The following is a 72,089-nucleotide window of genomic DNA, read 5'->3' on the forward strand; positions in this document are numbered from 1 at the left end:
TATGATCATCTCGATAGATGCGGAAAAAGCATTCGACAAAGTACAGCATCCCTTTATGTTCAAAACGCTAGAAAAACTAGGGATAACAGGAACATACCTCAATATTGTAAAAGCAATCTATGCTAAGCCTCAGGCTAGCATCATTCTGAATGGAGAAAAACTGAAGGCATTCCCTCTAAAATCTGGAACAAGACAGGGATGCCCTCTCTCTCCACTTCTCTTCAACATAGTTCTCGAAACACTGGCCAGAGCAATTAGACAGATGAAAGAAATTAAAGGCATAAAAATAGGAAAAGAAGAAATTAAATTATCACTATTTGCAGATGATATGATTCTATATCTAGCAGACCCAAAAGGCTCTACAAAGAAACTATTAGAGCTAATAAATGAATTCGGCAAAGTGGCAGGATTTAAAATCAACACGCATAAATCAAAGGCATTCCTGTATATCAGCGACAAATCCTCTGAAATGGAAATGAGGACAACCACTCCATTCAAAATATCTTCAAAAAAAATAAAATACTTGGGAATCAACCTAACAAAAGAGGTGAAAGACTTATACAATGAAAACTACAGAACCCTAAAGAGAGAAATAGAAGAAGATCTTAGAAGATGGAAAAATATACCCTGTTCATGGATAGGCAGAACTAACATCATCAAAATGGCGATATTACCAAAAGTTCTCTATAGGTTTAATGCAATGCCAATCAAAATCCCAATGGCATTTCTTGTAGAAATAGAGAAAGCAATCATGAAATTCATATGGAAAAATAAAAGACCCAGAATAGCAAAAACAATGCTAAGCAAGAAGTGTGAATCAGGCGGTATAGCGATACCAGACTTCAAACTATACTACAGAGCAATAGTAACAAAAACAGCATGGTACTGGTACCAAAACAGGTGGGTGGAACAATGGTACAGAATAGAGGACACAGAAACCAATCCACAAAACTACAACTATCTTATATTTGATAAAGGGGCTAAAAGCATGCAATGGAGGAAGGATAGCATCTTCAACAAATGGTGCTGGGAAACCTGGAAATCCATATGCAACAAAATGAAACTGAATCCCTTTCTCTCACCATGCACAAAAGTGAATTCAAAATGGATCAAGGAGCTTGATATCAAATCAGAGACGCGCCGTCTGATAGAAGAAAAAGTTGGCTACGATCTACAGTCGGTGGGGTCGGGCTCCAAATTCCTCAATAGGACACCCATAGCACAAAAGTTAATAACTAGAATCAACAAATGGGACTTACTCAAACTAAAAAGTTTTTTCTCAGCAAAAGAAACAATAAGAGAGGTAAATAGGGAGCCTACACCCTGGGAACAAATCTTTACTCCTCACACTTCAGATAGAGCCCTAATATCCAGAGTATACAAAGAACTCAAAAAATTAGACAATAAGAGAACAAACAACCCAATCAACAAATGGGCCAAGGACCTGAACAGACACTTCTCAGAGGAGGACATACAGTCAATCAACAAGTACATGAAAAAATGCTCACCATCTCTAGCTGTCAGAGAAATGCAAATCAAAACCACCCTAAGATACCATCTCACTCCAGTAAGATTGGCAGCCATTAGGAAGTCAAACAACAACAAGTGCTGGCGAGGATGTGGGGAAAAGGGTACACTTGTACATTGCTGGTGGGACTGCAGATTGGTGCAGCCAATTTGGAAAGCAGTATGGAGATTTCTTGGAAAGCTGGGAATGGAGCCACCATTTGACCCAGCTATTCCCCTTCTTGGTCTATTCCCTAAAGACCTAAAAAGAGCATGCTACAGGGACACTGCTACATCGATGTTCATAGCAGCACAGTTCACAATAGCAAGACTGTGGAACCAACCTAGATGCCCTTCAATAGATGAATGGATAAAAAAAATGTGGCATTTATACACAATGGAGTATTACTCTGCATTAAAAAATGACAAAATCATAGAATTTACAGGGAAATGGATGGCATTAGAGCAGATTATGCTAAGTGAAGCTAGCCAATCCCTAAAAAACAAATGCCAAATGTCTTCTTTGATATAAGGAGAGTAACTAAGATCAGAGTAGGGACGAAGAGCAGGAGAAGAAGATTAACATTTAACAGGGATGAGAGGTGGGAGGGAAAGGGAGAGAGAAGGGAAATTGCATGGTAATGGAAGGAGACCCTCAGGGTTATACAGTGGAGGGGGTAGAGAGAGAGGAGGGGAGGGGAGGGGAGAGGTGGGGAGGGGGGAGGGGGGAGGATGGGAAAGGCAGCGGAGCACAACAGACACTAGTATGGCAATTTGTAAATCAATGGATGTGTAACTGATGTGATTCTGCAATCTGTGTATGGGGTGAAGGTGGGAGTTCATAACCCACTTGAATCAAAGTGTGGAATATGATATGTCAAGAAATTTGTAATGTTTTGAACAACCCACAATAAAAAATTAAAAAAAAAAAAGAGGAGAAGCAGCCCTCTGATATCTGCTTACCCTTTCTTCCCAGGTTTACTTCTGCTTACTAATTGAGTCTGACCTTGATAGACAAAGATTACCTGGAAAACGTGTGGTCAGCAAGTTTTTCTGTAAAGGACCAGAGATTGACTACATTAGGCTCCTGCAGGCCACACAGACTCTGTGACAACTGTTCAGCTTTGCCATTGTCCTGCAAAAAACAGTCACAGACAAATGAGCATGGCCGTGTTCCAACAAAACTTTACTTATAGACCTTTTAATTTGAATTTCATATAATTTTTGCCTATCAAAAATATTGCTCTTGCCAGGTGTGGTGGTGCACACCTATAATCCCAGCGGCTCCAGAGGCTGAGGCAGGAGGATTGTGAGTTCAAAGCCAGCCTCAGCAACTTAGCAAGGCCCTAAGCAACTCAGCAAGACCCTGTCTCTAAATAAAATATAAAAAAGAGCTGGTGACGTGGCTCTGGGTTCAATCCCCAGTACCAAAAAGAAAAGAAAAGAAAAATTGCTCTTCTTTTTATTTTCTTCCACCATTTAAAATTATAAAAATTGGGGCTGGGGATGTGGCTCAAGTGGTAGTGCACTCGCCTGGCATGCGTGTTCGATCCTCAGCACCACATACAAAGATGTTGTGTCCACCGAAAACTAAAAAATAAATATTAAAAAATTCTCTCTCTCTCTCTCTTTAAAAAAATAAAATAAAATTATAAAAATTATTCTTAGCTTGCTGACCCTATAAAATGAGCTACATTTGGACTTTTTTTTTTTTTGTCATAGTTTGCCAATCCCTGGACTAGGAATTTTGTATATAAACGGCATTCTACACATTAAACCTTCTTCAATTAAATGACAAAAATTGAAGTCATTTTGTTTCTGCCTGTTCACTTTTTCCTAGGTCTTTTGTTTTTTTTCTCCATACCCTTACCCTATTCTGATTTGCCATTACATCACTTCTGTAAAGCCTCATGTATTCGTGAGCCTCACATATATCAATTACATGAAATTCTAGTGTATTGCACTATCAACCTCACAGAAGAACAAGGATCAAATATTTGCCAAAGACCCAGCTCTAGATACCCAGTTACTACAGCAGGCACTAAGGAATGAAAGACAGAGCCTGTGGCTGCCCATATTGATACAGTCAGTAATCCATTCCCTTCTCTCTTCCCAGTAGGATCCACATTTCATAACAGAGGCTGAAAATACCAGGTTGTCACTTTCCTACCCTTCCTAGCAAACAAGACGTGAGTATGTATGTCTATGACTCACTCCCGGACAATAAGACCTGAGGAAAAGTCTCTCCTGAGAGAGGTTTGGAAAAAGAGAAAAGGAAAGAGAGAGGGAAAGAGGAAGAGCAGAAGTCCCATGCTGTCTTTGGACATATCATGTAAAGAGATGATGTCTGGAGCTGTAGCAGCCATCTTGCAAGCAGAAGGAAAGTCAACAGCAGATTCTGATGCATCACACTGTTAATTCACTGAAGAAGTCCTAAAACTCTCTCCCCTAGACTTCATGTTATAAGAGACAATGCCCCCAGAATGGGAATCATTATCATTTATTATACAGACAGGCTTTATTCTTGTGAAGTTTTTATTGTTGAAGGGGTGATGTGACCCAGGAAATGAAAAAACATAATAAGAAAACATAAAATATCAAATTTCATAGACCACTGAATCATACTAATTATACTTTCAGGGCCCCTTGATTAAGAAAAATCACATATCAATTACTCCCTCTCTGGCAGCAATATTCTACCTAAAATGTGTTCATTTCTTGCTCTCTATTTGCTCTATATTTCATATTCTTTCTCTAATAGCTGCTGTCTTGTGCCCATCTTCCCCTCCACAGGCAAGCTTCTTGAGCATTAGCTTCCCAGGCTGTCTCCACTGCCTCGTCTGCATCCTCACTCCTTAAATGGCAATTTCTATCTTCTTTCACTCACAGTACTCCATCAAGCTGCTGGTAACAGTCACCAATGACCTTGAAGCAGGCCAGAGACCCCCACTCAGAAGACCCTTGCCATAACTAAGCTTTTCTAGAGACCTTCAAAAATTCTGTTCAGCATAATTGTTCTTAGACCATCAGCAAGAATTTCTACAACAGAGTTTTCAGGTAGAGAGTGTGTTTACAGAGACAGAGTAATAGTGATTCAAGGCCTCCAGTCTGGGTCTAGGGCCTTCACAGAGGCATTTGCATCTCAAAGGACTATAGTCAGGTTCTGCTGAGCCAGCTGGTGGGAAGAAACCCAGGGGGGACTCTCCCATTCCCAGTCACTGATTTTCACCATGTCTTTGGCCTGAATTGGGTGCCCAGAACCGTGAAAAAGCTGCTTTTGTGTGAACTTCTGCAGATTGTGAGCTTCGGAGCCCCTCCCCTTACACACTGGGTATGAAGTTCTAAAACTTTCTGAACTTGGGGTTCAGAGGGATGATTTGATGGAGGTGGAAAAAAAAACCCCTTTTGAACCTGGCTGCAGCCAATAAACCTGCTTCCTGCTATCCCTTGGTATCCACCCTCATCTGTCTACTTCAACCTCTGGGTTGGTAAATCCAGAAAGAGTTTTTATGTTTTATTTACAAGTTTACTTACATATTGATTTATTGGTTCTGGGGATTGCACCCAGGGCCTTGCACGTGCTAACATGCTCTACCAGTGAGCTACACTCCCAGCCCCTCAAAAGAGAGTTTTTTCCTTATGTTGCTTGGTGCCCCAGTTTTTCATGTTATCACCATGCTTCCCTGACACCACTTTCCAGACTTTTCTCTTACCTCTTTCAATCTTTCTTGCTTGCTTCTTCTACGGTTGTCTTAATGTTGGTGTTCCTCAGCATTCCACTCTAAACCCTCTTCTCATTTTGCAAACTTTTCTTAAGTGGTCTCATCTGTACTTAAAGGTATAGTTAGCACTTACAAATTAATGCCCCTCCTGAGTTACAGACCCCTCATGAAAAGCTCCATCTGAGCATCTCGAAGGTACCTTAAACTCAACATGGTAAAGCCAAATCACTGGCTTCCCTTTTATCTCAGGGAATGATCCTCCAGACTGCCCTGGGGGCTTTTTGTCATTTCCCACTATGGTCATGCACATCACATGCATCCTCTTTGAATGCAAGGCACCTTCTATATCCTCATCTTTCCCAAGTGAAAAACCAGCTCTTCTAAGTCTCTAGTTACAAGTTGCTTTCTCCTTTGTTCTTACTTATTTCTATGAAACATCTCCACTGTAGCCTGTATTGTGTTGTTTCTGTCATCTGTTGGCATGAGTAGACCATGAAGAATAAGAGAATAAGAATTGTGCTTCTTTAATCATTGTTTGCCCATGGCCCAATGCAGTGCAGGCCATCAACAAGTGTAAATATTCGTTGAGAAATTAATGAATGGACACAGGGGCTTCTTGTTGGATCATTGATCACAGTAATGAGAAGAAACTCTAAAATTTCATGCTTGGTAGGCCAGAACTATTTCTAATACAATGCACTCGTCGATGATAAGACAGCAAAACTTAACAACATTTTCAAATTTAGTGTTGGACAGAACAGTAGACAACTGAGTCCTGCTGCTTTATGAACGAGTGAGGGGTCATTTGTAATTAGCAGTATTGATTTTCCTGTTGACAGTTATCTACAAGAATCCTTCATGTGTTAGTTCTTTTAGTTACGTTAAACATATCCCCAGGTGTTCAAGTAGTACTATTCATTCAATATTATTTATTAAAGTATTTACAAATTGTTTTCCCCCTAATTAAAACTTATCCTAAATCAAATCAGTCCAAATTCCAAACCCCTTACTTCTAAATCATTTGGAATATCAGTATATTTTGCAGGTGTGTTTTTTTGTCCTATTATTTCTCTGTTCACTATGTCACATTTTCTCAGCAAATACATTATGACATCTAACACTAAATTTGGGATTTTCCTGGCACAACAATCATATGATCATTACATACTGCAGGACTCACCATGTGGATGGCTGAATGTATTGTTTAATGAAGGAAAGAACTAATTTAAGGTATGCTACCTGTCAAAACTCACTCTGAACAAATAAACAAAATTGGAAAAAAAATCCCTATGGACTTATTCAATAGACATAATTATTAACTGTAATAAATATTCTTACAATTCTACTATGGTTATTTTTCCAAGGAGTTTTATATATGATTTAGTACAGTATATGAAGGAAACTTAATGAAAGACTTTTTTAATACTGAGATCCTTAGTGAGATTGAAAAATGAGTGACTTTATACACTTTTTTTCCTTGCTTCACTAATCTTCAATGCCTAATTGCTAAAGCAAAAAATGTTTTTAATTTTTGGGGAAAAAATCTGTTTTTAATTGCATACAAATCAAATAACCCCTTTTTCATTTATGTTAAATTGTTTCTAGAAAAACTACTTTCCTGTCACTTAATCAAGCACCTGTTGTTAACAGTAAACTAAACAGGGGTCCAAAGTCGGCATTTCCCAGGGCTGTGGTGTAAATGTCATTGCACAGTAGAATGTTTGCCGTAGTCCCTTTACCCATCTTTGAATGTTAATAACTTTCCCAAATTTATGGTCTCTTCAAGCAGTAAGGTATAAATTTGACATAAATAATGATGACTTTATAAATATATCAATGAACAAATATAAATTAAAAATTTCTACTCAGTTGTACCCAACAATGTATAAAGAGTAATTTCTCCCACTTCTGAAGCACAATATCGTCATCACCCCAAAAGAACAGGATGGAAACATCCTGTTATGGTTTGGATATGAGGTGTCCCCCCAGAGCTCCTGCACTACTTCAGGAATGTGAAATGATTGGCTTGCAAGATCTGTAACTTCCTCTGTCCATCCAAGTTTGATTGTACATCCTAATTTGCATGAAGTTGGTGGTAACTGTAGGCAGGCACATCTTGCCTGATCCACCATCACCACCCCCCCTTGCCATTTCCCTCCCCGCCCCCATCCTTTCTCTGTCTCTATCATCTGCCTCACACTGCCATGAGCTGAGCAGTATTCCCCATTGCTGGGCCCTTACCCCTTGATGTGCTGCCTCACCTTAGACCCAGAGTAATGGAGTCAGTTGTCTGAAACCATGAGCCCCAAATAAATTTTCACTCCTCTAGTCATTCTTGTCAGGTATTTTGGTCACAGTGACACAAAAGCTGACTAAAACACCCCCACTCTCAAAATTGTGTTGGTTGTCAAGATCATTGTCAATAACATAAAGGCAGCAAAAGGATTTGAAATATTGATTGTTCACATAGTGAAGCTTTTTTGGGAAGGCAGAGTGGGCTCCAAAACTGGTCTGGAAATGTTTTGAGAGAGCAGGGAGAGGAGAATAGCTTTGGGTTACTCTGGTGGTTGGGTCTGTGTTGAGAGCTCCCTTGGGTGGGCTTGGGTGTACTCAGTTGGCACTTTTAGCAAGCACCCAAGGAAGAAGCACCCAGGCATTATCAGATTGCTCAGATGTGGAGCTGAGAGGCGAGGGAGTGGCAGGGCTTCAAAGTTGTCAGCAATCAAACATCAAAAAATTGAAACGTGGGCTGGGATGTAGCTCAGTGGCAAAGTGCTTGCCTCGCATATACGAAGCCCTGGGTTCAATCCCCAGTTCCACCAAAGAAAGAAGAAAAAAAGCTTCTTTTCTGTACCACTAAGCTACTTAGTGGTACAGTGCCTCCCATGTGTGAGGCCCTGGGTTTAATTCCAGCATTGCAAAAATAAATTTAAAAAGTAAAAAAAAAAAAAAATGCCAGGTGTGGTGGCACACACCTATAATCCCAAAGGCTTGAGAGGCTGAGACAGGAGGATCGTAAGTTTGAGACCACCCTTAACAACTTAAAGAAGCCCTAAGCAGCTTAGTAAACCCTGTCCCAAAATAAAATATAAAAAAGGGCTGGAGATGTGGCTCAGAGATGTGGTTCCATGTACTGGGTTCAATCCCCAGAACAATAATAAATAAATTTAAAAAAAAAAAATTTAAAGGAGGGGGGTGGCAGTCATATTGTATATTATAATATATTGTGTATTAGAAAATGAAAGCAGCAAGTATATCAGTTATCCATTGCTACAATAGTGTTGCAAAACAAAGAGACCCCCAAACCTCAATGGTTTATAAAAACAATATTTATTGCTCACATGTCTGGAGTCAGCTAGATAGCTCTACTGATCTTGTCTGAACCCATTCACTTAATCAGGAATCGCTGATTTTGCCTGGCTTTGCCCAGGCTACTGGTGGTCCACTCCATGTCTCTCTTTTTCCAGGAGGCTAATACAGGAATGCCAGCACGGCAAAAGCAGAGGTATAAGAGTAAGCAAGACCAACCACATCACACAAGTACTTTTTAAGCCTCTACTTGTGAAATTTTTGTCAAAATCTTATTGGATAAGCAAGCCATTTTTCCAGCCTACCACACCTACACATGGATTACGAACATCACAGCTACTTATCCAAGCTTACAGCACTAAGAGAAGGAAGATCAATATGATGATCTGTTCACTACCAAGTGCAAAGCACTGTCCTTGAAATTGGTGCTATGAAAATAAGTGACACAATCCTCCGTCTAATTTGGGGGGAGGATAAACAAATAAATTAATACATTTTAAAGATAAAATTCAGTGTAAATACAATCATAGATATTTTAATGTTGTGGCACAGAAATGGTATCTACCTTCAACTAACTTATGGTTTAGTCATACATATCAGGAAAACAGAAACCAACGTAGGTATTTTAAACAGAAGAAATTTAGTACAGGGAAGTGGTTATATAAGCAATAGAAGAACAGACATGCCAAACAGGCAACCATGAGGTAGTATCTGGACCTAGGGCAGAAGGTAGAACATAGTGGACCTGACCTTCAAGAGTCACAAAGATGCACTCATTCAGATCAAAGAGAGGGAAGAATTCTAGTTTCTTTCTTCTTCTTTTTTCTTCCTCCTCCTCCTCCTTCTCCTCCTCCTCCTCCTCCTCCTCCTCCTTCTCCTTCTTCCTCCTCTTCCTTCACCTTCTTCCTCCTCTTCTCCTCCTTCTCCTTCTCCTCCTTCTCCTTCCCCTTCCTCTCCTCCTCCTTCTCCTTCTTCTGCTATAATCCAGTCTCCCATCTCATCCATACTTTGGCTACCATGCTGAGGAAGGCAGAATATTGGATGTGAGAAGAAAGAGGCAATGTGTGGCACACCATGCAAGAACTCACACAGGCATCTGCGAAGCTTGCTCAGTCACTCATTTAGGAAGTTGTCCTGTCTCAAGTGTCAAAGTAAGTTATAGCCCAAGATAACATGCTAATTGTTCCTTTTGATATTTGATTTCCTTTGTTCCCTGTAGGCACTTACTATGTGTCCCCCACCCCATCTTTAATCCGTATATTTTAGTTGTACATACTGATGGGATCTGTTGTTACATATTGGTACATTTACAACTAATATGTGTTTTCCTAAGCTCCCCAAGGAAATTCTGATAGACCAAATCAGTTGAGAGCCACTGAATAGTGGCTTTCAACCTTCTGAATATCCACTCTTCAAAGAAAATTTTATTCTGAAGTTCACTGTATAAAACATACAAAAGTAAAGCTATTCTGCTTGAAGCACGGGTCACAAGCCTGGATACCCCTCCAACCCACCCAGGCTAGTCCTGGGACACAGTTTGGGGGTTTGAAGTCTTGTAAGTCTAGTCCACTCTATCAGTTAACAGACACATAATATAGAAACATGTACATTCACCCTTTGCATCTTTTCAGGCTCTCCATTGGCAGACATATGCCAGACCCATATTGGCAGACCCATTTCATCTAGTGGCTTTAGTAAATGTACATTAAAAGAAACCTGGCTAACCTGTGTTTGACCCCAAATGGAAGAGGGCTCTGAATATAGCTCACAAATCTCCAGGTTATTAGCTGCAAGCAGAATCATAACTGATGAGGGATTATTCTAGCACAGTTTGGGAATACAATGGTGGGTTAATCTCCCAGTTTGTAACAGGTAGCTTCTTTGAAATGATATTCTTTTTAAAAAAATGTTTTAGTTGTCAGTGAACCTTTTATTTATTTATTTATATTATTTATTTATTTATATTATTTATTTATTTATACGTGGTGCTGAGAATTGAACCTAGTGCTTCACACATGCTAGGTGATTGCTCTACCACTGAGCCACAACCCCAGCCTTGAAATGACATTCTTTATAAAAGATGGGGGTAGAAAAACTTGTCTGGATCCTTTCCATTAGTTGCGATGTTAAAGAGAGAAAAATTTCCTACTGGTTTTCAAATATTTTTTTCCCTCTATTTAGTCCATATCATTCTAGAAGAAACATTAATTACTTAGGTGCTTTCCTTTTCTTATAGTTCTAGGACCACACCTTTAAAATGTCACACAAAATTTTTAAGGAGAATGGAATAGAGGTGGGTAGACAGGGTGTAGGAAACTGGACTGAAAATAAACTCTCCATTAAGCACTGCCCCACCATCCTATATTTAACTTTATCTGGACGGGTTTCTTGAGATGTGTTTTATTTCAATTAAAAACACAACAATTCTCAAATGCCACTGTTCATGTCTCAAAACCTAGGAAAAAAAAAAAATTCACCATTTGAAGTATTCAAGAAGAGCCTGTAGAGCTGGGGCGGGGTGACCCAGCTCTCTAACACCAGTGATTTGGTAGGCTGAGGCAGAAATATGGCAAGTTCAAGGCCAGCTTCAGCAAATCAGCAATACTCTGTCTCAAAACAAAATGTTAAAAGGGCTAGGAATGTAGCTCAGAGACACAATGCTCCTAGGCTCAATCCCCAGCTCCCCCGCCCCCCGCCCCACGCAAACACACACCCCTCTTTAATTCGAGAAACCAGTAGCTCTCTGGACTGCTTGAGGAGGCAGAACTTTCCTGGAGAGCCTTCGGGATTATACAGAAGAGAACCCTGAAGGGCATAGGAAGCCTGTCCAAGTGATGCTCATTTTAGAAAACAAAAGGAGTACAAGAGGAGAGGGGACCGATGGTGCCCCAAACCAGCGGACCGGTGTCTTCCTCCCCTTGGCCTCTCTCCTTGGGGTCTAGGTCTCAGGCTAGAGATGCCTGTCCAGCTCGAGCCTGCTCCTGCTGTGCTCTCACCTCTCCCTCCCTCCGCAGCCCCCACTGCCCACCCTCCTTCTTCCCACTCCTAAGCACGGGCGGTGTCTGCGCCCACCCCAGGACTCTGTGGGTTCTCATTCCTTCTCCTCCCACACCCACGCCTTTCCCTCTGCGGCCCACGATCCCGGCTCCGGCCGCCCCCACTCTTCCCGGCAAAAGAGGATCCCGGCCAAGGGGGCCGCCCTGGCCTCGGTCCTCCCCCGCCCCCAGGACCGCGGGACATAAAGCTCCAGGCGGCGGCCACCGAGCCCAGCCGCCAGCGCCCCCAGCTGCGCGTAGCCGGTACTCGAGCGCCCTCCCGACGGCAGCCCGGACGCCGCGCCCGGCTCACTGCCCGCACCGCGCACCCGCCACCTGTGCTGCCCGCGGGGCCCCGACCCAGGGGCCGGGCATCACTTGGGGACCCTGAGGCAGAGCCAAAGCAGCTGTCGCCTACGGGCCCCTCGGAGAGCGGAGAGAGCCAACATGCTGGCCCCGCGCGGAGCCGCTTTCCTCCTGCTGCACCTGGTCCTGCAGCCGTGGCTAGGAGCCTGCGCCCAGGCCACCCCCCAGGGTAAGTGGGTCCCAGCCGGCAGCGTAGAACCGGCTCGGGTCTCGTCGCGGGGCCCACCGTCCTGGGCTCGCTGGGCGAGTGGAGGGACCAGCTCTTGCTGTTCGACCCTGCTTTGGAGGACTTGCTCAAACACCTCTGCCCCTGTGGGACCAGAATCAAAGCACATTGTGATTGGAAGCGGTGAAATTTTTCCTGAAATTTGATTATCCTGAGATCAGACTAATTCTCTAAACAATAGTTTGAGAGATGCAAAACTTCCTTTGGGTGTAGGCAAAGACGTGAGGTTTACTTCTGAGCTTGCCGCACAGTTCTAGAACTCTAACTGGTGTCTGGTGTAGGGTGAAATCTAAGTTGTAGGTAGGCCAGTTTCTGCCCGTTATATCCCTTTCCCTCTACTCAACCCTGGCACCCTAAGTCTTTTCACTTGGGCGGGGCGGAAACTATGGGAATCCATGTTCGCCCCAAACGGTAGACCCACAGCCCTGAGAAAGGCCTGGTATTTACTCCCTTGCCTTGTTTTCTGCTCGCCTTTGTTCAGTCTGCTTGGATCCCAGAAAGCAAAAGTTCTTTCAGAATTTGGTTTGATCACTTAATTCCTGAGAGAGGGGTTACAAAGCTGATCTTTTTCTATGAACAGGTAAAAATTCCATAAGAAGTTTAAAAAGATAAACCTGGGGAATTCTCCAACCCCTTTAGGAGGTGGGATGCTGATAGCCCCTGGGCAGAAAGCACTTAATGTTAAACATAATTTCGTGTAAAAATCAGAAGAAAAAAAATATTTAAGCAAGGAAAGAGCTTGGGGCTCTGACTGGTTATCCAGTGGTGGGTGACCTTCCTGTTTGAATTGGGTGCCTGGGTTGATTTATTACCAAGGAGATAAAACTGGAAGAGATAACACTCGAAGTAAAAATTGTTATTCCTTATGAAGCCAGAGCAAAGTATGTGAGGATCTTCTCAACTCTCCTCACTCCTCATTGCAGTGATCACCATTTAAACTTTGCATTTCACCAAATAATTCATTTTGGTTCCAGATCAGACAACCCCAAACTGTGGCTTCACGGGGTACTGCACTAATTTTAGTTTGGGTCGAAATATTTGGAAAGCTGTAGTCTGTAATATGGATTGTATTCTGAGCTCCTAGGAAGATAAAAGCAGAAGTTTTGAAACACAACTCAAAAGTTTTCTTATTGCAGAAGTTATTTGGCAGGTTTGAACATATGGGTATAATATTTTGTGTTCTATAAATTCTTGATGTTTGAACACACAACTTCATGGTATACCTTAGATATAGATTCTGTTTCTTAGACATCAGAGTTTTATGGAGACTTAAATTCAGGCTATACAATGCAAATTATTTGGTTAATTTAGTTGAAGTAGATGATCTGATTAAGTCAAGTTTCTGATAGATTTTTTTATTGAGTTGCCTAGTCTGCAGTTATCAGCTCAGCTAGATAATTTGCTTATCTCCTTTTTCCTCTGAGCTGCATTGCTAGTCTTAAATTAGAATGTATTTGATTTACATGCCATAATAGTTGGGCTCATTGGTAGCTGTAATTTTACCTCTAATACTAGAGGGTTATGATTGGATTCTGGTACTTTTATCAAAACGTGATAACACTAATAGAAAATGGTAGTATCTCATTTCCTTTTCAAAACACTCTCTAAAGTCATTACTAACTAATTCTAACTCTACCTCTTGAGAGAGCAGCAAATGGATCAGATGAACCACACAGATTGAAATACAGCAAGTTTAACTTGAGTTAAATTATGAACCGCATCAAAGTTGAAGCAAGAATCAAGAGAACCAGAGTTCTTTTTGATTGCAAGTCTCATACCTTGAACACACATCTCTTTTCTGAAGATGCCTTGTTCAGAATGAGACTTTTAAACACATTACCTTATTTCCCTTCTGCCCCATGGATGGGAATGTAGTTTCCTATTCTCTGGAAATTAAAAAACCTGATTCGCCTTTTGAAATATAGTAGGCAGCTGTCTTCGTGGTTTGGGGATGTGAGGCACTAGAAGGAACACAGAGAGAGCCTGCTTTCCAACACAACTAGTAGTAAATTCATTATTGTGTAAGGTTCTCTGGTAAATGTGAAAGAAACCATCTAGTTCCAGTTGGAAGACAAATTGTCTTTTTAAAAGAATAGACATTCTTAAGTAGCTTGGTTGTTGTTGTTTTTTTCCATCTTTGTTCTAGAACTTTTATTCATTTTTTTTCTCATAACAAAAGCAATGGGTATTCATTGTAGAAATTGAATAAGCAAAAAAGGAAAAAACTTATCAAACCAAAGATAGCTATTATTAATTTTAACATGTTGTTATATTGTTTTTCACTTCAAATATTTTTTCTGTGTGAATATGTAACACAAATTGGATCATGTTACACATATAGTTTATAACTTTTATATTTCATCTATCATAAACATCTTTCCACATCTGTAAGTACATAGCTGTGTTTAAAAAAGTAGATGGTTTTGTGCTTTTAGGAAGAAAATTAATATACCAAGGTTTGTAATTCGCTTAAGTTGTTTCTAGTATTTGAATATTGTGAATAGTTATTTATAGAACACTTGAGATGTCATGGATGGGCTTGGGTTGGTACTAACCATTCCTTTAACCTCTGTCAAGTCTTTCTTCTTTGCTAAGAACAATTTATGTTATCATGACAAAGTCCAATGCCAACAGAGCTTCAGGATCCCCATCTCTTCCACTTAGATTTTCTCCCTAAAATTCCTTCCAAAATAGAAATTCTAGAATTATCACTAATGGCAAATATCCTAATACCTAAAACACTTACTGTTTTATCATTTATTCCCTTAATAAGCAGAATGGCTATGTCAAAGTGTTTAGGACTTTTGATATTGTTATTTAAACTGTCTTCAAAATGTTTCAAGTCTTACTAAGTAGATAAGAGGGTCCATTTCCCTGAACCCTCACCAACAGTTGGGCATTATTGCATTTATTATTCTTCCAATTTAGTAGTGAAAGTAATATCTTACTGTTTGAATTAGCAATTCCTTCATCATTAGATAAGCATATGAACATTTATTTATATTTTTACTGGTCATTTGAGTCTTTCTATAAATTGCCTTTTTGTGTTCCTTGTCTAATTTTCTATTAGGATGCTTATCATGGTGTTGCTTTGTGAGAGTTTCTTATATATTATCAATATCACCCTTTTAATAACCAGGTTGTTGTATCCCGAGAGACAACTCTAGGTGCTGAAGTTCCCATGGGTTTGGAATTGTTCAAATCATATTTGCATAAACTAACAGAAATTATAAATAACTTCTAGTGAATAGTATCCAAATGTGACCTTTGCCTTTTAAATAGCTCTGGATATGCTCTCTCATAGATTTCATGACTCCTATAAAACTTTACTGAAAAAGTGCTGCTTGCTTGATCAAAAGCAACTTGTACAAATACGAAAGTAGATTTCAGTTTTTTGTAGACCAACTGCACCATGAGGATGCAGTCAAGAAATAGAAACCACATCATTTTGTTTTGTTTCCACATTGGGATTTTTCTTAACAGAAAAATATTGAAGAATTGTAAAGGCACAAAGGGAGCACTTAGGTCTCACCAAGCTAGCAAATCATTCTGCTGATACTGTATCTACCACATATCCATGCTTTCTGCTGAATTCTCTGTCATTTATCACTGACCAAAAAAATGCAATTGGTTCTGGTCTGGGAGGTACATAAGGGACGCCACGATGAAAATTCACTGCTTCAGGACATGAGAAAAATAACGAGCTGGACGCTCTCACCTGTCCCCCTTGTACTTTAAGCCTTTCGTGCTTTTCCTAGTGGGCATTTTCAAAGCCACTTGTTCAGCCAAATCCAATTTTGTGTTTGCAAATTTAGTCTCCTCTTAAGGGCTATAACCAGTGATGAATATTGTGTGATATTTCTTCTACTTCGAATGTCCAAACACTATAAAAGGGACAAGGAAGAACTGTGAGTTTGGCAATGTGAAAAAAAATGACAAGAGATTCGTTTACATTATTTTGTACCTCATTGTCCAATAACTCACTCACATACACACACACACACACAAACACACACACACACACAAATGTTTGCCCCCGAATTAATCTTTTGCTGACTGCCTTCTCTTCCCCTTCTCTCCAGTCTTTGACCTTCTTCCGTCCTCCAGTCAGAGACTGAACCCAAGTGCTCTGCAACCAGTCCTGACAGATCCCACCCTGAACGAGCTCTATGTGATCTCCACCTTCAAGCTACAGACTAAAAGCTCAGCTACCATTTTCGGCCTCTATTCCTCAACTGACAACAGCAAATATTTTGAATTTACTGTGATGGGGCGTTTAAACAAAGGTAAGCAAATTTGCAGAAATTATTTTCTTAAAAATCCCCTTTTCAGGCTAGGCATAGTGATGTATGCCTGTAATCCCAACAACTCAAGAGGATGAAAATGGGGAATTACAAGTTCAAGGCCAGACTGAGCAATTAAGCGAGACACAAAATTAAAAAAAAAATTACAAGGGATGGGGAAGCCGAATGCGGGGGTGCATGCCGGTAATACCAATGGCTCTGGAGGCTGAGACAGGAGGATTAAGAGTTCAAAGCCAGCCTCAGCAAAAGCGAGGCGCTAAGCAACTCAGTGAGATCCTGTCTCTAAATAAAACACAAAATAGGGCTGGGGATGTGGTGCAGTGTTTGAGTGCCCCTAAATTCAATCCCTGATACCCTCACCGCCAAAAAGGAATGGAGATATATCTCAGTGGCAGAGTGCCCCTGGGTTCAATCCCCAGTATGCAAAAAATAATTTAAAAAGAAATAAATCCCCTTCTCCTATTCCTTTCTCCTATTCCAGGATCTGGGGTCTACTTTCCCTAAAATGGTTCCCTTGAACAATTTTTTTCTCACCCATTGTTCATTTTTGTTTCAGTGCCATATTTTTGTACATTTACCTATATTAGAGGAGGTGATACTGGGAAAAAGAATGAAGACCAATGCTAGGGGTATAATTCAGTGGTAGAGTGCTTGCCTGTTGTGCACAAGGCCCTGGATTCTATCCCCAGCATCGCCAAAAAGGAAAATTGCTTGTGGCCAAGATGCTTTTTGACATTGTCTCATTCTCTTGTTATTCTGAATCTGGGTTCTGGAAGAGAGAAGACCCAGGATAATTCGGCCATTGTCTTAGCTCAGGCTCTCTAACAGCATATCATGACTGAGACAACAGATATTTATTTCTCACAGTTCTGGAGGCTGGGAAGTCTAAGGTCAGGGTGCCGGCAGATGTGGTTCTGTTAATGGCCACTTCCTGGTTTGCTGATGGCCATATTTTCACTGTATCCTCTTTAGGGTGGGGAGGAAGAGGGAGAGGGAGGGATGGAGAGAGAGATGGAGAGAGAAAGAGAGAGAGAGAGGATGAGAGAATAAGATAGAGGAAGGTGCTTATGTCTTTCATAAAAGGACATGAACCCCATTCAAGGGTTCTACCCTCAGGACCTAATCTAGACCTAGTTACCTCCCAAGGGCCCCACCTCCAAACACCACCACAATGACTAGGACTTTAGTACATGGATTTGATGGTGAGGACACAAACATTTATTCTGTAGCGACCATCCATACTACTCTTATGTTCCCTTGGATGCCTGTGGCTGAGCAGAACTCATTCCCAGCTCTATAATCACCTGGCTAGCCTTGATGGAGAAAATACCTCTCAACCAGTAGAACAGAATGAAAAGCTATCTTTTCTGCCTGCTTTACGCCAGTTTACACAGGTATGTCACCTGTTTGATCCCTCTGCTGTTGTCTGTTTTGCTGTCGGAGTGAGTTGCTACAAGTACTAAGAAATGACTCCCAAAGAAAATGTTTGCTGTTTTTTATCCTCTTCCCCTCCACCGGCTCCCTAAGGACAACACCTGTTCCTGTTTATAGAGGAATGTGACAGATAAGGCTGCCTCCTGCATTTAATAAAACAGGAGGACTAGGCCTTCTTCTTGGGTTTTAGATTTCTTTAAGCTGCTTCTTAAAGTAGACACTCTCTTGGATTCTCCTCATGATTGAACCCTTAATGTATAGACTTAGCAGCTGAAAAAAAAAATCCCTAATTCTTAGTTTTCATAGGACTACAGAGTTAAAGCAAAAAGAAATGGGACTTGAACCCCTCTTTTTAGGTCAAGTTCCAATGCTTGCCATCCTTCCTTCCGCCTGTTCCCAAGTCAGCATTCTGTCTATACCTCATGGCCTCTCAGTTCTGTGATGAGGCCTTGGGTAATGATGGTGTCTGGGGATATGGTCAGCAGATAGGTCAGCCATTCCTACTTCCTTTGCCTGTCCTTAGAGCTGAAAGGTGATTTGTCTGCTATCTGCCTCACATCTATAGAAGGAACTGCTCACTTCCCAACCATCCAGCTACTCCATTGTGAGCTGTAAAATCACTGCTTTTCAGCTGTAAGTCAGCAGCTTCTTACTAAACTACTTCAGATGCATTGGAAGGATTCTTTTTTTTTTTTTCCTCAACTCATTCAGCTGAATGGCTAGAAGGTTCTCAGTACAGGGATAAACGTTGCTCCTAACATTTCACCCTTTCTGCAGCTTGCCTTATATTTCTAAATTGGCCAGTCTATGTGAAGCTATGGTGGAGAGACTATGATGTCAGGAAACACAAGGAAGCAAATTTCTTCAAACTGATGCTTTCCGTCTCCTCTATAAAGGCAAGAGTAACACTGGATACATGGGCAGGTGGATCAATGAGTGAGGGACTCTTAGTGTGTTTCCTCTGGAGAATCACCGGTAATGTGTTGCAGCTGTGAATACCAGCTCCAAATACCAGATTGAAGCTTTACCGGAGAAGATGAAAATGTTGATGAATGCCTCCTGTTATGGTTTTAGACCTCAAAAGTCCATGTGCTTAAAGGCTCGGTTACAGCCTGTGGTGTTGTTGGGAGTTGGTAAAGCATTTAGTAGGTGGGGCCTAGTTAGAGGAAGTTAGGTCACTTATGGTAGGCCCATGGGAGGATATTGAGACCCTGGCCTCTTTCTGCTTCTCACTGCTTTCTGGCCATCATGAGGTGAGCAGCTTTTTCTCTACCACATACCCGCTGCCCTGATATTTTGCCTCCCCACAGGCCCAAAAGCAATGGAGTCAACAGACCATGGACTGAAACATCTGAAACTATGAGCCAAAATAAACCTTTCCTCCTCTTAAGTTTTTGCTTTCAGGTATTTGTCACAGTAATGGAAAGCTAATACCCCTCCCCAAATTATTAGAGAAGATAGAAGATTCTTAGAAAATGTGGAGGGGAAAGAAAGAGCCCAGAAGAATCCAGAATTCTCAGGAAACAAAGGAATTGATACTAGTATTAAATCTTGGAGGGATGAAGAATGTGCATAGAGAAGTTATGTCACTGGAACAGTAGGATAAGTACTAGGTAGTTCTGGGAATGAGCAGCAGTCCATTGTGACTAGAACAATAAAGAGAAGTCACTGGGTTCATCAGGCCCAAGGAAGAGAGGTGGTATGTGGTTATGACTCCCCATGGAGGTGTCCAGTGGTGGCCATACTGACACAAGGAGGATGGGGGAAGACAGCTCTGTGGATAGTGAGCTCCAGGTGTCATTTAACCTGGCTGAGGCTCAGCTGATCAGGCTTTTGGTTGATTTGCATGGAAAACAGTGAAGCAGTCAGAAGAAATCCAAAGGTATCTCTGCTGGCTTTAAATACCTGAGTAGGAAATAAAAGCTTTCCCTTTAACAGACTTTAACAAGTTCATGACTTGGGAGAGAAAGGAGGATGATTTCACAGATGGTATCAAAGAGCAAGATTGGACTGTCTGGTCCCAGATGAGCTCCTGAAACAACCTAAAGTAGAACGAATGAAGAAGACTGCAAAGAATGTTTGCCACTGTACTCTCCCTCTACACTCACCCTCTCCAAGCCATCCCACCTACAGCCACCTCATTATTGCTTGCAAAACATAATTTCAGTTAAGTTACACATGACCCCAGAGACCTTTAGTGAAAAAGGTGCATTCAGGGCTTCCACTGCCTGACCCTCACCAGCCTTTCCTTTTGTCCCTCATGCAGTTCCTGGTTCCACTAATGCCATCTTTCCTTCTCCAACCTTATGTTCTTGTCCCCTGCCCTCCCCAGTACATGACTTGCCCCATCTCCAGATACCAAAGTCCTACACATTCAAGACCCACCTCAACACCTCTGGATAGTTTTCTTTGTATGACCTGGCATCTCTTAAGGACAGAACTAGTCTTAGTTTACCTTGTATTTGAATTACGTCTGGTTCTTCTCTCCAAAAGGTTGTGAGCTCCCTCAAGACAGGGAGGCTCAACATCCCTTTTCTTTCTGTCTGTCTGTCCATCTGTCTTTTGTGGTGCTGGGGATTGACCCAGGGCAAGCACTCTACCTGCTAAGCTATATCTCCAGCCCCCTTAACTTCTTTCTGCATCTGCTGCAGCAGTTTGTATGTATAGGGGTCCAGGTACACTGCCTTGAACATAGAAGTGGTTCCTGAGCAGATTGGATAGAATAAATGGAGGCTGAGAAGAGCAGACTTGTTTGTTAAAGAAGGTGTATACCACTGTGGAAATTCTGAAATTACACAGTGTCTGGTACATGGTAAGTGCTCAAAATAAGCTTTGTTAATGAATGAATGCTCAAGAACTTTTGGATGGGAATATAAGAGTATTTCTGGTACAAATGATCTGTAGTTATTAGAAATGCAGATAATAAAATCTTGACAGAAATAAACATACTACAAAAACCACCTGGCTGGATATGGTTGATGCTTGTCTAGTATCTGGCATGGAGACAGCTTTGCAGTTATTTTCATGGTTTTGAGTCCCAGCTAGAAATCTTACTAGCTTGTCACTCTGAGTACCTCTCTGATTCTCTCTTATCCCTGGGTTATCATCTCTAAAGTGGAGATGATAATCGCTACATCCCAGGTTGATTACAAGAACTGAATTTTGTAAGGTATAATAATCTTTAGGCTATGAGGCTTAATAAAAATTCCAGGTTCTTAAATAGGATAGGATGAATGGATAAAAGATAGATAGACCAATCAATGTCTGCTACTTAGGCAACTGTCTTCCAAAGAAAAAAGACTTTCCTTGATGATAGCTTAACCTTTCAGAAAAAGAAAATGGGAAGAATTGCTTCCTTAGTCTTCATTCAGTTGTCACAGAAGGACAATTTGATGCTGTGGAGGTGAAGGGAACCCCAAGCATTTGCTGTCATGAATAGAATCAGACTGCTCAGCCTAAGGATAGGAGATGTCTTATTGTTCAGAGTAGTGGTTTTGATGACCGCAGGCTAAAGAAACACAGTTTGAGAGAGATGGAAGAGTTTAGAAATAAGAATTCTGCACCCAGTAATGAGTAGGGGAAATGAGGATCCTCAAACATTAATAACAACATTTATTGAGCCTTTAAAAGTGTCAGGATTATGATAAAAGCTCAACACTCCTTTTCCCTTTTAACTTTCAAAACATTCCTATGAGACAACCTTGAATGAGCTCAATTTCAAAGTGGTCATATGCAGAAGATGGAAAGAATTTAAAACTTGACACAAAATTATAATGATTAGGACAGAGAAACTGAAACTTAACTGAGTCAAAGTTAGTGATTCACACATAAGATAATAAAAGGGATGTTTTTAGCTATGTTCAGAATAGGGAGAAGTAAGGAAGGAATAAACCTACTGCCAGGACCATGTGGTGCACAATTAGTAAATTATGGCAATAAGTCATAGCTCTTTCGTTTCTGTCTTACCCATCAATGAAACATTCTTTGAGTTGTCAAGAATGGCTTAAAAGAAAACAAAAACCCAAGCTAGAAGAGGTGATAAGAAAAAATCCACTCCATTTCTTTAGGGAGTATAATTGTCCAGTGAATTATATATTGAGGTATTTAGTAAAAAAAGTGATAGTGGAGCCACTATGGGTGACATTTAGAAATCACAGAGAATAGACTGTAGAGAGGCAAATGTTTCCCTTTTTATCAGAGAGGAAAAGTGAATTCTGAAAACCACAGGCTAGTGAACTTTAGGACAAACCCCCAGAGGTTTGTATTATTATCAATGTATTTTAGGATTGCCTGGAAAAGAAATCTAGGATTTTTAAAAGGCAAAATGGGGTTGCTAAGAATATGTCACACCAAACTTTTTTTTTTCAATAAAGTTTCTAAGCTAATAGATAAAAAGGGTGCTCTGGGTATAGTGTTTTTTAACTTCAGAAAATCTTATGAAGTCACTCTCTATACCTTTCTGAATAATATTTTTAAATGAGCTAGATAATAGTACTTCTATGGGTTAATGAGTTGTCTCATAGTCACATATCTATTGGCTTTTGACAAGATCTCTATTGAACTTTTAAACAATAACTTAAAATGGTATTTTTTTAAAAAGATGGTATTGTTGCATTTGCAAGTGGGATGAAGTTAGAAAATTGAGTTGAATATATTGAATACCATCATCAATATTAAGATAGTACAGTGGGCCCAATCCAGCAGATGAAATTTAACAAAAATATAAATCCATTGGGGTTGAAAACTTGCAGAACTACACGTTGTGGGAGATCTAACCTAAGAGTTCAACAGCATTAAAAACCAATCAGTGTTGAACACAGTGCCTGACACATATCGGATGCTCAAAAAGGTTTGTTGAATGAAAAGAGACTGCAATGAAACTGTTTTAAATGTCTTCTTATTTTAGGTTTCATTAATGCACACATGTGCCCAGGTTAAGGGAACTAATAGTCCCACTGTACTCTGATTATCCAAACCACAATCATAATATTGCATCTAATCCTGCACACATTTCACAGGGACATGTACAGGTCAGAGACTACCTTGAGAAGAGTCACGAAAACAGCACCCATCTGGACCCCATGTTTTTAAAAATCATATCCAAGTTGAAAAAGTTAAAGGAACTGGAGAATAAAGGAGCTAGACAGAAAACAGGACAGGTATGAAAGTTGCCTTAAAGTATTTGAAGAAAGTCATTTGAAATGAGGATCAGACTAAATCTGTCTATAACTCAGAAGAGTAAAATTAGGATCCATTGGTGGAAATCAGAGAAAACAGATATTGGCTCTATATTAGGAAAATCTTGGACAGCCATCCAAAAATGAAATGGATTTCTCTGCAAAGTAATGAGCTCCTTGTTACTGGAAATGTGCTGGTGGAGGCTGCATTTTATTGAAGGGATTTGTGAAGTGAAATATTAAGCTGGATGACTTATAATACTAATATTCTGTGATTCTACTAAGGCTATAAAGGTTCCATAGGAGCTTAAGAAATTGCTTTGCAGCTTCTGTCTATAACATGACCTTTAGATTCTGTGCACCTCACAGCTCTGTCACCTACCAGCTAGTTGCATACTATGAGGAGTCTCATAATTTTTCAAAACAAAAAATATCTCCACAGATGTTTAATATAATTGCTGGGTTTTCTTTCACTGGGTAGTTTGTTTGTTCTGTGTATATATATGTACTCTGTAAACTTTATATTTGTTCAAACTGTTACAGGAAAATTTTGAAATAGGCTGCATTTATCACAGCTAGAAGTTACTTGACGTACTTTCAGGAAAAACTATTTGATTTACCTTTTGTATGTATTTCCAAAGTACTAAAGTCACCAAGACCTAGAGTTTAGGACATAAAGATAATAAGCAAAGGCAAACAAGATTATCCATCACAAAAGACATTAGTAGCAAGAAGACATTTTTTTAAATGTATAATTATGTTAAAAGAAGAAGAAAGACTGACAATGATGTCAATTTTTTAAAGTGCCAAATAGTCAAGTCATTTGCCAAGCAAAGCAGGAAGCCCCAGACTACCTTCTGAGCATGGTGCCTGCAGTCCAGGTCACTCTGAACTTCTTTGCTCAAGCAGACAAAATACTTTCATTTCATTTTTTAAAGCTAGCACCCTGCGTCAGTGCTTTGACATTCAACATTTTGTAATATTTTTGACTACCAGGTTCGCTTTTCAAAAAGCACCTTTTAAAATTCTTTCCTGAGATAGCAACACCTCAAATCTTTATTGCTTGGATTTGCTTCCTCATTGCCTGCCAGTCACTGAGATTGTATTCAGTCAGGCTGGGCTGTATGGTTCCTGTGTCAGCCTGGTGCCCTGGCATGGAAATACAGCTTTTGGACAGTGCCATAAAATAGGTCACAAAGATGTTAAATTTAGAGGTAAATGATTTTTATAAATAAACCAATAGAAAACATCTCTGCATCTAAAAAAAGTTGTTGCAAAAATCAAAGTGAATAAGTGAATTTATGTGTTTTTTTTGTATTCCACAAATAGTTGTATGGTTGCTCTCAGATGCTACACATGGAGGAAAAGTAGTATGAAACAGACTTGGCAATGTGGAGGGTGATTGAGCTGGTGGAGAGATTACAGACAGTTCTGGGATGAGGAGTAGAGATGTTACCTAGAAACCACTAGGGAATCATTGAAGAATTTTGTTTGCATGTTTGTGAACTTGCTTGAGAAGGCAATAGCTTAATCAGGAGGGTCCTAGGAGAAGTTCAATCTGTCTGTACCAAAAATATGTGCAGAAGAGACCCACAGTGGGTGGGGCAGGAATCTAACAAAGAAACCCAGAGATGGAGCAGAGTAGCGCCAGAGACACCATTGCAACCAGAGCTCCTACTGGCCCACAGCCTTCCTCTCCAGTCCAGTATGGTTGCGCTCTTGGTAGTGGACCTGCAGGATAGGCAGGCTGGAATCACCAAGCAGATTTGTTCAGCTGGTTGTGAGTGAAAATCGAGCTTGCAAACTGAATGTGTTGTAGCTAAAGAAACAGAATTGTATCCAGGGGGTTTTCCTGACCACAGCGCTCCCCAGGGTGGTGACATGGCAGAGGTGTGGTGGAGTCAGGAGGTGTGGTGGTTCCGGTGTTGGGGGACTGGCTTCTCATCCTTTGCTGGGGGGTGTAATGATGGTGTTCTTCCTCTGTGGTATTTTCTTCTGTTTTGTTCTCTCTGTTCTATGGGTGTTGGGCTAAGATGGGGTGAGGTGAACCCTGGGAAGAGGGGCTGTGGAGAAGAAGGGAACATGTACCTTCTCTCCCTGTCCCCTTGGGCTGCCTCCCAGAAGGTCAGGGACACTCCCATCCAGCAGGCCACTGGTTCCACAGCCAGAGCTCTTGCTATTTCCAGATTCAGTATGACTGATGTGAACACGTTAAGTGAGCAGGCGTCTGTCTGCCCTCTGGGGTAGTCTTACTGTTCTGAGGATAAAATAAGTAGAGGCACTGAAGTAAGGAATTTGCAATAAAATAGAAAAATGAAAAATGGAAGCCATAAGAGAAATGAGAATTATTGGATCAAGTGTGAAGAATGGTAAATGTCAAAGCACTTGATAATTTGTCTGCTAACTGAAGATGGAAGTTTCCATGAGTCTTCTTTCCTTTATTCCCCACCTCTTGCTGTTGTCACAAGATCTAGGAGCCCAAGGAATTTGTCATTTGAGTGTTGCGTTGCAACCAAAAGCAAGGCAGAAGCACAGAATTCCCTTAAATGAGAATGCAAACACAAGAGTAGGTTTTGCTACCTGGAACAAATGTTGAATTGTTGAAATTAAACCCTTTTTATTTTCTACATGAAAGGCTTTAAACACATTTAATTATTCATTGAAAGTTCATATTCACAATACTTAATGTGCACCTGCTATATATGAACTACTGCACTAGTGCTATTTATAAAATTCAACTCTGCTATTCGGTTATGAAAATAAACCATGGCCCACGTGCCCTGTGAAGGCCCTGTTAACAGTAGGCAGCAAATGAAAGAAAAATGTGCTTCCTTTTGAGATTTCACAGAAATCTCAGTTTGGGGAGGAAAATCAAGAATATTTTTTAAGTCCCTATGTATATCATCTTAAACTATGAATATAGGGAACAGAAGTATTTGCCATAACTAGAAAGAGGAGACATTGAATAAATATGTGCTGACCTATTTCAAGTTTGGTGGTCCAAGTGGTATTTTTATTGGTCTAGAAAAACTCCAGGCATTTGCAAAATTTTTAAATAGTAAAGTAATTGAAGTTTTAAAAAAAATCTGAATTAGTGGTTATGTTTGGACTCAACTTCTCCCTCTTTTTGGTTATTATGGATGTCTCCAATTTCCAGTCAGGCAGATACTATTATAAATTCTTAGCAATTAATATCAAACAAAAGAGTAAAAATTCTGCTATAGCCCAGATTAGAAATACCTTAATGATTTCTTCTCGTGCCAATTTCCCCCATCCATTGTTTTTTTTCTTTTCAGACCCTGTTTCTTTAAGTCTTACTGACACTTCAGGAAACTTGCTATTATAGCATAATCATAGACAATCCTTGTAGCTAGTCTGTCCTGCCAGGTCTTTCCATTTCTTTGCTCTCAGGAAGCATGTGACAGGGACTAGGTAGATGTAAGAGAAGATTTCCTGTCTCCTCCTGCCTCCATCTCTCTCTGTCACAGAACCTGATGTCAGCTGACAATCTTCAGACTCTGGTCAAATGGAAAAAAATCAAATGAAGGGGTGGGAAAATGAACCTAGAAAGTCAAATGTGCAGAAAGTCTTAGTGATTCTTTTCTTTGGCATTATTGCAACATAATCAGGTCTTCTTGGCTGGCTAGTCCACGTGGCACCACCAAGTTGGCATTTATACTCTACCAAAAAGGCATTTGAGGAAAGATGGTCTGAGTTACTTGTCACAAATCATACAGATTGACAGCAACATCATCCAGGCATATGTATGTAATACATTTCTTTTTCTTTTTTTAAAAAATATATAAATATATAGTACATATAGATTTTTCTGAAGGAAATTATAGTGACTTACAATCTTTTTTCATCTAGCTAAATCCTGGAGATATCTTTTTGTGCTTTTAATATGTAACTGTCACATAATATTCCATTTCATTATTATTACGCCATAATAATAAGTAGCCAATCCTCCCTTTTTAGATGTATGTTGCTTCAAATATTTCTGAAATGAATGTTCATCAATACAACTGGTGCTTCTTTATTTCTCTTTCTGTTTTTTTTTAATCTCAGCTTCACTTTCCTCATCTGTAGTTATTCCAATTTCATGAGGAGAAATTAAATATTTAAAGCAATGAGGAGATAGTAAATATTTTTAAGTTTTAATCCCTAGAAGTGACCTTGCTGGGCCAAGGTTCTGTATAGTTAAGGTTCTGATACACACCATCAAATTGCCCTCCAGATCAGTTCTACCAATTTCAGGCTCTTCCATTTGGAGGCAACCGAAAGCTTTAGCTCAGATCTTTAGAACCACAATGATGTGTTTACCACATTAGCTAGCCAACATCTACAACATCTTGGATTTTTGTGTCTAGCAATGAATTTGGATTTAAGAGTAGTACCTGTGGATGGACCTGGAGATGTTTTGCTAGTCTCACTAAGACCTTGGAAGCAAATAACTTTAATCTTCTTTCTCACAAGCCTCAGCCAATAGGTTTCCTTTGCAAAGGATCAGCTTCCAGGACCAGACTTTAGGTCAGGGCCCAATATGTTCAGGACAATAATGGAATACAAAACAAGGATGAGTAATATTCCATTGTGTATATATACCACAGTTTCTTTATCATTCATCTATTGAAGGGCATCTAGGTTGGTTATGTAATTTAGCTACTATGAATTTGCTGCTCTAAACATTGATGTGGCTGTGTCCCTGTAGCATGCTGTTTTTAAGTCCTTTGGGTACAGACTGAGGAGTGGGATAGCTGGATCAAATGGCAGTTCCATTCCCAGTTTTCCAAGGAATCTTCATACTGCTTTCCAGAGTTGTTGCAACAATTTACAGTCCCACCAGCAATGTATGAGTGTGCCTTTTTCCCCACATCCTCGCCAACACTTATTGTTGCTTATATTCTTCATTAGTATGGCTAAGGGTCTGTCAACTTTATTTATTTTTTCAAAGAACCAACTTTTTGTTTTGTCGATTTTTAAAAATTGTTTCTTTTCTTTCAATTTCATTGATTTCAGCTCTGATTTTAATTATTTCCTTTCTTCTACTGCTTTTGGTGTTGATTTGTTGTTCTTTTTCTAGAGCTTTGAGATGTAATGTAAGGTCATTTATTTGTTGACTTTTTGTTGCTTGTATTCTTAATAACTGCCATTCTGACTGGAGTGAGATGAAATCTTAGAGTAGTTTTGATTTGCATCTCTTTAATTGCTAGAGATGTTGAACATTGAATTTTTCTTAGCATTAAAAGAGAATAGAATCATGGCATTTGCAGGTAAATGGATGGAACTGGAGAATATCATGCTAAGTGAAATAAGCCAATCCCAGAAAAACCAAAGGCCAAATGTTATCTGATAAGTGGATGCTGATCCATAATGGGGGTGGAGGGAGCATGGAAGGAATGGAGGAACTTTGGATAGGGTAAACGGGGAGGGAGAGGAGGGGAGAAGGCATGGGGGTAGGAAATATGGTGAAATGATATGAACATCATTATCCTAGGTACATGTATGAAGAGACACGAATGGTGTGATGGTGTGACTCTCCTTTGTGATGGTGTGACTCTACTTTGTGTACAACCAGCGAAATGAAAAATTGTGCTCCATTTGAATACTATGAATTGAAATGCATTCTGCTGTCACGTATAACAAATTAAAACAAATTAATTAATTAATTAATTTTAAAAAAACAAGAATGAAAACCAGAATTTAAAATTCAATTTTTATTTAGTGAACTTAAGAAGACAGGTAGCTACCTGTATAGGGAGAAGGAGAAAAAAAAGAACAGAAAGTAAGGTAGTGTTAGAGTCTGTAAACAAGTCAAAAATAACACCTGGCATTTTGCCAGGGGAATGTTAGAGTTCATAAACAAGTCTGGATGGTGCCTGGCAAAATGCCAGAGGGAGTGGTTTGAGAAGTAACAAAAGCGAGCCATTAAGTGTGGAGATTCCTGATTGGTTGACTGATGTATCTAGTTTATGCTAATTAGATAAGCTGTGTGGAATGTATAAATACTGCTCCTGTCCTGCAATAAACGGCTCCTACTCCTGCTGTATCAAGTACACAAGTTCTTCGTCACCCCCCCTGATTATTTTGCTGCAGCCAGCAGGACTGCGGCAAGGTAGTAGATTTCCCTCCTTTTCCTTCTTTTGCAGTCACTGATACCTTTTGTTTTCCTAAAGCATTGTTAAGTTTAGGGATGGGCTGCTGAGGAGCCTTCCATTTGATATATGCTTATAAAGGCCTATCCATGCTTAATAGGTTCAAATTCTAGTCCTGCCACTCATGATGTCCTTGAGTTCTTTCATTTATCTCAGCTTCACTTTCCTCATCTGTAGTTATTCCAGTTTCATGAGGAGAAATTAAATATTTAAAGCAATGAGGAGATAGTAAATATTTAAAGCAACCAAGGATAACACCCAGTCTCACCAATGGTAGTGCTCAGTAAATGTTTGGTAAATTAATGCATTCATGCCCCAAGGAGCTTACTTGGATTTTAGTTTGCTATCTGGTAGGGTTCTACTCTCTTACTGTATTTGCCACTATACAGAGTTGTGTTGTTTTCAGATTTGCTAGTATTGTTTTTCTCCCCAGCAGCACAAAATACTCTGAGGAGGAGAGTGGGCTTCTAGTGCTCCTGCCTTGCAGTGTCTGTGACAGCACCTGGCACCCAAAAGATGGAGAATCAGTATTCATCAACTTGTTTGACCTCTTTCCAGTGACCTAGCCTTGTGACCAGGAGGCTGCTCAGCACAGAACTAGCCCCTTTCCCTTTATCACACCATTCACTGACCTGTGCTTGGTTCTAGCCATCCTCCGTTACCTGAAGAATGATGGGAAGATCCATTTGGTGGTTTTCAATAACCTGCAACTAGCTGATGGGAGGCGGCACAGGCTGCTCCTGAGGCTGACCAATTTGCAGCGAGGAGCTGGCTCTGTGGAGCTCTACCTGGACTGCACCCAAGTGGATTCAGTTCACAATCTCCCCAGAGCCTTTTCTGGCCTCTCCCAGAATCCTGAATCCGTTGAATTGAGGACTTTCCAGAGGAAAGCACAGGTAGGAACCACAAACCATCCTCCAGAAGGGAAAGATGGAATGTTGAGGCCTAGGGAATGCAAAGGCCTGTGTTATGGAAAACGTTTTGTTGATTCATCCCTGTTCCGGGTCAGTGGGTCTAATGCTGGCTGTGCACTGGAGTCACCTGAGGAACTGCTAGGGTGCCACCTTTGACAAATTAATCAGAATCTGTGTTGATCGTGCCTGGGCATCAGTATTGTGAAAAATACTGATTTGAATATGAAACTAAAGTCGAGAGCTTCTGCCTCCTATGAAAAATGCACTCTTTGGAGTTAACTTTTCAGATTATAAAGTTAGGAGGGAATAGCTAAAATTAAAATAATCACCTTTGGGGAACAGGATTATCTGTCTTCACAATTTCTATAGTATTTATTAGTTTTTATGTTTTTATTATGCATTATAGCTATACATAATAGTGGTGTTCATTTTGACACACGTGTGTGGAATATAATTTGCTTCATTTCAGCCCCCAGTACCTCCTCCTTCCCTCTCCTATTTATTTGTTTTTAACAAAAAGGAAAAAGATTGGTTGGAAGCCTCCCATGGTGGGGCATCCCTAAAATCCCAGCTACTTGAGGGCTGAGGTAGGAGGACCACAAATTTGAGGACAACCTGAGCAATTCAGTAAAACCCTGTCTTAAAATAAAAGTAAAAAATGTTGGGGTATTATAGCTCAGTGGTAGAGTGCCCCTGGGTTCCATCCCCAGTACCCAGGTGTGGGATTTTAATTTTTTAAAGAAAATCCCAGCCCTAAGTTAGAGATAAGATAGCTGCCTTGGACAATTTAGTGAAACCCCTTCTCAAAAAAAAATTAATTTTTCATAGGTCATGATAGAAAATGCACTAGCAAAAAGGAAATTTAACTGCCAGCCAACTTAGATCTACATGCTCTTTAAAAAAAAAAAAAATCCTAGCATTTCTGTCTTCTATGCCATGCCAATGGTTCTTTTATTATTAATATTTTATTGCATTTGCTGCAGAAGTTACTGGATACATTTCTTTTAGAATTTTTGTGCTAAGAGATGCTTCGTTTCCTACTAGTATTCTTTGTCCTTTCCAATCATTTATATCTGGCCGTAATTTTTAGATTTTATCTGGTACAGAAGTAAATGCCAAAATGAATAACTGTGTTTATTTGTTGTGGCCAATAATATTATTGTCTCCTATCTCTTAATCCTCATTTTCTATTTGTATTTTATTATTTCATTATATGTGCTTTAATTACAAGCTGCTCCACACCCTTTGTACAAAGAACAGAGTGTAAGCAATGACTTCCATGACAAGTAGCATTGCAGTAAAGTTTTAGATAGTAATATTAAAAACTATGAATCTGATCCTAGAATTTTATGCTTGAATGAAAAGAAAGTATTTTTTAAGCAGAAATTCCAAGAAAGCTAAAATCTAAAGGTTTTTTTTTTTGGGGGGGGGGTTATTTTGGTTTTGCAGTGACTTTTGAAGAACTTTTTAATGTGGACATATACAAAGAAAAAATAATGAATTGCAGGATATGTTTAACTACTTCTGAATAGACCAAGTAATCAAAATAAGAGTCAGAAATTGTGTCACTGACCATTTCAGAAATTAGTGTCCACCATCAAATAAGTCAGTTTCTAAAAGTCATCCATGACAAGGTCTTGAGAATCTATACTCATTAGAACTTTCTCAAAAGCTCTGTTCCTTGAACTATCAGCAGGGACCACAGAGGCTTGGTTTTTGTAGTCACCTTCTCTCTCATTCAAAATTAATTAGTCAACAAATAGCCTGTTCTGGTCATCAGAGATTCTGTGGTGAACAGAACCAGTCATGGTCCTGTCTCCATGGAGCTAGAGTCTGATGTCCAACACACTTTCTTTTACACAGCATGTGTTGCATAGATCTTAGTCAAATCAAAAATTTCTTTGAAAATGCTTAGCATGCTCATTTCTAAAATTAGAATTATCACTTCACATTAGCAATTAACACAAACAATTTCTGTCATATAGAGATATTATAAAAGTGAGTATAAGTAAAAATTACAAGATAAAGGGAAAAGGAAATTGAGTTTGTGGCTAATGATGAATGATTGATATCAACTAGTAATATATAACTCCGGTGCCAACTTCCTAATTATCATAGAATAGACTGCTTATTCATTCTCCTGGCCCAGGGAAATCAGAGGCTTTGCAAAATCCTCTAGCCAAGACATCCTAAAAACAATACTGTTTAAAATTGGGATCAATAGCTTATTATAGTTCAAAGTTGATAAATAAATTCCAGACAGTTCTTAAGAAGCTCCTGCCACAAAATAACTCACTTACCATGAAGGAAAACAGCCCTTCTTCCCCTCAGCCACCTGATGGAATCTCAGACCAAGTTAGATGCCAGTGTTTTCGTAGGCAACTGACTACTTCCATATTTGCTTCAGTCAAAAGGATAAGACTGACAAGGTTTAGAAAAATGCGAATCTACAAAATTATGTAAGATGTTGGCATCCAGGTATACAGGGCTGCTCTTTTATGAAAATTGTGTGAGTCTGCAAGCACATTGGCTTTTGAACAGTGGCAGCAATCTGTGGTATGAATGTGGTTGTTTTTTTTTTTTTCCAGGACTTCTTGGAAGAGCTGAAGCTGGTGGTTAGAGGCTCACTGTTCCAGGTGGCCAGCCTGCAAGACTGCTTCCTGCAGCAGAGTGAGCCCCTGGCCGCGACAAGCACAGGTATGGGCTCCCAGGCAGTTTTCACAGACCATCTCCCAGGCTAGGTCCCATGACTGAAAGGCAGGCTGTCATCAGAGCAGCCCAACAGAAAATATCTGCAGAAATTAGGCTCTTGGGAAAAACCAAGGGCAAGAAATCTTTTCATTGCACTTTTATTTTTGTAACTCACACGAATTCAGACTAACCAGAAGCATCATTGTCATTATTTTGTTAGGTAAATTAGATAAATTGCTCCAAATTAAATGCAGATACTCCAAGTTATTGAATCTTGTCATGATGATTCTCTGGGTGGGGAATCATTTGGGTTTTGAGTCACTTAGAAATAACCGTCACTGGATGAGTATGCCTTACCTTTTGCTATTCCTACAGGGGACTTTAATCGGCAGTTCTTGGGTCAAATGGCACAACTAAACCAACTTCTGGCAGAAGTGAAGGATCTTCTGAGACAGCAGGTAATGAACAGGACATACCATGAAAAAAAGCCAGAGTCTTATCAGAGCAGCTCTCTGCACAAGCCAGTGAAGCTATGGGCTTGCACAGGAAAGGAGAGCGACATGTCCTGAGCCACACCTCAGGTGTCCCCCACACAGCCTGCCAGCCCAGGGCTCGGCCAGAAGGGCTCTAGAAATGGGGGAAACTCTTGCAATGAACACTACATGGCTCCAGGACAAGTGGGAGCCATCAAGGACTCCTTGAGCATGACTATAAGAAGTGCTTAGACAGCTCCACATAGATTCTTTCTTCCTGGATTTTTTTCAATCTGTTTTCCACTTCTCATTTCTAAAGGTCAAGGAAACATCATTTTTAAGAAACACCATCTCTGAATGCCAGGCTTGTGGTAAGTGCCTCCCTGGTGAGTGGCCCATTCTGAGTCAGGTGATCCAGATCATCACATGACCACAGTTTCCAGCACAGAGTTGCGCAGAGTTTCTAGTCTGCATGTCGTTGGAGGGAAGGGAAGAAAAGCTTATCAGAAAACCCCAAGTTGCATTTTATATTCTGTATGTTCCCCAGTGATGCATAAGCCTACTAATTATTATTTTTCTCTAGGTCCTCTCAGCTTTCAGTCTCCAACCCCGAACACGCTGGTACCCCCAGCACCCCCAGCTCCCCCAACACGCCCTACACGCCGGTGTGACTCCAACCCATGTTTCCGAGGCGTTCGATGCACTGATACCAGAGATGGCTTCCAGTGTGGGCCCTGCCCTGACGGCTACACAGGGAACGGGATCACCTGCTCTGATGTGGATGAGGTACAAGTTCATTTAGATGGGGCAGGAACTCTTTAAGCTTTGTCCACACCCTTCAGCTTCTGGCCAAAGAAGCCATGCTAGCAATTAAAGGATGACTTGGGCTCCATCACAAACTACTTCCTTATGAATCCTTGAGACCCTGAAACCCAGTAAGCATCAGGATAAAGGAGGCACAGGACCCAGTTGTAGCCGTGGCTGCCATTTCTCCTGTTTCCAACTTGTCTACCAGTCCCTTTGTTGCAATGCTGTGATTTTTGCTTACTGCTCCAACATCTGCATTGATCATTTCTCCTAAGTGGTCTGATAGAAATGTGCCTTCCTCATGCTTTTGCAAATGTGGGAGGGGAAGATATGTGTAAGGGTATATTTCAAGAGTTATAATGGTTTTCTTCAGGCCTCTTAAAATAGAGGAGCACTAGGAATCTCATGCCAAGATCTATCCAGGAGGCCTGTAACCTGTGATTATCCAGAAGTGCTCAGGGAGGGAGCCAGTGAGAACACATACAGCTAATACAGGCTGTTTGATCAGCAGGCAGAATCTGAGAAGCAGACGGCTTCAGGACCATGGTTAGCCCGTCACTAGTCTCATTGCAAAGCTGTGTCCATAGAAAGTAGCAAGGCTGCCATCAAAATGTGCCTTCCCCACCCACCAGCCAGAAGAAAGCTGAAAGGAGAGATCGAGGGAGACAGGGAAATGCAGGGAACCACAGAGACACAGCTGCACCCTGGGCTCCCCCAGGCTCATGGTAGTGCTTAGCTCATTACCCTGCCGCCGCCCCCAGTTGTGGGCAGCTAAGATGGTCTCTAGTAATCCCTTAATTGGAGAAACATCTGCATGAGTTTCATAGAACTGCATCTGGCTTTTATCTGTGAGCTGGAATTTTCCTCCTTTTTGAAAGGGCAGGAAGTGGTCATGTTTTTTACATTAGTTCAAGTGTTTGTTTTTTTTTAATAAAAGGTATCAAAACCAATCTCCTAGACCACAGAAGCCTTAGAATAACACTGGACTTCTTAACAAGGCACGAAGGCAGGCAGACTCTGAAGGATCACATCTTACTGAAGAAGCATCTGCCCTGGCATTACCTTCTCAAGCTCTTTCCATTTGAATTGCTTAGCTAATGCCTTTGGAGTCATCTAACAGCCAGTTTACAAGTGGTGCAGGGACACAGTCCTTTCACAGGGATTTGTACACTCCATGCTAGAACACCAGGAAGCATATACACTGGGAGTGGACTGGTTCACATTAAGGACCTCTTGACTTGGAGGTGCATTATTCTGTGACACAACAAAGCCCACAGAAGGCAACCCAGGTTTGGAGGATCAGAGATCCAATGGGTAACTCTGAAGTTAGAAGCCTTAATTTCCTTTTATCATTTTTCTACCAAAAAAAAAAACCTAAATGAATTAATAGGCATGTACAGATAGGTAAGGGATTGGAGAGTGTTTTCTCTGTGTAGTTAAAGACTATGATTTTTTTTTCTCCAGTGCAGATACCATCCCTGCTACCCAGGTGTCCGCTGTGTGAACTTGGCTCCTGGCTTCAGATGTGATGCCTGCCCTGTGGGCTTCATGGGGCCCCTGGTACAGGGTGTTGGGATCAGTTTTGCCAAGACAAACAAGCAGGTGGGTTGAAGTTATGGTTTTTATTCATTTTTCGTCTTATGAGAACAATTTCCCAATTCTTCTGTATGACCCTTTATCTCCTTGAGTAGCCAATGCCTACCAGGTGTCATAGTGCACGATGAGAAAGTTAGAGAGTCTTCAACTCGTTTCTGAGGTTATATTCTAGAAGGGAAGAAGCTGTTAAAGTTGGAATCAGAGAATGGGGATTTGTGGCATGATTGTAGACTTATTCTGTTTGTAGCCTTTGGACATTTTGTCCTGCAGAATAACTTGAGAAACAGGGAACAAATAAAAGCTTTGGAAAATTAGGTCCTCTTTATTGAGCCATTGTTGCCAATCAGAAGCTGTTTTGGAGATGAGAGGATTTCAAGAGTAAAAATAATACCCTGAGGAAACCTACCCTTTTTCTTATATAAGCTATAAATCGCCATAAAACACTTGAGTACTTCGTGACAGTCTCCATTTATTTCCAAATGTTCTACTGTATCCTGGTCATTATTTAACTGACTGACTGTGAAATTCTTTTTGATGTTTTCAGCCCTTAAAGATGGTTGATCTATAAATATATTTTACTACCTTAGGGAAATGATTAGCTTTGAAGAAGGGCAGGGGTTCATTATTTCCTAGATGCCTATCAAAGGATTCTAGAGGACATCAGTTTTTAGACAAGAAAAAGGAGGCAAGCTAGACACAGCAGAATGACAAGGGGACACTTAGAGGAAGGATTCCAAGGCTTTCTTCTTCTCCTTTAATGACAAAATCTCCAAGACTAAACCAAAGAAAGCAGACAAAGTGAAATAGAAAGCTTGATATAAGCTGGTAAGGACACTTCCCTGTGGACTCCCGGCAATATGGTACACCATACTGAAGTAGAAGGGAGCCAGCTTGCAAATTTTATCACAAGTTTAATGAGTTACCAAGGTCAAAAGAAAGAAAGGGAAACGGTGCCAGTTCTAGAGACAGGGAAAGCCAGAGTTGTGAGGGAAACTGATCCACAGCAGCTCATGGGTGATGGAGTGGGGTGTGAGTTCCAGGAATGGGGAGGTGAGGCTTTAATAGCCACTAAGGTGCTGAGGCAGGAGGATTGCAAGTTTGAGGCCAGCCTGGACAATTCAGGGAGACTCTATCTCAAAATAAAAAGGACTGGAGTGGGGGTCAGATGTAGCTTAGTGGTAGAGCACCCCTGACTTTAATTGCTAGAGCCAAAAAACAAAAACAAATTTCCAGGTTTGTGCCACATACAGTTATGAGCCCCATACCCATGCACATATAATGCAGAAATGCACATATAATGCAGAAACACACACCAATAAAAACCAGACCTAGAGCAATGAAATTGAGAGGACCCTGGCTAGTCATGCCACTGTATAAAAACATCCCAGAATTCAGGGCCAGTGGAATGCCCTAGGAAAAATCAGGGCTACTAAGTAGCCTGCTCATAAACAAAAATGGCAATTCATATGAAGACAGTACCATAAGGAAAGGTGGTAAAAACAAAACAAATAATAAAGGAAAAGAGAAAAAAGAAGGAATAGATAACTATAATTAAAGAATGTGTCATTGTGGAAAAGAGTTTGAAAGATAGGCAAATAAAATTTTTATCAATAAAAATATAATCATTGAACTTAAAAGCTCAAAAACTGAGTAAAACAAATTAGACACAGCTAAAAGAATTCATAGACTGAGGTTATTCTAAGGAAACCTTCCAGAATGGAATACAGAGAAATAAAGATATAAAAAAATATATAAAAAGGAGGTAAAGATCAAAAGAAGATATTAATGAGAAAGCCCAACATTTGTCTAATGGTAGTTCCAAAGAGAAACTAAAAATGGAAAGAAGGTGAGAATATTCCAGAATTAAGGAAAGATATGAATCTTTAGATAGAAATACAGTGAGTCCCAAGTAGGATTAAAAAAGAAAAAAAAAACTTTCCGGGCTAAAAAGGTGCAGAACAGATGAGTTGTACAAGTTGTCTTTTCTGAACAACTTTAAATACCATGGAGGCAATTCTCACTTGCAATTAGGTTAAGTACAGACTGGAACAAACGCCTCGAGACAGCCAAAATAACCCTCAGTTACTGTTCTACCTGAAATTCCGTGGGTCTTCACTTCACACAGAGATATCAAAACAGAGAAAAACTTATTTGCATTTCTATTTAAGCAGCAGGTCTCTCTAAACCTTCTTTAAACTTCTCTGCCTAGGTGTGCACTGATGTTGATGAGTGTCTGAATGGGGCGTGTGTTCCGAATTCCATCTGTATCAACACATTGGTGAGTATGTCTCTTGTTTTTTTTTTTTTTTTTTATTAGTTGCTCATGACAGTACAATGATCTTGACATATCATACATTTGAATCAAATGGGGTATGATTTCTCATTTTTCCAAGTGTACAGGTTGCAGAATCACGTTAGTTATATGGCCATGTATATACATACAGCAATACTACTGTCTATTTTATTCTGTTGCCCTTCCTATCCCCCCTTTCCCTCCCCTCCCATCACCTCTCTCCACCCAATCTAATGTGACACATTTCTCTCTTTTTTCCCGCCTCACATCATCATACATGTATTTTGTAAAATGATGAGGGTCTCCTTCCATCTTCTGTGCAATTCCCCTTATCCCCCCACATTCCCTCTGACCTCTTTTCCCTATTTAGTGGTGATCTTCTTCTCATACTCTTCCTCCCTACCCCATTTTGAGTCACCCCTTATATTAGAGAAGACATTCGGCATTTGGTTTTTAGGGATTGGCTAACTTCACTTAGCATAATCTGCTCTAATGCCATCCATTTCCCTGCAAATGCCATAATCTTATTATTTTTTAGTGCTGCATAATATTCCATTGTGTATAAATGTCACATTTTTTTATCCATTCATCTATTGAAGGGCATCTAGGTTGGCTCCACAGTCTAGCTATTGTGAATGGTGCTGCTATAAACATTGATGTGGCTGTGTCCCTGTAGTATGCTCTTTTTAGGTCTTTTGGGTATAGTCCGAGAAGGGAAATAGTTGGGTCAAATGGTGGTTCCATTCCCAGCTTTCCAAGGAATCTCCATACTGCTTTCCAAATTGGCTGCACCAATTTGCAGTCCCAAGATCAGTGTATGAGTGTACCTTTCCCCCCCCCCCCCCCCCGCATCCTCGCCAGCACTTGTTATTGTTTGACTTCGTAATGGCTGCCATTCTTACTGGAGTGAGATGGTATCTTAGAGTAGTTTTAATTTGCATTTCTCTGATTGCTAGAGATGGTAAGCATTTTTTCGTGTATTTGTTGATTGACTGTATATCCTCTTCTGAGAAGTGTCTGTTCAGGTCCTTGGCCCATTTGTTGATTGGGTTATTTATTTTTTTTGTTGTTTAACTTTTTGAGTTCTTTGTATACTCTAGAGATTAGAGCTCTATCTGAAGTGTAAGGGGGTAAAAATTTGTTCCCAGGATATAGGTTCCCTATTCACCTCACATATTATTTCTCTTGCGAGAAAAAACTTTTAGTTTGAATACGTCCCATTTGTTGATTCTTGATTTTTAACTCTTGTGCTATAGGTGTTTAGGAATTTGGGGCCCGACCCCACGTGATGGAGATTAGGACCAACTTTTTCTTTTATTAGATGCAGAGTCTCTGGTTTGATTTTTTGCTACCAAACCAGAACCATTATGGAAGCAATGGTGTGTTCATAGATCCTAACTCCAAACACGTAGAACACGGGGGAATAATACATTTGATTGACAGAACTAGGGCAAAAGCTTGCTACAAATGTGTTTACTGTAAGAATTATTTTACAAGTCATATTCTGTATAAGAAATTTTTAAATGCCAGGTTTGTTCTTTTTCTTGCATTAAAGTTGCAATATTGTGCTTTGGGGAACTTTATTGGATAATTTACTGCCACCCTTGTACTTTGAAAATATGAAGCACCTCTTGGTTTATATTAACAGTTCAGTGTTATTCTGGTGATTACTCAATCCCCAAACAGCACTATTTTCATAAAACTTTGCACAAGTCATTTTATTAAGTGAAAATGCTTAGTACAAAGGAGTCTGTAATTTAATATTCAGATATGAGTTTTATTTCTGAAAGTTCCTGTCAACAGTATTAAGATGAAAGAGGTAGCAGGGTGGACCAGCAACAAGAAAAAGTACTGATTCCATTTACGACTCTTCCAGGTTACCAGCATCCCTGGAAAAGCTGTTTAATCTTAGTTTCCTCATTTCCTTATAAGCAAAAGTTCTTCACAAACATCAAGTCATTTATTTTAACTATCACAACAGCCCTATGCCTAGGCACTATTATTATCCCCATTTTACGGTTGAAGAGATTGAGACACAGGAGAGTTGCATAATTAGGCTGAGGTCACACTTCTCACTATCCTCCCGGGCTGGCTACAGAGCTCGAATTCTTCTCCCATGGTACTGTACTGCTTTGGAATGTACTAGGATTTATTGCTTCTTAGCTTTTGTAATATGACATTTATTCTGTCCCACATAATGTGCATAACAGAAGAACAATATTAAGACCAATTGTAATAGGATCAATGAAATTATCCCCCGCTCTCCACTTTAAACAGCTGCTCAATAGCTACACTATCAGGGGACATAGCTTTAAGCATTCTTTCTTTTTTAAAAAATTTATTTTATTTGTTCTTTTTAGATATACATGACAATAGAGTGTATTTTGACATATTATACATACATGGAGTGTAACTTCCCATTCTTGTGGTTGAACATGATGTGGAGTTATACTGGTCGTGTATTCATATACAAACATAGGAAAGTTATGTCTGATTCATTACACTGTCTTTCCCGTTCCTTCATTGGGAACACCAATTCCCTCACCTTCATTCCCCTTTGTCTAATCCAGTGAACTTCTATTCTTCCCTCCTCCCCCCTTATTGTGTGTTAGCATCCACATTATCAGAGAGAACATTCAGCCTTTGGTTTGGGGACATTGGCTTATTTCACTTAGTATGATAGTCTTCAGTTCCATCCATTTATCGGCAAATGCCATAATAGCTGATTAATATTCCATTGTGTAGCTTCTTAGCTTTTTACCAGGACAAAGCTGGTCTGCAAAAACAGATTTGAGAAATAACAGGTAATAACATGGGCTTGGGGATATAGCTCAGTTGGTAGAGTGTTTGCCTCACATGCACAAGGCTCTGGGTTCAATCCCCAGCACCACACACACACACACACACACACACACACACACACAAGTAATAACAGAAGTCACTCACAGGGAAGAAAAGTAGATAATGGATAGACCTCCAGGGAATCCAAAAGATGAAGGAGTAGGCAAAGAAAAAGAGCAGATATCAAGAAAAGGAGTGAGGGATACCCAGTGAAGCTGACAGATCATAAAAAATCATTGCAAAGCATCCTTCAGACTTGCCCATGAAAAGTTCCTGAGTGACTAAAATATTCAACTGCATACTTTATAAAGGAATCTTTTATGGTATGTATTTTTATCTCAGTAAAGCTATATAGGATGCATAAGTTCTGAGGATCTATTGTACGGCATGGGGACTGTAGATAACAATACTGTACTGTATATGTGAAATTTGCTAAGAGAGTAGATCTTAGTATTCTCACCAAAAGAAGAAAAATAACTATAGGAGGTGACAGATGTCTTAATTAACTCACTGTGATAATTACTTCACAGTATATACATATATTACACCATTGCACTGTGTACTTTAAATATATTGAATTTTAAATATATACAATTTGTCAGTTATACCTCAATTAGACTAAAATTTTTAATAATACAAAATATTTTTAACTGTTTAAAAAAAAGGGAAAAAAATGTAAAAAGAGGTCCTGTGTGTCCCTGGAAGTGCCATTGTGGTAGAGCTGATGGCTCATTTGCCAGTTTCTTCTTCCACAGCAACCTACCTCATCAAGAATTCTCAGTGCAAGCCACCAATATTTCTCTTTGTGCCTGTTTCTTTGTCATTTAATTATAAAAGAGCCAAAGGAATAGTTTTTTGTTTTTTTTTTTTAAAAAGGCCTTTCTAACCAAATCATCTCCCTGTCTCCAGGGCAAAGCTCCCTACTCCACCTCCCAGGACTCATTAGAACTTTCAGCCTTTCCTCCTTCACCCTCCACAGTGCAGCTGGCAGGGTCAGAGTGCTGCTGGGTCACTGTTGACCCTTCTCTCCCTTCAGTGCTACACCTTCATTGTCTGCAAGGCCCTCTGCAGCTTCGATCTAATCGTGTTTTCACCAACATTCACTGGACTGCATAATATACACATGCAAACCGAGAGACAGGCCTGGGCCTACTTAATCCTGGAATCACTGAAATATATATATAAATACACACACACACACACAACAGTGGCTTTGTTCACAGGTTTGAACCCCTGGTTCATCCTCTCATCTTTGTCCGTTGCAGGGGTCTTACCGCTGTGGGCCTTGCAAACCGGGGTATACCGGTGACCAGACAAGGGGATGCAAAACCGAAAGAAACTGCAGAAATCCAGAGCTGAACCCTTGCAGTGTGAATGCACAGTGCATTGAGGAGAGGCAAGGGGAAGTGACCTGCGTGGTAAGTTGTTCACTTGCTTTGTTTTTCCTCTTCCATTTCAAACCCTACCTCCCTCCGATTTTGCTTGCTTCTAGGTAAAAGTACTCCGAAATGAAAATGTTGCCATCAAAATGAGCACAGAATGTAACAAGGCAGCTGGGTTTGTGGGGGGCAGTCCAGAGCCCACCTAACCTTCGGCTGCCTGTTCTTTCCCTTTTATATGAACCACGAAAGCCATGGGAGCAACACCATTCAGTTGCTCACCTGGATGGTGGAGCCCCAGCTTCCAAGCACCTTCTGTGGAGAAGCCCAAGAATCCAGGGACAGGGAGGCTCATTCACCTCCTCCCTTTCCTTCTTCTGCCCTGTCCACTTGTACTTGACAGGCATACCTGCTGCCATTCCTGATTCTACGTACCCTTGAGACCTCTCATGTCCATTTTCAGGGGGTGTCATAATGCAGAGGTGAGGGCTGTTGAAAGTCCTTAGGAGAAACCTCCATTATATAGTGAGTCTAAGTGAGGGATAATGCCATTCTTTTATGTCCTCCTCAGCCCTAGTGCAGGGACAGCTCAGTGTATGGTCATGTTTCCTGTCCATTCCCAGCCCTGGAGCCAGTGTGGGCAGGAGGAACCTGGGCAGACAGCCGAGCACCCACAGCTGACATGGGCCTCATGCTGAGCCTGTAGAGGACCCTTTGGGAAAGGACCACCTATTCCCAAATTCCAGGACCCAGAGTCCTCAGGGACTGTGGGTACTGACAAGTCAGCCAACCTTGGCTGCTCACTTCCTCCTTACTTCCTGGGTGCCAGGCCCCCAGCAGGTGGCCCTTCAGCCAGTCTGAGGGTCATAGCGAGCACCCCTGGGCTGCAGCATGGATTCTGTGAGAATGTGTCCTCTTCCTTATACCTTAAACTGAGAATCCTTTGTCTTCATTCCTGGAAGCTTTTCTGCAATTATCATGCCACTTTTCATATGGGAAAAATAAGAAGAGTCAAAAATAAGTAAAAGAAGTAAGGATAATAGTCTTCCCTGGCAATCCAGATATTCTGGAACAACTTCAGGATGGAGAGATGTGCTGTTGTCAGAGGGGAAAAACCCCAGAAAGCTCCAAAAAAAAAAGTCACTGGGTAGCAAGTGTATCTCTGTGTTTAAGTCCTTATTTTCTGTGAACAAATTGATGACGCCCCTGGGATGGTGGGTGATGGGCTCTTAATATGTTTTGAATTTGTAATAAGGCACAACGACAGATGGTAAAGGATTAATAAACTTGGTGTGACTGCTAAAATAATTTAATCTGCCAGAAAAATGGCTCATTAAAAATGTATTTGTTCCTAGAGGAAATTTTTCCTCATTAAAGTGAGTCAAGGACCATACCCCATGGCTAAACTCTCCAGGCCTTCCAAAGGCATTTTGCTGAAGCAGTTGAGCAGGGATTGGTGAGCTCTGGGAGGATTTCTTTGGAATCTGGCCTTCTCAATCTCTGGCTGCAAAGGGAGAGAGCAGATGATAAGACAGGCAGGCTGCCGCTCAGGAAACCACTGCTCCCAAAGCACCTTATTTTGATTAGAGAGGCCAGGAAATTTCACATTTGCTCTGCAAAGTGTGTTTCCCGTTGGCCCAGACTTTCTCCCTCAGATTCTTTCCCTGCTCTGTCTTTATGCCACGGGTTCATTTTTCCTCTCCCTGCATTTCTGGTTCTGTCGTTTTTTATGGCCCCCTTTTCCCCCTCTTCCTTCCAATGTCCTGCCTATTCCTCCCCAGGGCAGCCCAACCTGCTCCATCTCATATCCAGGACCCTTCTGGAAAGGTTTCCTTTCTCCTCGGTGTATTGTCATCCTCTAACTCGGCCTCCTCAGATGTAGATGAGCAGAAGAACAACTCAAAACATGCACATGAACCACGTATAAATGGCAAAACTCACTGGAATGGGACAGACTTAAGGTCACATTTCCCAGCTCTGAGCAAGGCACTGAGCTAGGCTGAGCCTACCTGGCTCTTCTGTGGAAAAAGAATGACGACCTTGCAACATTATTGTAAAGATAGGAGAATGTGTTCCTGAAGAGTTGGCTACAGAACAGCTGTTAACCTCACCCTCGTTCTGCTGAAGGTGAAGGCTTACCCTCACCCTTAGTGGCAGCAGGATCCTCAGGTACACATCTCCAGGCAGATAGAGACATCGACCCAGCACTGTGCCTGTGGGAACCTTCTGCTAAAAGTAAGGGGGGTAAAAAGAGATAAGTACCTTGGAAGGTTCCCCCTTTGGTAGAAATTGATCCGGAAGACAAATTCAGAGATAAGACTGTGATTCGAGAATGATAAGGAAAATGCCACAGGAACCACTCCACCCAATCATTCATTTTCAGGAGAAGAATAATTTGGACATTCACATGAAAAATGTTGGGACGCCATAATTCAAAATTACAAATGCAGATCCCATTAAACCAGAAATTCCATGCTGTGAAACTAGTATGCACACACAAAATGACTAATGGGCCAGAATTTTTGGTGGCAGCATTGTTAGCAACAGGAGAGACGTTAGAAGCCTGATACCCACCAGTGGAAAACTAATTGAATTAATTGAGGTGCATCCAGACAATCATAGGTGTGATATGTCTGCAGCCATCAAAAAGAATGGCATGAATCTACATGGAACACTATGGAAAGAGCTCTAAGATAGAATGGGGAGTTGTTTTGTTTTTTTTTTTTAAAAAGCCAAGGTGTAGAACAGGTGTGTGTGTGTGTGTGTGTGTGTGTGTAGATGTACAAACAATGATACACACACAATTTTGCAAAAAGACAAAATGAGAGAAAGACACTGGCTTGTCTGTACACAGATTCTCTGACAGTGTAACATAAGAATGGATTCCTTTGATTGCCTGAGCCATGGGAACAGGAGCAGAAGGATAGTTTTTAGCATCGATTTCCCTTTGTGTCTTTTGAATTTTGAACCATTAGACTATCCAAATGCAATTAAATAGTTTTAAAATCTCATCTAATCAAAGCTGCTAGACTTCAGGCCCTTCCCCTGGGGATGCTCATACAGGAGCAGAGGCCCTATTGGCTTCCCGCCTCCTGGCCAGGCTCAGCTTCCCAGGCCTCCAATGGGCTTTCCTTTCACAGTGCGGAGTCGGGTGGGCTGGTGATGGCTATGTCTGTGGAAAGGATGTGGACATCGACAGTTACCCTGATGAAGAACTGCCATGCTCTGCCAGGAACTGCAAGAAGGTAAGATGGAGAAGCAAGAGAAACACACACACACACAAGTACAGACTTTGACTTTACAAAACCACATCTTAGGTGGGGGAAACATTCTGCAGGTCCCACTTAAAATTGCATTTTTAAAGTAGTTGCATCTCAAATGAAGCAAAACAGCCACCAACAATAAAGTCAGCTACACTTGGTCTTGAGATCATAGCTGGTTTTCAATGTAAGACAAGTAGGATGTCACTCTGAGCTGTTTCCTCCTTAGGACAACTGCAAGTATGTGCCAAACTCTGGCCAGGAAGATGCAGACAGAGATGGCATTGGAGATGCTTGTGATGAGGATGCTGATGGAGATGGGATCCTGAATGAACAGGTACCAGTTTTGTGGGGAGGACCCATGAACTACCACATGATGCCAAATGCCAGGGATGATGGAAGAGAGCCCCATCAACTATTTATATTGATCATCCCAAATATTAGTTGCCACTCTGTCCCCATAGCACTGAAACTTTTTTTTTTGGTATCAGGGATTGAACCCAGGGGCACTTGACCATTGAGCCACATCCCTGCATTTTATTTAGAGACAAGGTCTCACTGAGTTGCTTAGTGCTTCACTTTTGCTGAGGCTGACTTTGAACTTGCAATCCTCCTGCCTCAGCCTCCTGAGCCACTGGGATTACAGGCATGTGCCACCATGACCAGCAGCACTGCAACTTTTTATTTCATAAGATTTGCAAATGTTTAAAAAATAAAATTAATAGACTTGGGCCACCTCTCCTTCCAGTGGGGGGAGTGAATTTAGTGAAAGTCTGAGTAAGTGTCCCCTCGTCCCATCTTTTAGGATAACTGTGTCTTGACTCACAATGTGGACCAAAGGAACAGCGATAAAGATATCTTTGGGGATGCCTGTGACAACTGCCGGACAGTCTTAAATAATGACCAGAAAGATACTGACGGGGACGGAAAAGGAGACGCTTGTGATGATGACATGGATGGAGATGGTGGGTTTGCTTTGCTCTGTCATTTATTTGGGATTCATTTGTCCTTTTGTCCTTGTCCTCTCTCAAGAGTAGGAATAGAATTGCTGACTCAGGGCCTCCCACGCTGATGGTTCACTGCAGCCTGGAGGCCCAGGGCTGGCTTGTCTCTTTAGGAGACTCCACAACCCATGCCCCTGTTTAATAACTGTGGATGTTTCTGGAACTCTATGTCATTGCTAGGAACTTAATAAAAACCCCTTCCAGCAGGGTCATGTCAGGGCTGTGTCCTGTAGGGCATCCACCTTCCCCAGTTGTACTTTCCTCACCACCTTTCTCCACCTGGAAATGGAGAATTGAGCTTTGAGCAGATTCACAGACGAGACCCTCTGAGGCACACTTCTGAGACCCAGGCCCCTCAGGGAAATATGGCCATCCCCTGCCTATTCTGGGTCGGGCTCTGGAAGCAGGGTGGCTATACTGCACAGCTCTGGGAACCCCCCTACAGGAACTTTGTGTGAGGTCCATGTAAGAGGCCCCTCCTAGACCTAGTCAGCTGTGGAACTTCATGAGACTTGAGGGAGGTCATCTGATTCTGTATGACTCCCATGGCATAGAGATGACGAGCACTGAAGGATAGCGTGGGATCTGGTAATTTCTGGAAAACATACCAAAACACAGAGCACTGGGAGAAAACCCTTTAGAAATACCACCCACTCCAAACACACATATATGCATGCACACACACAGACACAGAATATCTATACCTCCCTAAAGCATGACCTCATCTTCTATGAGCCCAGCTGATGCCCCTGACCCAGTGGTGCACTGGCAAACCAGCTCAATAAAAAAAAAAAAAGAAAGCCCCAATTCGTCAATTTCTGCAATGTTACTTCTCCCATTATCGATTTTAAACTACCAATATGATGTCATTCAATGCAAAATTGGCACAAGAGGGACTCAGTGGGCCTGACTCCAGCACATCTCTGTCCAGAACCCTGCATCCAAGTCATAACTCGAACACCCATCAGGTCCTCCCTCTCAGGGTCAGCCCAACCAGCCATCATGCCCCCCACGTCTTTAGGACAAATCCCAAATCAGTGGATAAATGCCTCTAAGAGCTATTCCTTTTTATGTCTCCCAGAATCCTTCCTTTGAAATGACTGTACAAAACCACATCTCATGTGGGGGAAACATTCTGCAGGTCCCATTTAAAATTGCATTTAAAATGAAATTTTAAATGGGACCTTCAGATAACTGCTGAAAAGGGTAGTGACTGTGACAATGACCATGGGCCTGACCTCTATATCACCTAGAAGTCAGTGTGTCACATTCCCTTCTGTCATGTTCCCCTGAACCAAGGTAGCATTCTTTTCTTGCAGGAATAAAAAACATTTTGGACAACTGCCCCAGAGTTCCCAATCGTGATCAGAGGGACAAGGATGGTGATGGTGTGGGGGACACTTGTGATAGCTGTCCTGATGTCAGCAACCCTAACCAGGTTAGTAGGCTTCAGGGGAATTCAAACTGTAGGCTGAACTGTCTTAGGCAAAGACTCATCCTAGACCAATGTCCAGAGGAACACAGCAGAGCCCATTGGCCGGCTCCTACCTGTTGTCACTTATGTAACAGAGGACAGGTGGAGAAATGACACACATTAGGCTTGAAGATGTTGGCACGAGCACTACAAGAGTCTGGATGGGGTCTTCTGAGGCCTTCGGGATAAGTCTCACAGCTGAAGAGCACTGCTGATGTTAGTAACTTGAGCTTAATGATGCCCAAAATAACTTTTTTCTGCTAAAAGGAAAATGGAACGTGGAAGTTAACCATTGAGAGCCTAATCATGTATCCCTTTAGTCCCCAGATCCCTGCACAGCCTATGTATGGACATTTCAGATTAAGTTCAGTCAGTGACGTGTCGAGTTTCCCTTTACACACCCCCTCCCTGTCTGGATAATTGGGCATGATGTGTCATTTGTTTCTGGAGCCCTTCAAGAGGGGAGTCATTGTTGCCCTCGGTGACTCACCATTTTGACTCCATTCCAAAATACGGAAGCAAAGCAAAGTCAATTTGCTTTGTCCTCATGCCTATGGCTGGCTCCCTTCCAACTCATGCCAGAGCTCTGCATCTCCACCTGCCACCATGCTAGCCGGGCACCCTTTCCCAATCAGCTCATCTGGTGTGTAGGCAGCCCATCCATGCAGCTTGATATTTTAGAAGGCTTTTTTGAAAATTCAGCATTGTGCCTACACCAATATGGTGTTGTCCTTTTGCAGTTTTGTACCATCTCAGCTCCAGAGAAATAATTCCTGAAATCCAGTGATGATGGATGAGATCTGCCTTCTCTAGAACATTCTGTACATGCAGGCCCAGGGATAATAACACATTCTGTTCTCTTTGCAGTCTGACGTGGATAATGATTTGGTTGGGGACTCCTGTGACACCAATCAGGACAGGTACGGCCTATGTCCCACTTCAGAGAGGCAGATGCAAAAATCTGGAGTTTTAATTTTCGGAGCTTTGTTGATAGCAGGCTTTGGGATATGTCTAGATATATTCTGGATCTCTCTGGGGCTGCTGTTGGGACAGCTCTGTCTCCAGTCAGGGCCACCATTCCTCTCTGGAAATTCTGTGTAGGAGATGGCAATGGTAGAATAGGCCACTGGACACTCCAGCAAGGAAGCTCTATGGCAGGAGAGGCACAGTGGTACCATGCCCTACAGACAGGTTCTAGAGTGTGACAGCCAGACCTGAGTCACCGTTCTTTCTCTTATAATCTGGTTAATCTTAAATTAGTTACCTAATCTCTCTGTGCCTCAATTTCTCCTCTGTACAGTGGGAATGACAATAGACCTAGCTCATAGGATTTTTGGGAAGATTAAGTTAATTCATAAGAAGTGCTTAGCATGATTTCTGTTGTAAATCTAACATTCTGGTTATATTCTTTCAATTCGGGAAAACTCCACCATCATCCCAACATAGATGTCAGTTTGCTGAGGGGTCACTATTATTTCATTGTATTTCACATTTTTCCATTTAGTTTCTCTTATTTGAGTTAAATTTGTTCTGTGCAAGCAAATTTGGCCAACCCTCCTAGCCCAACTCAGTGGAGTCCCACATTAAGACCAGGGCTGGCTGGAGATGTAGCTGTGATAGAGTCCTTGCTTAGCATGCTCAAGGGCCTAGGTTCCATCCCCAGCACTGCAATTGGAAAAAAAAAAAAAAAGATGTAGGAGCATCAGAAACACAGCCATGTGCCACTCATCTCTGGAGATACCTGCTATCCAAGGCTCTAACCCCTGCACTCCTTGGGGAACTCATAGAGAGGCACTCAGAACCAGAGTAAAGAGGGCAAGGATGCTATAAGGCAAAGCAGCAAGAGACTCAGCTTCTCTCTAGTACCTGGATCACAGATTGCGCTGCAGACTCAGTTCTCCATCCACATCTTGCTCAAAGACAGCTCCCTCAGTATTTTCCGTGTCCTCATTGCTGAGCACATCAAAGTTGAGTGATTTGAACATATTCTTCAGTCTCTTGGGGTCTCAATTTCTTTATCTGAAAAGTATAAATGATTAATCACATTGTTACAGGTAATGGTGAAAATTCAAGATCTGGTAGGTAAGACTCCCAGTCCAGTACTGGCTCTCAGTCCATATGCAGAAAATGGTGGCTGTTACTCTTGGTATCACAGTATGGGAGGGGCGAGTCAGGAAGGGAGTCTGACATCAGAATCTCTCGGTTTCAGAGTGGAAGGTGGGACTGGCAACCTGACAGCCCCCCTAAATGATGTATATCAAGAATGTTCCCTGTTACAGGTCATCCTGTACTCGGATTACCATCTAATTTCTAAAATATGCTATTCCACCAGCCTCTAGAAATTTGCCTAAAACAAATGACTCATTCTGCCACATTTTAATTCCCACAAATGTGAACCTTGAGGGAGAGGACAGGAACTGCTTGTTTTTTTTTGCATACAAATGTTCAGGGCTCTATAGAATAGTTGTTGCTAATGGAAATAGCTCAATGGTATGTTTAAAAAAGCAGCCCGAGAGCATGCACAGGAATTCTACCAGTTGAGCCAGTCTTCGGTTTGTCCAGGTTGGACTGACTTCTGTTGCCCCTGGAGCCATCTGGAATGACTGGTCCCTGGCTTCTCTCCCATGTGATGTAGGGGTAGTTCCTTGCCAATGGGAGGCCACAAAAGGAACAGGGTAAAAGGAGAATCTGCTCTGATCTGAAGCAGCCACGGGAGGTGTCAAGAGACTCAGGGGAACCTCTGGGAGACAGTGCAGACTCATCCTCCCATGGCTATTCAGCCTGGAAGGAGAAAAGTGGTGGGCTGAGAGTAAGAACCCTGAGAAGTCCTGGGCCCACCTCTCGGGAAGGGGCAGCTGTATTCTCTGCCAATCTCCCCATGGCATTCAGGTCGGAATTCTCATTGTGTCCACGGGCAGGGATTATAAAAGGTAATAAACAGAACACACTGTAGGATTCTTTCACAGGCACTTAGCAAGTGCTTTCTCATATATTAAAATTGAATTGTGCAAAATTCTGATCATTGACTCACGTACTCTTCATAACAATCCTAGGAAGTAGGGACCGTTACCATCCCCACCTTACAGATGAGGACACGGAACCACAGACGTGGAGTATCATGTGCGAGGTCTCCTGCTGGTCAGGATGGTTGGGCCAGGACTCTCTCTGGAGCTGGCTGGCACCACAGCCTCTCATTCTGTGCCCTTCACATGTCCTCAGAGTCAGGGATCATCTAACAGTCCCCAGGCACCGAGAGGAGCCTCTGGTCACAAATCACAGAAACAGACTCTTATCTTCAGTAGGAAATGGCTGTCTTGTTTTAAAAGGCTAAAGAAGTGGAAAATTGTCTCTGCAGCCCATAAGGCCGCCTCATCAAAGGAATCGAACTAGCAGGTTTGATAAAACCCAAGGCTGTTAAAATCCCCCAACCCAGACTCTCCTTCCTGTCCCCTGCTGAACTGAAATCCTTTCTCCACAGTGATGGAGATGGCCACCAGGACAGCACAGACAACTGCCCCACGGTCATCAACAGTGCCCAGCTGGACACTGATAAGGATGGAATTGGGGATGAGTGTGATGACGACGATGACAATGATGGCATCCCGGACCTGATGCCCCCGGGACCAGACAACTGCCGGCTGGTCCCTAACCCAGCCCAGGAGGATAGCAACAGTAAGCAGGCCCAGCCCAGGTTGCCTGAGACCCCCTCTGGCCAGGCACACTGCCCCTCTCAGGGCACTGAGGACTCAGATCCTCTGCTTTCTTGCCTCCCAGTAACGGCTGCGTCAAACCCAGCTCCTCCGCACACTCTGTGTGGATGGTAGACATCTGGTAGACAATGGTCTCCAACTCAGAGCTGATCACTTTGCAGCTTCTGGGCCACCCTAGGATGCAATCATACAGAGCAGGGCCACAGCCATGTGCTCAGCTCCATCCTCCAGAGACTGGGAGAGTGGCTACATTGTCCTTCCTCCTTCCAGTCACTGGGGGTCCCAGAAAAGGAGCCAGAGAGAAGGGCACAACAGAAAAGGATGGGCTGGGTTCACAAACTCAGACACCTGCAGGGGCCAGGCATTGACATGTGTGCGCCAAGTCAGATAGGAGTTGACAGGGAGCGGTGGGGATTAAGGTAACTAGAGGCCTTATCCCCAGCTATGCAAATTCAAATGTCATTTCAGTTGAATGAAATTCACTTGTAGCCAAATTCAGCTGAGGGACCAACCAGAATTTATAAGATTCTGGTGACAGTAATTTCCCTGCTTTTTGCACATTATAACCCAGAAAATGTTGTAGACATTTGCTTACATAAGATGAGGCTTATGAGCCACCAGTTGGTAAACCCAGCCATATATCATAAAAACTTCCTGGGGACACAGTGAAGGGCAACTGTTAACATTGACCTTACAAGAAACTCTGGGTGGTCACCTGAGGGCTGGTCTGATTGCCCATCAGTAGGGTCCAGGTTGAAGCCTAGGACCAACCCCAAGGTTCCTCTCCTGACACTGGTGAATCATAGCCCTGGAGGTGAGATCTTGGGCTCGTCTTCTGTCCCCTGTCTAGCCCCTTTCTCTGCTGAGGGTGGTAAGTATGGGCGTTGTTGAGCTCCTGTCCCCTTTCTTCACCCCACTCAGGTGATGGGGTGGGAGACATCTGTGAGACTGACTTTGACCAGGACCAGGTCATCGATCGGATCGATGTCTGCCCTGAGAATGCAGAAATCACCCTGACGGACTTCAGAGCCTACCAGACCGTGGTTCTGGATCCTGAAGGGGATGCCCAGATCGACCCCAACTGGGTGGTCCTGAACCAGGTGAGTGTATCCGAGTTGGCAAGAGCTCAGCTTTGTCTCTTTTAATAGTGGCAGGTGACATTTAGAGGTGCTGATTAAGAACAGGAAGCTGTTCACGTGTTCCTCCTCATAGTCCTGAGACAAAGTCCTTTCATCGTGCCCATTTTATAGATGATAAAATTGAGTCTTCTAAAGCCTTGAAGACTGCTCAGGGTAGCTCTGCAGTGAGTGGCTGAGATGGCTGGAACTGGAACTCGGACCAATCATGCTCCTGATCCAATAATCAGCCTCCTACTGTTCTCCTCGTTGCATAGCTGAAAAAGGAAGACACACAGAGATTTAGTAGACATTTCAGAGTCACAGAGCAAACCATATTAGAAATATATGTTCCCCAATTAAGGGGAGTCTGCTTAAGTGACAATCTTAGAAAAATTATTTCTATTTAAATTTAAATTTCTATTTAAAACCTTTAATGGAAGTCACACATCACCAGCCTGCCACTCATGGCACCCAAGGATCTGGGCCCCCAGGTTTATTTGTTCCACTTTGAGATGGCTCTGAACTTCCTCAACTCTTTCTACAGGGCATGGAGATTGTGCAGACCATGAACAGTGATCCTGGGCTGGCAGTGGGTATGTCTGGGGCCTCAATTTGCTCTCCTGTAGAATTCTGCCAGCTGGCAATGTATCTGTTTGTGTAATCACATCCGATCTCTACAGGGTACACAGCTTTCAACGGAGTTGACTTCGAAGGGACCTTCCATGTAAACACCCAGACCGATGATGACTATGCAGGCTTTATCTTTGGTTACCAAGATAGCTCCAGCTTCTACGTGGTCATGTGGAAACAGACAGAGCAGACATACTGGCAAGCCACGCCCTTCCGAGCTGTTGCGGAACCTGGCATCCAGCTCAAGGTAATGGTGGTCAAAGCCTTTCATCTCCCCTTCTTCTGGGCCCTTTGCCCTCCCTTTAAATCCCAAGTTCTCCCAAACGGCATGTAGATAATCTTAGAAATGGATACTTTGATGACAATGACATAGTCAGGATGAGAGCTGACCCAGAGACTCCCTTCCTGCCTGTATGCCAACTGCATTCAGATCTCTGGGTGACTGTCATGGGAACATGAGCCTACGTGGGGTCAGAGAGATTGGGAAGGTCTGGAGTGCATCTTCAGGCATCCTGTGTTGGAAACCGGCTAAGGTGTTTGGTCAGTAGGGCCAGCTGTGTACAGAAGGTCTGGTGGGCTATCTCCAGACATTTGGGGGGAGCCCTCATGGGGCCAATGTGGGGAAGCAATGGACTTATCATAGAAAAAGTGTGGAATGAGCAGTACAGTATTGTTCCCTGCTTAGTACCAAGGGGCTGGGGTCACCTCAGAAGAAAGAACACTTAAGTATCTGTTTTTGTACAAGTCCAAGACCATCTGACTGTAACCAGAATTCAATACCATGTCATCACCTCAGGTCTAGACAGGAAAGATGGTCTGTGTGTCCTCTTCTAACACCCTCCTCCTGTCCTTGTCCAGGCTGTAAAGTCTAAGACGGGCCCAGGGGAACATCTCCGAAACTCCCTGTGGCACACAGGGGACACCAGTGACCAGGTCAGGCTGCTGTGGAAGGACTCCAGGAACGTGGGCTGGAAGGACAAGGTGTCCTATCGCTGGTTCCTTCAGCACAGGCCCCAGGTGGGGTACATCAGGTAGGTGAGGGCCCCTTCTCCTACCCTGGTATACTCCATTCTGCACCCCAGAGCCTTTGCTTCCCCAAGTGGTCCTGATCTGGGATCATCCTCGAGGATTTGCCAGGATTTCCACGACTTCAGACCAGGACACCCAGAAGAGAGGTGGGAGGAAGACACATAGGCTCAGACTGACACTTAGCAGGAGCTTCTGGGGGAGGCATTGGGGGACCCATGCAAATGGATGGTTGTGCCCTTCTGCTGTGCCCTTAGCAAAGCCTGAGAGTGGATCTGCTGATGGGTGGAGGGAAGGACGTGTGGCTGAGACGCCTGCACACGCTCTGCCCTGAGACTCCTCTGGGCCTGTGTGATCACTTAGAATGCAGAGAGTCCCTCATGGTCTGTCTTCACTGCTGGACTGTAAACTCCAGGAGGACAGCACCTGTGTCTTTTGATCTCTGTCTCCCCAGTGCCTAGCGTGACACCTGGTATGTACCATGTATGGTACAAACCGTTCATCATGTAAGCAGTGTGATCTGCTTTTATTTTTTTTTAAGGCATCTTGTCTTTTTATTTTTAAATATTTTAGAACATATTTCCTAAGTACAAGTGAAAACCATAATATGCTTATCAAATCAGAAAATATAATAATGATACAACACGATTATATAATCAGCAACATAAATTCAAATACCATCAATCATCTTATTAATATTCTATATGATTTTTGTATGTTTGTGGCCTAAGATGTGATATTAGTATGCATTCCCATAGTTGTCTTAGCTCTATTGTCTCCTTTGTTTCTTTTATTCTAAACCATTTATGTGATATTTTTAATGTTTAGATTCATAAATGATAGATGTAGAAAGATCAGTTAGGAAAGTGAGTAAAGCAAGTAATCTATCTAGTGACAGGCAGAATAAAGACCCCAAAGGATATATAAATTCTAATCCTTATAATCTCTTGATACCGTGCCTTAGATTGCAAAATAAACTCTGCAAATATGATGTGGAACTTGGAATGTAGAGATTAACCTGGATAATTCTAGTGGTCAGACTCAATTATACAGATCGTTGAAGAGACTTTTCTTGGATGTGATCAGAAAAAGATACCTGAGGATAGAAGACATGATAGCCAGGAAATAGAGCTCTTCTCACCAGGGACAAAATATAATCCCCAATGACACAACCCCAGTGTCTCACCTGTGGCCACACCCCCACCTGCCTACAGTTATCACCTAGTTAATCCATATCAATGGATTAATCCATTGATTAGGTTAAACCTCACATAATCTAGTCATTTTACTTCTGAAAATTTTTCATTGTTTCACAATGAGCTTTTGGGGGACACCTCATATCTAATATTTAATATCTAAATCATAACAAGTAGGGTACTGCTGTAACAAATCCCCCAAAACATGAAAGTGGCTTTGGAACTGTGTAATGGGTATGCCCTATTTCTTTATAGGACTGTTTTTTGTTTTTTTTTTTTAACTAGTCTCAGGAGTTACAATGGCCTACATCTTTGAAATTTAGACAATATACTTATTTTAGTTTTCATACTTGCAGATCAACACCCATGTCAGCTTACATAGTACCTTTAGGAACTAGTATAGATTGCATTCTCCTAAACAGGTCAGGAAAGCAACTTAGAAGGAAAAAGAAGCTTATCTGGACTAATTCATTGTTTTCTCCTCTATGATATTATGTCTAATGGGCTCTGTTTGCCTCACAATAAGGAAGCGCACAGCCTTTCATGTTCTCAGCCTTGTTAAGACCAACATCCTTTTTTTAAGACAAATATGTTGAAATACCCCTTCTTCTATCCCAAAATGAAATCATAGGAAATATAACCTACCTACACATATTGTTTTATGAAAGTCAATCTGAGCTCTAACAATAGAGAAATAATTAATAAATTAATATACAATTTTGTTGTATATTACTTTATTAATAATTAATAAAGTAATATACAACAAAATAATGTAAATGCTTGGGCACAATCATACCAGAAGACAAAATGAAATAGAGAGTAGCATCCATACCTAGAATCACTATGAAAGTGACATTCTAATACAGACTGATGGTTCAGTGACAAATTATATTACAATGGTATTGCCAAAGGTGATGTGAAGTTGTAAAATGGTAAAACTCAATTTTCAACCAAAACAAAGTACTTAGTAGTTTCCCAATTTACCCTGGAGACTTCAGCTAACATTAAAATCTGTCTAAAATATACGTGATGTAGACAAGTAAAAGGGAATTAAGTTCTAGGCCCCAGTTGCTACAAACAGGCCGTTATCCTTCTGTGTGTCTGGAGAAACACTCTAAAAGCACACAGGATGCAGGACCAATTTTGACTAGTCTCTCCAGGCATTTTAAGCCATCCAGTGTCCCTAACTTCTGCCACTCAATGCCACCATGACAACCAAAAATGCCCTGCAGGTTTCTGAACTTCTAAGTAGAGAATGCTGTCGCCTATTGTGAATTGTGGCTCTGGGAGTCTGTGCGTGATATCCAGTAGAACTGAGGAAGAGCAGAAGTTCTAAGCATCTGTCCAAACAAGGTCACTCATAAGATGTAGCCACAGGGCCTTTCTCCCAGGATGTCAGGCTATATCTTTTTAACTTATCATCAAATACCTATCAAATTTACTGTGTCCCAGCATTGTATTGGGTTTTTTGAAAGACCATTGAAAATTGTCCCTGTACAATCTCCCTGCTGCTGGCTGGGAAGACATAGATACACAGGTCCTGCCCTCAAGGAGCTTCCAGTCTAATAGGGAAGGGAGACCAGCTACAGCACAGTCCAGGTCAGCGGGAAATGAGTGTCAAAGAGAATAAAGGCAGGTGTATGAATAAGCTCCTCATGGGCACTTCACCCTGCCTTGGGCTTCATGGAGACCTGTTCTGCCTGCGTTGTCTGCAGGGTGCGATTTTATGAAGGCTCAGAGTTGGTGGCTGATTCTGGGGTCACCATAGACACTACCATGCGTGGGGGCCGACTTGGAGTTTTTTGCTTCTCTCAAGAAAACATCATCTGGTCCAACCTCAAGTATCGCTGCAATGGTAACGTACATTCTGCTACTGCACAATGTTATTACTAGAATTAATCAGACAGTGCCACCATATTTTTATAGCATACTTTCTTCTCTAAAGCCCAAAGCTCATGCTACATGCTCATTAAAATCTGATAGCCCCTGTGTAACAGAAGTCAGAAGTGGATCTCATTTTTCCGATTTTATAAATTTGAAAATTGAGATCCATCTAATTCAACGGCATGGTTTAGGTTTGGGGTTCAGTGAGAAATTCAGATTCAATTTACAGGCAGCCTTAATTTTCATATGGCTCAAACATAATCACAGACTCAAAAGCCACTCTGCCTGCTAATTTTCTTCAGGGCTATGAATGAGCGTTGCTGGGCTTTCAGCCAACAATTTGCAAAGCAGCCTGAAGTAGAAAATGGCTGCCGGGGTCTGTGGGGCCTCTTGGGCAAGCTGAGAGCGCCCCCTACAGGAGTCCTGACTGACATGCAAAACGGATCTGGATTCCAGGTGGAAAGGCTCCAAATTAACCATCCTTCACCCATTGTTTTTGCAGATACCATCCCGGAGGACTTCCAGGAGTTTCAAACCCAGATTTTTGATCGCTTGGATAATTAAACAGAGGAAGCAACCTGTAACTGCTTTTCCAAATGCTAAAACTATATATTTTTTAATTTCCTATAAATTTCTTTGTATTTACTGTGGCTTTCTTTTACAGCCCAAATATATCAGAACTTTTTATATGAATGTAGAAATAAAGGAGAAGACATCATTTCTAATAACAATGCTACTCAGGCATTGCTTACATGTGGCTCAGTTTGATGGCAAATGGTGTTCTCTGAGGGTTCCACATTGATCTTGCAGGATGATATGTTCTACTCAGGCCCCGTAGTCTGTGAAACTGAGCATGTGCATGAATCAGAAGGTCATGGCAAAGGGTCTCATCTGGGTCACCCCAATCAGCTTCACCCAAAAGACCTAACAGTTCTTTGTACCTTAAGCAGCCTCCTCAGTCTAGGTAGGGAGGCCCAGAAATACCTGTCCAGGGGCACCTTTCCAATTAAAATTTTTTATGACCAGCCCTGGGACAGATTTGCCCAATTCCTTCAGATCCTCTCTCCTCACCTCACGCACACCTTCCACAGACTTCTATCATTAATACAGTTCTTACGCTTATTTATATATTTGGCTCCCCCTAGTGGACTGTAAATTTATTGAAAATAATTATGTTGTCCTCCTAGTACCTGATGTGTAATAGATATCCAATAAATGTTTGCTGAATGAATACCTCCTAAGTAATCAGGACAATAGTGCATGAATGGGTCATATAAGCCCTCCTAATACTCAAAAAGCTGCTCACAGCCATGTTCTGTGCTAGTACTATTAATTATACGTATAGGCAGAAATTTACCTAATCTGTACACCTACCTTTCTTACTTTCCAGTTTAAATCAAGGAACCAGGAAAATTTTATAAATGCCCTAGAAATTTAGTTCCAAGGAATATTGCTATGTAGTAATATATTCTTTTATTCCAGAATTCCCCAAATAACTTAAACCATAAATAAAGGATTAAACACTCTTACCACATTTTACCGTGATTTTGGTAGTCAGAAAATACAATGGAGCATCCCAATATGAGACATGGAGAACTTCCAGGCATCCTCCTTAAGTATAAAGCTGAGTTGTGTGTGTTGCCTTGTAATTCAGAACATCTGATCTCCTGCATCATCTCCAATGGGTAAAGAGAACTCGTGCCTGTCCACCAGTCGTGAGCACTGATGACTACTCTCTTGGTACCAGTGACCTCTAGGTCACATTCTGCCACAGCTGCTTTTCAGTCTATGGCTGAAATGTCCACATTTACAAATCTTTCCCAATTCCAAAACCCAGGGAAGAGAAGTATATTCATTTGGTTGTTCTCCATCTTCCCTGTTTTCCTCACTGTATATATTTATTGAAAGGTCATTTCCTGAGCTCCTAGTTCTTCCAAGAGCCCTCCGACTCTCTTGGCTCTCCACTCACTACCTGGTACAGGTAGGCTATACCATAACTTACAGATATTTTAATGTCCTTTCCCTGGAACTGGACCTCTTGGCACTTTACTAGACAGTCAGTCTCTCTCTCTCTCTCTCTCTCTCTCTCTCTCTCTCTCTCTCTCTCTCTCGGAGGGTGGGGAGGGGTACCAGGAATTAAACTAAGGGGTACTTGACCACCGAGCCACATCCCCCAGCCCTATTTTGTATTTTATTTAGAGACAGGGTCTTACTGATTTGCTTAGTGCCTCGCCGTTGCTGAGGCTGACTTTGAACTTGCCATCCTCCTGTCTTAACCTCCTGAGAGGCTGGGATTACAGGCATGTGCCACCACACCTGGCTACAGTGCCACCACACCTAGCTACAGATCTTCTTTTTAAAAAATATTTTTTTACTAGTTGTTGATGGACCTTTATTTCATTTACTTATTTATATGTGATGCTGAGCATTGAACCCAGAGCCTCACACATGCTAGGCAAGCACTCTATCACAGAGCCACAAGCTAAGCCCCAGATCATCTTCTTGAGGAATATTCATTCTGATCACTGAAGCACATCAATTTCTATACACAAAAATATACTAACTCAGGAGGAAAGTATGTTGGTTGATTGGATCTGGTTGGGATTCTGAGCTTAATTCATATAGTATCCTGGTCTGATTTCAGTGAGCCTGGTTCCTTATCAGAAGTGTTCAATGACTCCCATATTCTCCTGTGTGCCCTGAGGCTGATGGAAAGAGGAGGCATCCCACTCCTATCCCAATATAATCTCCCTGCTTGGCTGTATAGTATGTCCACAGGAAATGGGCTCTCAAACTTAATCACTACTTTTTTGTCTAATCGTGCTAGGTCCATGAGCCCAACAGGAGATCTAGAATATAATTCCACCACTTATGGAGCTTACTGCATTGTTGGGAAAGATTTATATATGCAAAACAATCAGAACAAATAGAAGCAATTACTAACTATTCAACTTTTTTGGAATTTGGGGAGCTAGTTGTTTAACTATAGATAGTTTGAAAACGGACATTTTTGGAGTATTTACACCACAGAAATTAGCAACCCCTACAAACCAGAGCTCCACAGAGCTGGTTATCAAATGTGCATCAGCCCACGTCTGGGTGCACTGCCTTATCCTGTCTTAGTCATCTCTCCTCTATATGTTAGAACTTGAGACAGAGCTGAGCTCAGTGGTGCACACCTGAAATCCCAGTGGCTGGGGAGACTGAGGCAAGAGGATGGCAAGTTCAAAGCCAGCCTCAGAAAAAGCAAGGCGCTAAGCAACTCAGTGAGACTCTGTCTCTAAATAATATACAGAATAGGGCTGGGGATGTGGCTCAGTGGTCAAGTGCCCCTGAGTTCAATTCCTGGAACGTGCCACCCCCCCCCAAAAAAAAAAAAAAACCCTTGAGGCAGAAAGCTTGGAGCTTTCATAAAATTTTGAAAGAAGTGGAAAAGTTGGGGAGGGGGGGGAACACTCAAAAAGTACTTGACACCAGATACAGACTCAGAGAACAGAATAGCTCACCCTTAAGTCACTCCCTGGATTTCTTGACATGGTGACTCAAAGTCCTATTCAAAATCTAACTTCAAACTAATGGCTCTAAGAGTTGAAGTGGGCATCAGTCACTCACCAACTGGTATGAATTCATTCCTATGCTCTTCTCACTTGTCACTGAGGTTAATGAGGGAATGGCAAAGAGAAAGGAGCCTGTCACCATTCGGAGCAAAAGACCATGCCTGAGTAGAATCCCACAGGAGGCTGGGGAGAGCTCTTGGGGTGGAGGAGGGGATGGGAGACCTCCAGGAAAGACCAGGACCTGGAAGCAGGTGCAGAAAGGGAAGGCCAACACATTCTGCTTCTGCCAATAAAGAGAGAGGAAGGCCAACATGGCAGAACATACCTATAATCCCAGCTGCTTGGAAGGCTGAAGCAGGTGCATTGCAAGTTCAACGCCAGACTCAGCAAGACCTTGTCTCAAAATAACACTTAAAAAAAATGGGGATGTAGTTCAGTGGTAGAGTGCTTGCCTAGGATGCATGAGGCCTGGGTTCAATCCTTAGTACCACAAAAATAGAGAGAAAACCATATTAGAAATATATGTTCCCCAATTAAGGGGAGTCTGCTTAAGTGACAATCTTAGAACAATTATTTCTATTTAGCATTGAGCTTTATTTAAACCTTCTTTGCCAGTTTGTGCCTTTGGACTCATAACAAGATACAACAATGAAATGAATGAAATAATGAAAGCTTTAATGGTTAATAACCTAGGTTATTAGTCCTGTGTTTCCTTATTATTATAGTGATTGTCCAAGCTTAATTTTGGAAATGGACTATAGAGTCAAAAAGAATTAAAGAGATGCAGAGTTTAGTCACCTATTGTTTAAATTCTTGCATTTTATTATGTCTAGGAAGATAACTGAGAATTATAAGTAGAAAAAAGAAAATCTAATCCAGAGGCGAGGCAAAATGAGAACAAGATAATTGATCCCATGTATCAGAAGAGTGAGATGTGAGACACCTGTGTTTGGAAGCATGGGGTCCTAGTAACACTGGGACTAGCAAAGGTGACTCAATCATTTATTCAGAGTTGAAAAATCCCCTTCGGTGTTCACAGCTCCAAATCTTACATGCCTGCCCAAATCTGTGGTTAATAAACAACTTCTGCCCACATTTCTTGAGATAATATAATTTCCTTAATTATAAAGATCTTTTGTTCCTGAAAAAACTTCGAAATAATTATAGAGATGTTGGCATAAATGGACCCATCAGCCTAATATTTTGTGAGGGGGGGAATTGTACTAGCCCTCCATCACTATGACAAAATACCTGAGATAATTTTTTTAAAAATCAAAGAAGAAAAGGTTTATTTTGACTCACAGTTGCAGAGATTTTAGTTCATGGTCACTTGGCACTGTTGCTTTGGGCCTGTAATGGAACAGTACATCATAGCAGGAGCACGTGGTAGAGGAGAGCTGTTCTCCTCATAGTGGCCATGAAGCAAAGACAGAGAGAGGCAGGAGTTAGGGTCCAAAAATCCCCTTTAAAAGTATGCCGCAATGACCTAACTTCCTTCCACTAGGCCGCGCCTCCTGAATATTCTACCACTCCCCAGTAGAGCCACAGATGGTGACTGAACGAACACAGGGCCGTGGGAGATGTCAGGACTTATCTGTGAATGTGTGTTGTATTTAAAGCATTTGAAATATTTAAGAGAATTTGGCATTTTAGAAAATTCAATAAATTGAACTTGTAATTCCAATTGAAAATGTATAGCCAAGTACCTAATTTTAGACTGTGCTTTTTAGTTTAAAGATGCAGGAGAATTCAACCAAATATTTTAGTTCATGGTCATTTGAATTATATCTATAAATTGGCAATATTTACAAGAACTATTTAAGTATATACGTAGGCTTTGTCAGACAAGTGACAGAAAGATTAAAAATTAAATTTATTAATACAATTTAAAATATTTAAAGGAATTTAACTCAGTTTGCAAATGGCACCATTCATCAAAAGCTTAAAGTGATTATAAATTTTGCTATAGAATAATAAGTAAATTTGTATATTCACAGAGTACATCAAATATATTTTTTAGTTGAACTTATAAACGTAATTACAATTTGGAACTTTAATTAATCAAATATTAACTTTAAAAACCAAATTCACCATAAACTGTGTTTTCTGTATACAAATTCTGTTCTCATGAGCCAAAAATATAACCAAAACCAGCAAAGTAAGAGTCAACACTGAGAGGATTTTTTTCTATTTGGTGGAGGTCCAGGGAAATACATCCTCCACCCCAAATAAGTGGCTCACAATTGTTCTAGAGCATGGCCTTTTCTACACAAGGGCAAAAGGGACATTAGTGTGGCTCTCCTTGGCTCAGCATCACTGGATGGCTGGGGCTAGGCTGCCCTGTGTTCCCATACCCTTTGCTATGCTGTGTCCCCACCAAATCACAGGTTGAGGCTTATTCAATGAGGCCTGTGGGCAGGCGGGGCCTAGTGAGTGGTGTCCAGGCATGGGGGCACAGCCCTTGTGAATGGATTGATGTTTTTCATTTGGAAATGAGTTCTTGCTCACCTGAGACTGGATCACTTGGCACAAAAGCATGTGTTCTTCAGCAGATAACCACTTGCCTTCCACTTTTCCATGAAGCTGAAAGCAGCACAGAGCCCTCACCAGAAGCCAGAGACCAACACCAGGGATTTGACCCAAGAACCATGAGCCAGATAAATATCTTTCCTCTATAAATCACCCAGTCTCAAGTGTGCCATTATAACAACAGAAAACAAACCAAGATACCCATCATTTGCCAGGACACATAACTTGAGAAACACTAGCCCCACCCTGGAGCCCCTGTGGGTAATGACAAGGGATGCCTCTTTCATTGCACCCCACTACATTGCAAATTAGATGCTTAAACATATCTACCTCTCCGGGGGTTGGGGGAAATGAAGCCTACAGGATGAAAGCTCTCTTATTCTGGCAGAACAACTTGACCGAGAAGTAACTGTGGTTTATTTTCTTAGCTTAATAATAAAAGGATGAAAATATTTTCCAGACATTGTCTACCTCCTCAGCTACACAGTGGACATGCATCAGGACTTTAATACAGGTTTTGGGAAACAATTTACTTTCCCAAGTTTCAACTTGTTTTTCCTGTGAGAACTTATTCCAGACTCAAGAGAAACATAACCTGTGTCTATCTTGTAGTTTCTATCCTTCTCACAGAATTAAGATGCCAGGGTGTTTTCTCAGTACCACAGTTTTGGATGGGGTTGCTGTAGTTTGGATAAATGTCCCCCCAAAAGGCACACATGTTAAAAGCTTAGTCCCCAGCCTGTGGCAGCAGGTGATGTAACTTTTAAGAGGTAAAGCCTAGGGAGAGGTCATAGGTCACTGGGGTGTGCCCTCAAAGGGGATACTGGGAATCTCCCTTCCATGTCTCAGCCATAAGATGAATAGTTCCAGGCCAAGTGAGGTGTTGTACACCTGTAATCCCAGCAACTCCGAAGGCTGAGGCAGGAGGATTGCAAATTCAAAGCCAGCCTCAGCAACAGCCAGGCACTAAGCAACTCAGTGAGACCCTGTCTCTAAATAAAATACAAAATAGGGCTGGGGATGTGGCGCAGTGGTCAAGTGCCCCCAAGTTCAATCTTGCAAAAAAAGATGAATAGTTCCACCACATGCTCCACCATGTTCTACTGCCTGCCTCACCACAGGCCCAAAGCAATGGGGCCAATTGATCATGGACTGCAATCTCTGAAACCATGAGCCAAAATAAACCTTTTTTCTTTTTAAATACATTATCTCCGGTTGTTTTGTTATGTAAAGGACAGCTGACTAACTCAGAGGAGAACCTATATTCATAGATTCCTCCTGAGATTACTGTGGTTAGCACTCACCCCCATACTCTGAGGTGAACAGACTAAAAGTAGGGCCTTTGAACCTAGGCAGCCACGTCTGTAGTGACCCTCAACTGTGGGGCTGCAAAGGGCTCCTGCAGGCCTCCCTTTCCTTTTTTAGAATGGAAGAATCTTTCTCTAGTCTGAGGAATGGAGCCTCATTCTCCCACTTGCTTTTGGCCATGAGATTCTACCTGTTCCTAGTCTTCTTTTACTTAGTCCCCCAAGTCCCAAACCTCCCCTGATGGGCGTGGCCTTAGTGCACAAACGCCAGAACAGTCCACAGGCTGGCTCTGACTCACACCACCACAGGCTCACTGAAGTGAGAAGTTCAGCATCCACTTCCTGCCTGAATGGGAGATTAGGGCACAGAGAAATCAGAGAGGAGAGAGGTCACCACCGCAAGGTGCTAGCCTGCCACATTCTGAGTGAACCCACATGGTGGCAGTCTAAAGTGTAGTCTCATGTTTGGGTATCTGGGCCCTACCTAAAAAATAAAATAGCCACCTGGGATATTATTTGGAAAAGTCAGACTCATCAAGGAATGAAACTGGAGTTGCTCAAGGGGCAGAGGAGAGAGGCCAGAGGAAGGAGAAAATGGAATTCCCCAAGGCTGGGGCAGCAGAGGGTGGGGGGTCTGGAGTAGCTGTGTCTGTCTAGTCCTGTGCAGAAGGTAGCAGGAGCCTCTGATGATGCACCTTGGGTGACTGTGGCTTGGACACTTAGCCCACATGCCAGCAGAGGCTAGGGCTCCTGGTAGCCATGTCTATAAGCCCACCCTGAGACTATCATCCTGAGAAAGTAGCCCCATGGTGGAGGACCACAGGAACATCCTGTAAGCAAAGAGCAAAGTAACCACAAAGACAAGGCTTCATCTTCTGAATCCATACACATGCTAGGGCTCCTAGAGGAAGGTATGAGATGAGGAAGGAGCCCCAAGTACTGACATCAGAGGTCACCTGGGTAAGAGGATGGGGGAGGAGGGACATATTGATGAATAAGATAGGATAGTTAATCAGTCCCAATTAAAGGGTTTTTCTGTTGTTGTTGTTGTTGTTTTGTTTTTAATGTAAAGGCCACTCCATGAGCTTAACCTGTGAACATTCTAGCCACATCTTTGTCCCAGAGCAGCAATAAAAACAGAAGTGAAGGCAAACCCCAATGGAGGTAACAAGAAAGTTCAAACTCAAGGGCTAAAATGGCATAGCCAATTAAGTTATAGGCCAAACCAACAGCATTGCTACTTTTCTAATACCTATTTAGCACAGATTTTGACCAATAGCTTGGGTACTTTTCCAAGACCTGATTAGCATAAACATTGATCAATGTCCCTACCCAGTAGCTACATAAGTCCCTAGACAAGCACATTTAAGTGGCAACCCCTATGGAGTCCCTTATCGCACTGTGGGAATTCTGTCTCTTTTCTTCTCACTTGAATAAATCCTATTCTTTTATGCTCACTCTTTCTTGTCTATGGATTTCATTCTTTAAATTTAAGAGACAAAAATCAAGAAAGAAATTAGTGGTAAGCTGCTAGGGTCCACCATTAAGAACTGCAACATGGGGCTGGGGCTGGGGCTGGGGCTCAGTGGTAGTGCACTTGCCTGGCTTGTGTGAAGCACTGGGTTCAATTCTCAGCACCACTTATAAATAAATAAAATAAAGGTCTATTAAAAAAGAAAAAGAATTGCAACACACCTGCTTGATAGTAGTAGTAGAGAAGAATCCAGCTTTACCAGCTGTGATCCTCAGAGCTGATGCTGGCAGGCACACCCTGCTGTGATTAACTACTAACATTAAAATAGACTTTCTCAGCTGCAGAGGCCTGCAACTGACACAGACCCCACTCACCACCAGAAGCGGAAAATCTAGTTTCATCCCAAACTCTTGTTTCACAGAGAGCAAGGGGCTGAACTCTGTTCAGCTTAAGAGAAAATAACAGATAAAAGAAAATCCTGTACAAGAAGGCATGAGAAACAGCACCAAAGGCCTGCACTCCAGGTAGGGAAATGGGCCTCAGGGAGAGCCAGAGCCACCTACAGACCCCATACCCCAACTCCAACAGGTGTTTCCAGTGACACTGTCCATCCAATCTCCAGTCACCAGAGGCAGAAGCAGACAGTCCCAGACCCACATGTAGAAATAAGGAACCTGCAAAGCATGTGTATCATTCTCAAATAAAATTCCTGCACAGCTGAGCACTCAAGGAATAATCCCAGCTACTCCCGAGCCTGAGGCAGGAGGATTGCAAGTTAAAAGCCAGCCTCGGCAACTTAGCAAGACCTTGTCTCAAAAAATAAAAAGGGCTGGGGATGTAGCTCAGTGGTAAAGTATCCCTGGGTTCCATCCTCAGTACCAAAAAACAAACAACAATAAAACTCCTGTACGTGTGTTGTAAGAAGAAAAGGATTAGCACAAAAATCAAGAAAGTACTAAGCTGTGGGTATCTGGAACTGGTTCAGTAGAACATGGGCTCCCAGAAGTGTGGGTGATGAAATGACATAAATGGCAGAAGTTAAAATAAGACAAACACCCTTCATTTTACCTCCCAGTTCACACCAAGAAAGCTGGAACTCAGTTCTACTTCTTGAGCCACAACAAATGAACCTGGATTGTTTGCCTCCTATTTGGATTGATTCTTAAAAGATGTGTGTGTTCAGAGAAGGCCACATTTACCCCAGAAATTCCACAAACAGCCCCTGAGCTGAGTGCTCCAGGCAGGTAAGTGGCTGAGCCCATGTCCTATCCCTGCCTGGGAGACGCCCCAGGAAGTCACAGCCTCGCTTTGGTGTTCTCTGAGAAAAGAACCCGTTTCAGTCCATCCTCCAGGCTGACCTGGCCCACGAGTCTCCGTGGCATATAGTCTAACTTGGTCCGTAACAGTAAGTGTACCCAGTATAGAGCACCATAGGAACTCGCGGCTAAGCTCATACACAGCCATGGAAGAAGAGTCGTCCATCGAAGCACAAGCGTTTGTCACTACCCCTGGGGTTGGTTTCCAATAGTCGTCCATTAATGGCTCATTTTATAAGCACTCACTGGAGTGAACAGCAGCAGGTATCTAATGTCTAAGGAAAGGTGTGGAAGGAACATTTCAATTGAAAAAAATGCTCAATCTTTTTTATTAGAGCTTTATAGTTTTACATACTAATTGGGCTCATTCTGACAAACTCATACATGCATGAAAATTGATTTCAGTTCGTGATCCCCCCCCTTTTCTCTCCTGTCCTCCCTCCCCTCCCCCATTCTTCTTCCTCTGTTCTAATAGACTTTCTTTCACTCATCTTGATTTATATTTGATTGGTTCTTTATGTAATCTTATCCTTCTCTCTCCTTTCCTTTATTTTACTCTAGCTTCTGCATATAGGAGAAAATATTCACCCTTTGAGTTTCTGAGTTTGGCTGATTTCATGTAGCATGATATTCTCCATTTCCCATTAATTTACCAGCAAATGCCATACTCATTATATATATATATATATATATATATATATATATATATATATACACACATATATATATACACATATGAATATATGTATATATATACTTATAAAAACACACATATATATATTATATATACATCACAATTTCTTAATCCATTCATCTATTGACAGGCATTTGGTTGATTCTGTAAGTTAGCTATTGTGAATTGTGCTGCTGTAAACACTGAGGTCGATGTATCACTGTAGAATGCCAATTTTAGATCTTTGGGGAAAATACCAAGGAGTGGGGTAGCTGGAAAATATCAAATGGTGGTTCCATCCCTAGTGTTTTGAGGACTCTCCATACTGCTTTCCAGAGTGGTTGTACTTACTAGTCTGCAGTCCCAACAATGTACAGGCATTCCTTTCTCCCCACAACCTTGCCAGCATCTATTGTTGTTTGTATTCTTGAACACTGCCATTCTGACTGGAGTGAGATGAAATCCTAGTGTAGGTTTGCATTTCCCAGTCAATCAGCTTATTTTTAATGAATTATCCTCAACAATTCCACCCCACAATTCCTCTAAACAAATTCTGAAGTTTGGGATTTGCAAATGAACTCAAAAGTCCCTTCAGGACTCTGGTTTTCTGTGAGCTCCTGGAGGATGAGGACTGGGCCATTCTCATCCTCCCCTTCACCTCTCAATAAAGTACTTGTGGAACTGGAAATGCCAACAGCAACAGTGTGAAATCCAGCAGGCTATTCCCAATACATGTCCCTTGCCAAAGAATCCACTAGATGGCAGCAATCTTCTAAAAATAGGCTGTTCTCAGTCAGCTGAGGGATTTTGCTGTTTGCATCACTGGAGATAGAACATAAGCAGTCAAGCAAGCTACTCAAGCACTCTACCACTGAGCTACAGCCTCGGCCCCCTTTTTGTTTTCATTTTGAGACAAGTTCTAGCTAAGTTGCCCAGACTGGTGTTGAACTTGGAATCTTTCTCAGCCTCGGAGTAGCTGTGATTGCAAGCCTAAACCACTGCATCCTTTTTAAATGACTTCTAAAGATCATTGCAAGTAAAATAATAACAACTGTAATTTATTAAACACTCTGCTCCTGTCACTCAGCTAAGTGCAATTGTTCAGGGCTTTGCAACTCTATTTGCCAAAACAAATATAACAACATCATGCAGAAAATGATCCTTTAAATTTGAATTATTTGCAAATTAGGCTCTGAACGAACATGGAAGCCTTGCTTTATTTCAGGAATTGCCTAGAGGAGACTACTCCCTTGTTCTTCAGCCTTAATTTACAGGATAGTCTCTGTGAGCAAAGCAGAGAATTATTTATCTTTCCATTCATTGTTCATTCTCATTCTTCACACTCCCATTGAGCAATTATTATATGCCAGGCACTGTCCTAGGCACTGTGATGGATGCAGAGAATACACCACTCCAGTCAGCTTTGGTCCAGGGCCTGTATGAGTAACAGCCTACATCCTTCTAATACTGATTTATTTTAGAACTAAATGAGCCTTTAAGCCAGTCTCTAGTTTCTCTTGCTCTCTGGCTCTGTTTAGAAGACTTTTGTCTATTGAGAGAAACCGTACCTGCTTCATCCTGATAGGGTTCTGTTGGCTCCAGAGACAGGCTCCTCTAACCTCCCTGCCAGGAGGAATGTTTTTCCAGGGAGCAGAGGTCCGGCAGCTTCCCAGCCCAGGAAGGGATACTTGACATACTCAACTGAGTCAGGAACTCTTTCGCCCGCCCCCATAGAGTTTTGGCTGCTGCCATCGTTGAGTTTCATATTTGTTTTGTTAACTTGAGCAAACATTTAAAACCTAGAAGACCACACACAAAAATCTGAATTTCCAACATTTCTTTAAAAAAAAAATTCAGAAGTTCTGTCCACCCTCTGTGCATTCTGACCCAGGACATTTGGAGAGGGCCTATGTCCCCCATGAGCCCCAGTTCCCATTCTATCCTTTTCACTTATTTAAGCTCCTGCCTGGCCCCATAGATGTTTAGGTCCAAGATCCTCCACTTGTGATGTCCAAGGCACCCTGTGAGGCCTCTGGCTGAAAACTCACTAGGTAACCTGTTCTAGTTTCATGTCTCGTGACCAGCAGGGCCTGGACTCCAACCTAGGTGTCTAGCTCCATGTTTGAGCAAGGCTCCATCACAAACAAAAGGTAACTCTGTTAAATAATAGCTAGCAATGAACAGTGAAATGCAGGCAAGGTCACAATTGTTCTTTAAGTTACTTTGGAACTTCTTCAAACTACTTCCAAAGTAGGCGAGGAAGCAAAGGGTGGTAGTTGATTCAGAAAAATAAATAAATAAATAGAAGTAAAGGAGCTAATGGGAAAACACATTAAGAGAAAAGGATTAATCGGAGTAATTCTTGATAGGGTCTGCTGAGGTTGATGTGAAGTTGGGAATTATGCAATAAGTGTCTCCAATAGTCTGGGAAGGAAGATTCCTTTAGTAGCTCAGGCACCCTAAGGCAACTTCTAACCACTTACTGACCTCAGTGTCCACATTGACATGGGATTGACTTATAGATGAAGCCCCCCTAAATAGGATGGCCACCATGACTGTTCCAGAAAGGACCCATTAAGGTCTAAAACACTCAATGTGAAGGAGGAGTTGAACAGCTGATTGGCAAAGTGTACAGTAGGTGGTCCCCAGTTCTCATGGTAAACATCAAACAGTAATAAATTTGGAGACAGCACTATCCCCTTGGTGATCCTCTGCTCAGAGACGGCCCACTCCCCCTCTTGAGAGTGCTCTCTGCTTAAGCCTCACTTTGCTTTAACTTTATTTTCACCTCACTTTCTCCTTACTTTCACTTATAATAAAGTTCCCCGTATGGCTTTTGGTGTCTGACTTTAAATTTTCTTTTGTGGGAACACAAGAACCGAGATTTGTAGTTTCGGCTCCCTGTTTTCCTGTGACACCTTCCAACTAGACATTGAGGAGATTTGAGTAAAGGGGCAATTTATGAAGCTCAAGAGTAAAAGAAGAGTATCCCCTTACTATGTTTCCCTTCCTACCTTCTCTGCGCTAGGCACAAAAGGGCAGCTATTCCCACCCCTGAAAGGGCAAGAGGAAGGTGCTATCTCCATTTTCTGGAGGGCCTGCTGACAGGAGCTAACATCATGGGTAAAGAGAAACCTGCCTCATAAGTGGTTAAGGTAATATTCAAACCTAGCACCACTGGCTCTAATCTGAAACTATTTTATAGTTATAGAAAACACTATCAATTATGCAGAAAAGAGTTAACATGGAAGTCTGAGTGGGCCAGTGATCCTCACAAAGACCTCCTTGCTGAGGTGGCCCTTGGCTGGGGTCTGAGAGCTTGGATTCTGGGAAGGTGTCCCCCAATCCCTGAACTGCTGATAGCTCACTTGCCTTAACCGTGCCATATGGCTCATGCTGAGCACTGCCTTATTGCTGGGAGCTGAAATTTTGGTGCATGATTGGGAGAGGGTACCACTATGACCAGTTCTCAATAAAAAGCCCTAGGCACCAAGTTGCTAATGAGCTTTTGTGATGGACACTATTTCCCATGCATTGTCACACTACACTGTGGGGAGATGAAACACATCTCATGTGCTTCACTGGGAGAGGACTCTTGGTGGCTTGCCCCTGGTTTCCTCTAGGCTTTGCATTCTATGCCTTTTTCTTTGCCGATTCTGCTATCTATCCTTTTGCTGTAACAAATCATAGCCATGAGCATAAT

General features: G+C 41.8%; 1 protein-coding gene across 1 annotated transcript; it reads left to right on the forward strand.

Annotated features, from left to right (window-relative positions):
- Positions 1 to 11,880: 11,880 nt before the first annotated feature.
- Thbs4 (thrombospondin 4) lies at positions 11,881 to 58,281 on the forward strand. Its single transcript, XM_046429152.2, has 22 exons — positions 11,881 to 12,107; positions 16,247 to 16,450; positions 29,883 to 30,130; positions 32,737 to 32,845; positions 33,215 to 33,297; positions 33,632 to 33,683; positions 33,896 to 34,098; positions 35,584 to 35,721; positions 37,925 to 37,993; positions 42,115 to 42,267; positions 45,369 to 45,473; positions 45,718 to 45,825; positions 46,294 to 46,453; positions 47,812 to 47,930; positions 48,834 to 48,886; positions 51,445 to 51,638; positions 52,598 to 52,776; positions 53,339 to 53,387; positions 53,475 to 53,671; positions 54,283 to 54,455; positions 57,362 to 57,501; positions 58,033 to 58,281. The coding sequence occupies exons 1-22, from the start codon at positions 12,020 to 12,022 to the stop codon at positions 58,092 to 58,094; spliced, it is 2,886 nt and encodes a 961-aa protein (XP_046285108.1). The 5' UTR covers positions 11,881 to 12,019; the 3' UTR covers positions 58,095 to 58,281.
- Positions 58,282 to 72,089: the final 13,808 nt, after the last annotated feature.

Source organism: Marmota monax, unplaced genomic scaffold (genome assembly GCF_021218885.2).
Source record: "Marmota monax isolate L192 unplaced genomic scaffold, Marmota_monax_Labrador192_F-V1.1 WCK01_AAM20220418_F8-fsc00018, whole genome shotgun sequence".
Taxonomy (NCBI): domain Eukaryota; kingdom Metazoa; phylum Chordata; class Mammalia; order Rodentia; family Sciuridae; genus Marmota; species Marmota monax.

Excerpts from the sequence above, each read along its gene's own strand:
- Thbs4 (XM_046429152.2), top strand. The coding sequence starts at position 12,020 with ATGCTGGCCCCGCGCGGAGCCGCTTTCCTCCTGCTGCACCTGGTCCTG. Across the intron at positions 45,826-46,293 it reads ATGGGATCCTGAATGAACAG|GATAACTGTGTCTTGACTCA; the intron begins GTACCAGTTTTG and ends CCCATCTTTTAG. Across the intron at positions 51,639-52,597 it reads AGCCCAGGAGGATAGCAACA|GTGATGGGGTGGGAGACATC; the intron begins GTAAGCAGGCCC and ends CACCCCACTCAG.